The sequence below is a fragment of the Canis lupus genome, chromosome 1 (genome assembly GCF_011100685.1).
Source record: "Canis lupus familiaris isolate Mischka breed German Shepherd chromosome 1, alternate assembly UU_Cfam_GSD_1.0, whole genome shotgun sequence".
Lineage (NCBI taxonomy): Eukaryota > Metazoa > Chordata > Mammalia > Carnivora > Canidae > Canis > Canis lupus.
In genome coordinates, this window is record NC_049222.1 from 84,882,740 (window position 1) to 84,954,828 (window position 72,089).

The 72,089-nt window shown below is 35.5% G+C and overlaps 1 long non-coding RNA gene and 1 pseudogene across 3 annotated transcripts; both read right to left on the reverse strand.

Annotated features, from left to right (window-relative positions):
- Nucleotides 1–27,117: 27,117 nt before the first annotated feature.
- LOC100686852 lies at nucleotides 27,118–44,371 on the reverse strand. 3 transcript variants are annotated; one of them, XR_005353175.1, is made up of 4 exons: nucleotides 44,183–44,371; nucleotides 41,837–41,969; nucleotides 30,795–30,905; nucleotides 27,118–27,363 (listed from the first exon to the last, which is right to left on the reverse strand). It is a non-coding gene; the product is annotated as an uncharacterized LOC100686852 (long non-coding RNA). The 3 variants fall into 3 exon arrangements; XR_005353176.1 differs by having other exon boundaries at nucleotides 41,816–41,969; XR_005353177.1 differs by lacking the exon at nucleotides 41,837–41,969.
- A 475-nt stretch (nucleotides 44,372–44,846) lies between these two features.
- Nucleotides 44,847–44,929, reverse strand: LOC119869948 (annotated as a pseudogene).
- Between the last annotated feature and the right edge of the window lie 27,160 nt (nucleotides 44,930–72,089).

Genomic DNA, 72,089 nt, shown 5'->3' on the forward strand with positions numbered 1-72,089 from the left:
CCCCTTGCTTAGACTCTCCCACTCACTTGCTCTCTCTCTCACTCAAGTAAATAAATAATATGTTAAAAAACAAAACAAATGACATCTTCTCTGGGTCTCCCTTCTCCTAAGCCTCCCTGTCTGAGTTACTACCCTCAGAATCATCTTTTGAAAATATAATTCTAAGAGCATTTCGGTGACTCAGTTGGTTAAGCATCTTGACTCTTGATTTCGGCTCCGGTTGTGATCTCAGGGTCATGAAATTGAGCCCCGCGTGGGCTCTGAGCTGGGTATGGAGCCTGCTTAAGATTCTCTCTCTCCCTGTTCCTCTGTTCCTCTGCCCCTCCCACCTGCTCTCTCTCTCTTTCTAAAACACACACACACACACACACACAACTTCTAAACATGGGATTTCTATGTATAAAGACCCTGTTACATGGAAAATAGAGTCCAAAATCTTTGTAGGGTATACATTCTTAACTATTACCTGAATATACCATGGAATCTCCAATTCTTCTGTTTCCATTTTTTTTTTCTCTCCCGACATACAACATCCTTTCTTTCCTTGTCCAATTTGTGAATGCATGTTTCTTTGGGATTCCCCAAATGCCATGTTCTCTGCTATGTTTATTCTCCTCTCACTTCTTAAGAATGGATCTCTCTAATCAGTGTTCTAGGATGCATACCTCAAATTGAACACTCCAGCATATTTTAGGAAGATTAGTTGCTTCCATCTTTATATTCACAGCATCTAGCACAGTGGCTGGGTCACACAGAAAGTAAGCATTGATTAAGTTGAACTGAATTGGGAATCCCTGGGTGGCTAGTGGTTTAGTGCCTGCCGTTGGCCCAGGGTGTGATCCTGGAGTCCCAGGATCAAGTCCCACATCAGGCTCCTTGCATAGAGCCTGCTTCTCCCTCTGCCTGTGTCTCTGCCTCTTTCTCTCTCTGTGTCTTTCATGAATAAATAAATAAATAGAATCTTTAAAAAAAAAAAAGTTGAACCGAATTTTACAATCTCTGTCTTCTCCAGCTTGGGGATCTCTTTTGGGAGTCTTGCTTTCTCTGTGGGCTCGATGACTTAAAGTTACTCTGTTCTGCTCAATCTCTCACTCAGCGTGGACATTTGCAGATGTCTCCCCACAGGGTGAGGTGCTGTCACAGCTCTTGGGCTGTCCCATATCTCTCTTCAGGACCTCACAACACACTCTCTGTTTACTTCGTCTGTTACCATCACATTCTGTTCAAACTAACAGTCATCTAAAAATTATGTACTTTGTGTTAGGAGATTTATCTCTTTATCTCACTTAAATATCACAATAATTTTTGAGGTCATTATTATGGTTAAGGCCATTTAAAAAATAAACCTGAGATTGTTTAACCAAATTCACATGGCTAATGGCAAAAATAGAAACTGAATAATATCTTTGACCAAAACTTATTCATTTTCTCTCTAGAAGTCTTCCTTTTATTTTTAAAGTTACTATTTGAAGAGCATGGACTGTGGTAAAGGCAGTCACTGTACTATAGGCAGTCTCCCTTACTCTTTATAACATAGTATTCACTTGGTTAGGCAATATGCCTGTGCTTACATAGCAAATAAATGATCACAATCATATGTCTGACCCCAGTATTTATTACTGTATCCTTTACCACCAGAGTAGAAGTTTGTTGAGAGAATAAATGGATGAATGCATGTATGAATATAAAAATATCTGTTTGTATAAAAATCTATTGGCCCCAAAGCTCTGTCATCTTCTCATTGGATAAGTCCAAAGAACATCAGAGGGAGGAAAACAACAAGTGTGAGTAATTCCCACAGTTATCCCAGATGGAAGGGAAGGAAAGAAAGAAATGCAGAGGCAGACCTACCCTCCCGGGGCTTTAGGCTCACAAATACGTGTTTGTCAAGAGAGTCTTTCAGTAGATAAAGCATGACAGTATAACCTGAGAGAAGTTATTTTCTTTGGGTGTAGTCTCTTGAATAAACTTTGAATCAATCCTCTTAATTTTTAAGCTACGGTGTTTTTTCTCTATAATACTTCAACTTGAAGAATTCAGAGAAGAGGGGGACACAGAAAGATAGATTTTAATGGAATTTTTGGTTCTTTTTTATTTTATTCTGCCCAGTATATCCAGTGCAATCTCTGCTAGGGCACAGAATCCGTTTTTGGCTGGAGATTCCTTTTTCTTAAAATAAAAAGAGAAGAATACAACAGGCTCAGAGAGCATTTAAATATCCCATATGGGAGGGTCCAACCGTTATCCACAAATTTAGGCCCAACAAAGTTGAATGCTTTCTTTAGTCACTCCAGAAAGTGAAAAATATCTTTTTTTTTCCTTTTCTATAATAAGAAAATCAGAAAATCTGGAAGAGGTTTTAAATAAGCATTAGGCATATTATTTATATATATATACACTTTTTATTTCCTTAATTCCTCCGTTAGTTCCCAACATTAAAGACCTTTTGGCAGGTGAACACCTTTCAAGAGGTAAAGTACCTGCTGACAGGTGGGTGTCACAGGAGTGTAGCTTTAATATGCAAATAGAACCTACTGAGCTGGGTTCTCATCAAGGATTCACAACCTGAAATGCACACTTAAAAGAAATTAAAATGTTTTAACAATAAAATAAGAGAATACTAATCTCTGGTTGACTTTGATGTGACAGACTATGAAATCAGCAGCAATTTCCTTAATAGGGTGATTGCTCCTCCTTTTCGCAATAATCAATTTTAATGTCAAATAAAGGATCAACATTTTGTCAGCCAGGACCTGAGACTGTGTGTTGTACTTGAGCATGTTTTGAACTAAGGTGTAAATCGCAGATTGGGTTGATTGGTCATGTTTTTCAGATAGTCGGGGACTGCAAGTCACATTCTTCACTTAGAAAAAGATTTATTTGAACTGTGTAGCAAGTTGACATTGATAAATAAACTTACCTCCCTAAAAGGGAGTAATTGCTAAGAACATGAGTTTCCACAAGAGGCATGGGCTCAATTATTCCATTTATTTATGTAACCAGGCAAAGTTCTTGATGTATTCCAGATAGAGGGAACATACCTTGTGATGGCCCATCTTGCAGAGGCAACAGCGGAGCTTCACATTAAGTGCTGATGAACTGAGTTGATTATTTTGCATTCAGGCATTCATTTATTCATTGGACTGTGTATCAATTTCCAGTCCTTTCCATGATTCAGGAATTAGTATAAAGACTCAAGTTTCTCATGTCCTAAGTAGCAGATCTCACACAATTACTCAAAAGCAAACTTTCTCTTCTGAAATTTGGATGTATGTTTTGATGTAAAGTACAGTATCCTAATTCCATCACTAACTGTGTGACTCGAGGCAAGTTACTTCCCATTTCTCATTTCTCAGTGTCATCATCTAAAAAATCAGGGATTAAAATAGAATCTACCACATAAATTCATTGTGATGCTTAAATGCATTAATCTCATAATTGTTTCTGGCACATGGTAGAAGCCACTGGTATCTACTGTTGTCTTTTATTAACCAGACAGTGTATTTTAGAATAGTGTAGATTTCTGAGGCCTGAGTTCACTCTAGAAAATCAAGATTTTAGAATTAAGGTCAAAAGTTAGCAAATTAACTTTTGAAAATAATTCAAATTCTCCAAGTATACAATGGATACTCATTCACTCATCAACTATTGATATGCACTGTCAGTGAATAAATAAAGATCTCCAATTTATAAATAAGCCAGTAATTGAAAAAGGCCAAAATATTTGGCCTAACAACTCATTCTACCATCAACTGATAGTTTTTAATATAAGGAAAGTTTAGATATAATTCACACCAAACTTCATCAACAAAAATAGTAAAAGCTTCACAATTTTAAGATAAATCTCTAGCATTTAGAATTCCAAATATAGTATGTCATTACTGCTAGTATGCATAGTTTTAATTCAAGGCCTACTTTTGGTTCTGGTTCACATCTACTTCTTCAGGAAACTGACCTTATTAAATGTAGAATAAGTTTCAGAAATTGTGCTAAACTTGTTTACGTATGTTATGCCAATCAATTATTTAAAAATCTATAAAACAGATCTTTTTATTATTTGATAGGTAAAGGCACTGAGGCTTAGTGAGATTAAGTACTTTCCAAAATGTATACAGTTTAGTAAATGACAGATCTGAGCTATCCCTCATATCTATCTCTTCTGTGGGAAAATTCTCTCTTAAGGGAAGAACAGGAGTAAAAGAAGAGGTTTTTTCTTTTTAGTTTTTTTTTTGTTTTTTTTTGTTGTTTTGTTTGTTTTTTTTGTTTTGTTTTGTTTTGTTTTTCCGAATCCATTCAGATCCAGGAAGATTCTAGGAATAAATCGGGGTAATTCTTAGAAAAGTAGGATGTATGAAACATCATGACTTCAAAGTCAGCTCTTTATTAAATGGGGTTAGTTATCCAACTGTTATATAGGTTTGCTATGCATTCATATATGTGCTTGGTTATCTTTGCATGTGCAGCTAGGGGAATTGATGTAAAAGTGGAACTAAAGGAAGATCTGTTATGCTCTAAAAAACAACAAAAATTAATTGTCTTGTTAAATATAGCCCTTACTCCCCAGGAAGAACACAATGGGGAAAATGAATTGCCTAGAACACAGAAAGGATTCAGAGTGGAGCTAAAGAAGATTCTTTACTGTCACAGTCATGCCCATAACTCAGCACAAAGGAGTCGACCAGCATTTCCCTTACCGTTTTGGAAGGGCAGCACACTTGTTAACAGAAATAAAGTGTCAGTAGTTCAGAAATGGAATAGAGCTAGATCCTGAGAAATGACTATAAATGAATACTCGACAGGGTTTCTATGGTATGGGGGTTTATTCGTTTTAACTTTGGTAAAACAAGATTGGTTCTGATGCCAGTAAGAATTGGAAATGTACATGAGAACCTATCATTAAAACTTCATAAACGTTGGCTGGGAAATTGTCAAAAATTTGTTAGTTTTCTTCATAGAACTTTTCAGTACTTGTTATAGATAGATTCAGTAAAACTTATGTGCTTATTGCTGTCAGATTCTGGTACTCTGAGTGAGCAAACACCCTTATAAAATACTGTATTTTTCTTCCTTTGGTTGTCTGTTTATTTTGTTTTAACCCTTCTTTCAAGTATCACTTTGCATGGATATTCCATGTCTTATAATTGAGTTTGATCAATGTGAGTCATCACAAATGGTAGAAATTTCTTTTTTGTTATTTTCGCCTCATCAGCCCAACACTTGTTATGGAAAGATGGTAATGTAAGTGAAGAAGCTTATCTCTAATTCCTTAAAAATAGTGAAATGAAAAATAATTGGAAAATCAAAAGAAGGTTTGTATAAATATTAACCTGTCTAGTTTGACATCATTTGCTACCACTTTTATTTATTTATTTTTTGAAGATTTGTTTATTTATTTGAGAGAGATCATAAGCTGGGGGAGAGGCAGAAGAGGGATACAAGCAGACAACCCAATTGCAGGACCCTGAGATCAGGACCTGAGCCAAAATCCAGAATTAGATGCTTAGCCAACTGACCGACCCAGGCACCCCATTTGCTACCACTTTTAAAGGCAGCTGGTTGCAGGTGTAATTCTAAGTGCAGACACAGGCAAAATGAATACAAAGTCAGTCATTGCTTTTTTTTGACTGTAGTGCACATTTCAGAGAATTTTATGAAGTCAATTCTTGACATGGGATGTGCTTTTCTATTTCATCAATAAAAGAATAAATAAGGAACCGGGATGTATCCACTTGAGTGAAAGTCAGGATGAAAAATCAGTTGCAGAAATTGGCTGTGGTATAGAATTTGGATAATACTCAAAAGAATATCTTAATTGAATATTTCTGTTCTCCTTTATGCTACTGAATCATTTGAAAGTAATATGAAAGCTTATCATCCGGTTATTGAGCTTTATATTTGAGATGAGAATTCTAGTATCACATAGTTGATCAGTGACATGACCTGCAAAAAAGATTGACTCCTTTTTTTTTTTTTTTTTTTTTGGTGCAAATTAAATACCACAAGATATTTCATCTCCCTTCAGGATGAATGACATTAATATAAAATAATGAAGTCTATGGAGGAGGTGCAATACAAAAGATGTAAATTTATATAACACTCAAAACATAAGGAAAAATAAACTTTTAAATAGGGTTTGTTAAATATAAATCATGTTCAGTTTATATTATCTCCTTTGTTTACTTAGTTAAATCAAAGAAAATATAAAAATTACAGAATAAAACTAAAAGGGGCTATCAGAAAGAAAGAAGAAAGGTACTAGAAAAATGGATGTAGCATAGTAGAATTAAGATAGCATCTCTTGGACTCAAGAGTTTGCATTGAAGAAGACTGAATCAGAAAGTATAGAACACACAGAAATTCTTCCAAAACATAAAAGCGAAAGACAAACAAAAGCTGTCAGAGAAAATAAGGCCCGACAGCAGCCACCAGCAACAACAACAAAAAAACTCAATACATCTAATATTATTCCTAATGAAGTTACTAGAACAAATAGAGATGGGTTCATGGTTAGCTACAATAGAGGGAAACTTGTGGAATGATAGAACTCCACATAAATTAGGTTCATGGTGAACAGAGAAGAGATAGAGAAGTGGTAAATGTTAAGATACAACTTAGTGACATATTTGAATTTAACAGATAAGTTTTAAAAATCTTCAAACATCCAGAGGAAATATGGGGTAAATATTGAAAGAAAAAAAAAAAAAGGAAAAACAATTTTGTATCTACAGAAAATAATGAAACACAGTTTGTAGAATTTGAACAAAACAGAGGGTAATTTCTAAAATTTTACTCATGAAAGTCAATTATTCACATTTGGCTCCTAAATATACACAGGATGTCACCTGTATAATTAAAAATATACTTCAAGTGAGAAATGAATACAAATAAAAACACAAATGAAGAAATTACATGAAAGCTATGAAAAAATAATGAAAGAAATAGACACAACTATGTAAATATGGAATAAAATCTAAATGACTCATGCATATGGGTTACAAAACAATAAAGAATGTTAACAATTTCTGGAAATTAAGATACATAATTAAATAATAATGTAAAGATAAAAATGAAGATAAAGCTATGGGATATGTCAATAAAAACTTCAAGCCTGGGTTTAAATTACCTAACTTAACATAGGTTAGAGTTGAAAGGAGTTTTCTTATCATTTATATTGTGGGCAATAGAGAAATTTTAGCCCAGGGATTTTCTTTAAAATTACAGATCTTTACATCTAGAATTTAAAGCAGGCTGCATGTCTTTAAAATGACTAGCTAAAGGACAAGAAACCAGTTTATTTTGCATGTCATAGAAAACATGGGGGCAAAGTGAAGCCCCCAAAATGTAAAAATACAAAATAGGATAACAAGTAAACTATGAAGATAAAATAAAACTAAGCATATTCATTGTAAGAATACAAAAATGAGTTTATTGTACTAAAAGAGTAGGATATCAAATTTGGTCAGAAATAAAATCCAGCTCTACTAATTACAGGAAAGTTATTTAAAATAAGATTTTTAAAGAATTTTTTAAAGATTTTATTTATTAATTCCTGAGAGACACAGAGAGAAGCAGAGACATAGAGGGAGAAGCAGGCTTCTCACAGGGAGCCCGGTGTGGGACTTGATCCCCAGACCAGGATCACGCCCCTAGCCAAAGGCAGACAGCTCAAACACTGAGCCACCCAGACGTCACTTTAAGAATTTTTTTTTCAGTGTGAACAAAAATATTGGAGAAAGGTAAACAAGATGGGTAATTTGAATAGCAGAGCAAGATTTTAAAGAAACACCTTTTCATCAAGAGTAAATAATGTGAGATTTTTAAAGATGCAGAATTTTATATATCTTAAAAATATACATATATTCTGAAGAAACAATTTTATTTCTAGAAATAGCCCTAAGTCCTTTATGCTTTTAGAATATTATGTGGTGAGTATGCACTTAACTTTTTTAGGTATCATATTAGCAGTGTCAGCTGTAAGTCATCCTGTTATACCTTATATCCATACTACTCGCTTATCTTATAACTGTAAGTTTGTACCATTTGACCACCTTCATCCAAGTCCCCCTCCTCCCCGCTCCCTACCCAAATCTATCTCTTTTTTGATCATACTTTTAAAATGGTAAAAAAGTGTTAGTTTATAAATGTCCACAGTAGAGAATTGGTTATACTTCCATGTCTTGGACTATTCTATTGTTAATTAGAATGTACAAAAGTTTAATATTTTAATAATATTTGAAATATTTATGATTTATTTATAAGCTTCAGAAGTGACTAAGCTTTTTGTATATATGAATTCTGATGTAATAAGAACTCTACCTCTAAAAAAAAAAAGAAGGACTCTACTTCTAATAGTGAAGATAACCATAAGCATTTTTCTTTTCTATATGTCAGGATGTTTGGCTTGTTCCCTAAGACTACAATATCCTTAAAGAAAGAAACACAAACACAACTCTTACAAACTCAGAATCATATCCATTGTTACTTGTTCATGGTTTGTTGTTGTTGTTGTTGTTGTTTTGCGGGGTTTTGAGGGGGAGAGGCAGTGTGCAGTGGGGGAAGGAGAGACAGAATCTTAAGCAGGCTGCTCCACACCCCGTGTGGAGCCCCAGGTGGGGCTGTATCTTGTAACCCTGAGATCATGACCTGAGCCTAAATCAAGAGTTGGATGCTTAACCAACTGAGCCACTCAAGAGTCCTGGTTCATGGTTTTTAATACTAAAATTATAAGTGGAAAACTCGTTAATCAGATGCTGATTTTTTTCCTTTTTCTGTATTTCTGTCATTGTTGGCAAACTGGAAATCACCTACACTTTATGCTGTAGACAGAATGAGGTTCAAATCTACCTCCACTATTTACTGTTGGTATAGCCTTAAGAGAATTTATAAATTTCTTTGCTTCTCTGTTCAACATCTGCAACATAGGGACATTTTCCCATTGTCCTACTGGTCATTGTGTATATTAAATAAGTACTTAATGCAAAAGTGTCTGGTATACTGCAGAATCCATAATGGCTCCCTTGAAATATTAAGAACTTAAGTGGCCCAGCATAAGCAAATGCTGCAAACAGTTATCCTTCTCTGTCACTTTTCACTCTTTCCATTAAACTGTATGGGGATGAATTGAATCCTTGCCCTTTTGACAATATAGAAATGGCTGAGGAGGAAGATCATTTCTGGGAATAGACATATTTCCCAGTTGAGATAAACTGACAAGGAGGATGAAAGGTCATTCTAGAGAAACAATCCAAATGAGTTCTTGCTACCTAAGATGTCCCAAAAGATTCTATAGGAAATGAAAGTAAAAGTGACAGAAAGAGCAATGGTGTTAATATGTTTCTAAAGTAAAAGGGGTGTGCATTTCCTAATGTGTGCAAAATGGATACTCTCAGTGTAATGTCTAGCCCTCTGGTGGCTTTCAATAAGTGCTTAATAATGGCAAGGATAATGTGATTAGTTTTTCCCCCTCTGCCCTTTCAAGAGCTCTCTGAAGTGAGGGCAGTCTATAATCTCTTAATATCTCCAGGTGACTGTGTTAAGTAGCATTACCTGGACTAAGGAAAGACATGCAAACAGGAAGATCAAGGTCATGAATGGTTACCATTTGTGCTTGGGTATTTTGTCCCGCAATTTTGAATTCAGTGAGACCTCTTGTCACACAATCACCTAGAGAGCTAGGCCCAGGAGAAATAGAAGTAAGCAATTAAAATCCCGTTTGCTGCCCTAGGCTTGTTTTGAGTTCATTGTTCAGCAGATGAGCTAGTTCAAGAGTTTCACTTTCAGCAGTTCATCTGATTGAACTTGGGACCAATAAAAGCAAGAGACCAGATAAAGCAAGAGGAAATAGCTGTGGCTTGGGAACATAACTAAAACTGGTAGTGATAAAAAATAATCTATAAAGTGACAGCTCCCAGATTGCTTTATTTTCAAAATTGTTAGATGGTAGGAAGGTAGGAAGGTTTAACTTTGGCTCATCTTCATCACCTTTAACACCTTTAACCATTTTAACACAACACTTTGCAGAACACGGTGGCTCCAAGAATCGTCACGGTCTTTTCTTCCTTTCTTTCAAGCATTGGTCTTGACAAATTGCCCCAAGATAAATCCTCTGCCAACTTTTCATGTTCATTTTGATCTCTAATAGTCATGGTGAGCTCCTGACTTTCAGATGTGCATTTTATTGAAAAAAATATGAATAAATAAATTGGATTTGAGAAAGTGATGAGACTAAGACATATAGCATCTCATACCACAACTGCTTTATGATAGTTCAGAAGACCTACAGTACTTAAAATTTTGATGAAAAGGAAATATGGAAAGAAGATATATAAGAGAAGAAGACATTTGATATTTCTTTTTAAAAAATATTTATTTATTTATTTATTTATTTATTTATTTATTTATTTATTTATATTTTAGAAAAAGAGAGAGAGAGAGAGAGAGAGAGAAAGTACATCCATGAGGGGAAGGAGGAGAGGGAGAGAGAAAATCTCAAGCAGACTCCCTGCTGAGGGAGCCTCACCTGGGGCTGGATCTCATGACCCTGAGATCATGACCTGAGCTGAAATCAAGAGTTGGATGCTTAACGGACTGAGCCACTCAGGCCCTCCTGACATGCTATTGAGTGAGTTTATGAAAAGAGACATGCTTGTTGGATAGCTCTCTTAGTATGATTCCTGGCTTGGTTTCTTGTTTTCTTATAATAATGTGTTCCTAGGTAGGACATATGATTTAATTTCATTATTTTATTATTTTAAGATTTTATTTGTTTATTCATGAGAGACACAGAAAGAGGCAGAGACATAGGCAGAGGGAGAAGCAGGCTCCATGCAGGGAGCCCAATGTGGGACTCATCCAGGGACTCCAGGAGCACACCCAAAGCCAAAGGCAGACACTTAACCGCTGAACCACCGAGGCATCCCTGATATTATTTTAAACTTGAAGAGTGGGTATGGTAGATAGCTTTCTGAGACAGCCCCGATGATATTCCACCTCCTGGCATCCACACCTTGGTAAACTCCCCTTCTCCAATAAATAGAGATGGCCTGTGTAACCATCAGGATTTTGAGGAAATGATTTTGAAGTGTGACTTCGAAAGCTAGGTAATGAGAAAATATTGAGGCTTCCATCCTGCTTCCTCTTGAATGACTCACTCTGAGGGAAGCTAGCTGCCATGTGGTATCAACACTCAAGTAGCCCAATGCAGAGGTCCACATGGCAAGAGATTGGGGCATCCTGATAGCAAGTAGGTGAATGAACTAATTTGGAAGTGCATTCTTCAGCCCCAGTAAAACTTTCAGATGAGTGCTGCATTAGCCAACAACTTGATTGCAACCTCCTGAGAGACTCTGGGCTCAAACCACCCAACTAAGCCACTCCAAAATTCCTGAGCTGCAGAGAAAGTGAAATAATAAACATTTGTTCTTTTAAGGTGCTAATTTCTGGATGACTCCACAATAGATAAATACAATTGCTAATAGGAATTACAGCATCATTTACTGAAAATAATTATAGTCACAGTTGCTTTGAAAATACTTTCATAAATTCAAGTCACTTAGCTTTATTTTTAATATACCTAACAGTTTTTTTTTTGTTTTTTTTTTTTTTGTGAGATCTTTAATCCTGCTATTCCATTCTCCAGGGATGCTTTTGCAGTTTTCAAAATTCCAACTATCTTTCTTTGCTTGCTACAATTCCAAATTTCCTCTCTGTATAACCATCTGCCCAGTTCAAGGCAAGCTCATTCCTCAGAACTTTCACATGTTTCATTTTTGCATATATTATAGCCCATCATGGCTTTTAATGTTTTGTCTTCTCATCTTAGAAATAACCAGGTTAATATTCTTGAGACTTTGGACCTTGATCTCACTGGTCTTCTATGCATGGTGGTCACTAATCCTGAAAGTGCTGTTAGGTAAAAAGTAGACTCTGAAATGAGAACAAGCAAGCTAAAGCCCACTTACCATTTCAAAAATGTGAATTGCTTCATCTGTAGAATGAGCATAAAAGCAATGAGATGTCTGTGTTACTATGAAGATGTAATGGTTCAATTTAGGAATAGTACCTGGTACAGTGTTAACATAGTGTAAAGTGTTCAAAAGTAACTATAGTATTAAGCTGGGTTTTTTCCTACTTATGTAGTATATAATATCCAATATTGGCTATTTCTTGACTATATTTCTTATACATCAAACTATGTTTTAAACTTTTCATATTGATTATCCTATTTAATCCTCCCACAAATTGTATGTAATATCAGCATTCGTATGAAGAAATTAGAGCATAGAGTAGCTGCAAGGCTTACCTGAAATCATAAAACTGGTAAGTGGAAGTCTGGATTAATAACAGTTGTTCTGAGCCCATAGGCCAGAACCTAACCAATTTAACATCCCTCCCTTCTCATAAATATGAGTTAAACATGTGAACTTGCTGGGCAGATCCAAGAAGTGTGATTTACATAGATATATTTGTTGTTGTAAATCATTTATATTTTTTGTTTACTCATATTAAGTAGGAAACAAATCCATATAAAAACAAAAAAAATTAAAGATGGAGGTATAAACATCTCTTACATTTTTCTCTTGGGATAACTCTCTTGCAAATTTAGAGCAGCCAGATAGAGACTCATGGGAACAAGGTTGGTCTTTGGTGATATAGGAAATCCTTTTGTATTAGAAAGTATGAAACTATATCATTCAGTCCATTGATGGAACTCATCAGAAATGGAGTTGAGGAATGTACCACAGCAATTAATGTGTCAAAGCTGTATTGACAATCCATTTGTGAAACAGTGATAGTAATACCAACAGCTATATGGATTATTATAGAGAGTAGTTGACTAATCTTTCAAAAGCCTCTTACTAGGCTCAATCAATAAATGTTAATTATCTTATTTCCACACTGCCAATGGGCTTAGTCAGGATAGGATAGGTTATGCTTCAGTAACAAGAAACCTCAAAAATCTTAGTGGCTTAAAAATAATAAAGGTTTGTTTCTACCTCATTCAAAATCATCCACAGGTTTATGTGACTCTCTAAGCCAGCTATTGTCTATGTTATAATTTATTATTGCCCTTTCCTATAAACATATGCCTTTAGGATTACTGAGGTAGAGAAAGGAAAGTCCAACACCATCAATTAAATGTTTCTGCCTAGAAGCAACATATGCCACTTCCAATCTAATTCCATTAGTCAAGCAATGCATATAGCTATGCTTGACTTATAAGGATCTGGAATGTATAATACTTCTAAGTACCATGAAGGCAGAGAACCAAAATAAATAGTGAGTAGCTTTATCACTACCACATCATTATTGTTAAATTTGAACTTCTCCAAAAGATGATTTGCTCTATTGTTGACTCAAGGTCACCAATGGCTAGGCTCTAGCTGATACTCATTTTAACTCAATGTTTAAAATACAGTGAAAAGATCATTGCTAATTGTGTGCTTTGTTAATTAAGAAGTGAATCATTTGCTATAAATTATTGTTGCTTTTATGAGTGAAAATTTGCCTACAGTATGTGTGTAAATAAGTGCATGTGTACCCACATGCATGCATCCTCTCATTCCAAAAAGAAAAATGTCAAAGTGATGGATGAGCTTCTATAGTCTCTGCTTCCAGCTCCATAGTATTTATTAATAGTTGTCCTTTTAGAGAAAGAAAAAAAAATTTTTTCAAGGTCATGTACAGAGATTCTCTTGCTAAATATCCATCAAAATTAGTTGGGATATCACAGATGAGTTCCTTTTCCACTGGACCAGATCTTCACTCTTTTGCTTTGCTATGTCAGAGGGCTCTACCTATGGAAGACACCTAACTGGAAAATAAATTCAACATATGTAATTGTCTCATAAAATAAAAACTAAAACATGATCTTCTATAGAATGTTAGTTTTGAATACAAGTTGGCTTCATTATGGCTTCAAACGAGCCAACATGCAAACTACATGTTAATAAATTGATGTCTTTAGAATAGGGTTTCATGTGCTTTTTATTATACATATATATATAATTTAAATATTTATTTATTTATTTATTTATTTATTTATTTATTTATTATTTATTTTAGAGAGAGAGCATGTGAGCAGGCAGAGGGGCCAATGGAGAAGGAGAGGGAATCTCCAGCAGACTCCCTGCCAAGTGCAGAGCCCGAAGGAGGGCTCTACCTCATGACACTGAGATCATGACCTGAGCCAAAATCAAGAGTCGGATGCTCAACCAGTTGATCCACCTAGGCACCCCTCATGTTATTTTTAATTTATTTTTTATAACTCCTATAAGCCATAATACTGTAGGGGACGAAACACTAGGAAAAATATATCCTATAACCAGCTGGTATATCCTCGACCAATGCTATTCTCTCTTGTTCCCATTACTATACTTTTCCCAGCTCTTAAAGAGCCAAACCATCTCTCATCCTTCACTTTGTTTTAGCATCTGAATGATGATGTATGAGTTGTAAGATAAAGATGAACACAAACACACATCTAGATGTATGAAGTGATTTCAATTTATATTTTATCTGGATAAAACATTGCATTTTATTTAAAGAGATTTACTTAACAAATCATATGAATTTTTTTAAGAACCCCAAGCAAATTTTTTTCATTACTCAAGTAATAAGTATAATAAATGTGTATGTATTATATATATACACACATATATTTAATAAATGTATATGTATATATTATGTATATTAGTTGTTATATCAAATAAGTACCTTATTAAAAACAGTTGATTAATTACACTTTTAAAAGAAATTAGAGTATTGTACATCCATTATGCATGAATTACTAGTTTCTAAATAATATATAGTCATTAGGAGCAATGTGAAAATTTGACAAATTGAACTCTACTCATAGGCATTAATGACAATGCATTGTGAGTTACTTGTGCTGATTTTCTAGTGCTGTGCTTTGGAATGAAAGTTTTTTAAAGAATATTTTTGATACCCTGGTGTAAAGCTTCTGTGGGGTTATTTGACAGATGTCCTGTGAGTTCTTTCAAGGCAGGGGATAAAAGTACAGTGCTCCAAACAAGAAAGTGTGAGCAGAATGGCTTTTGGCATGTGGGTGGAGAGGCTGGCACTTTCTCAGTTCAATTAAATGGAATTTTAAATTGTGAATTTGCACAGAGCTGAAAAAAGGCAGCTATGTGGAAGTTTGTTTTCATTCTTAAAGTAGATCCTGTTCTGCCCTTGATATACTCATGCAGTACTCAGAGCTGCTAATGTAGAATCTTCCTATAATGTGAGATGTTGGGACACATGTTCACAAAGAAACATGTTTCCCTCTCAGACCGAGGTATAGAATAGCTAAAACAATTTGCTTCAACACGACAGAACTGACTTTCTAAAATAAATGATTTTTCTCTTGATGCATGGGAATTTAATATAAATGATTTGACCAATGACTTTAGCTCTAGTCAAGATGGAGTAAGCACTTTCCACCACACCCCTCCCACTAGCTACAACTAAGATCTCGTCAGAACAAAACATGTAAAACAATTCTCAGAAGTCTCTAACAGGTAAATAGTAAAAAGTAGACTGGCTAGGGATGTCCAGTGAAGAGTTCCAGAGGGAAAATACATGTCCTTGGGTGCTAAAGCATCCCACGATTCAGAAATTTCAGTGAGCAAACACAAAACAAACAAAACAACAATAACAACAAGAAAATTCCTAGTCTCTCTGGCTAGAAGACTAAAAACAGGGGAGTCTTGAAGTACAGACCCTTTTGGTTATATAACCACGTTGGAAAAAAGCTAGGTAGATTCTCATGAAACTAAACATACATTTATTATATAATTTAGCATTACTGCTCTTGGCTATTTACTGTAAAGTAATGAAAACTTCTGTTCACACACTAAAAAATCTCATCACTATGAATGCTCATAGTAGCTTTATTTGTAAACAGTAAAAACTACTAACAAGTTTTAGTTAAAATAGAAATAATTCTACAATATTATTTTTGTGTGATATTACATTTGGACTTTACTCTTTCATAAACAATTGATTACAACAATTAAAAATATCTGAAATCTCATAGGAGATGATTTTATTATACTGGTATATTAATAAGCAACATTTTTGGATAGTGCTCAAATCTACTAAAAAATTGAAGACAGAAAAGCATTGAATCTAAAATATTGACATTTAATTAAAGTTGTAATCATCCTTTTATATTTTAGCCATCAGCATCACTGTCCAGGGCTACCCTTTGCAATAATGATATAAAATGAATAGTACTATAAAGTGTCTTTTCCCTCCATATTTCTTTTTAATGGAGTTCAAAGTACATGCCAACTCAAAAGACTTATTGTCAATAAAAGGTTGTTTATGCAAAACCCCCAATACTATTAGCTTTATCATAGTTATGGCAAAAACATGCTACAAGAGATTCCCGGATGAGGAACACTGTCACAAGGAATTTTCTCCCTATAAAAAATAGCATTTATGTGCTTTCTAAAAGTATTTGCTCACTATTTATAAATGAATCTCAGCTCTTTTGTTATCTCAGTGTTACTAGTTTTGAAATGGTATGGTCAGATAGTTACTCTAGCTTGCTGTTGATAAAGTTAGTTCAGAGGGAAAGGAAGTCAAGCCAAGGGAATAGAGACAGTGCTGTAGAAATCATTGTGTTCATTTGAGAAAGCTACTACCTGCTTCCTCCTGTCTAGGACTGTTGGAAATGAATCACCAAAGTAAAATTACAGATACATTTGATTTAATTTTAAAATAAGCTGGGAAAGATATAAAGAAATGTCAGAAACCGCAACACCTGGCTAGGGTGAGGTGAGAAAGAAACTGATTTCCTTTAATAAAATTTTTTTTTTCATTGCACACACACATCCTATTCACTGCATAGATTCAATCCAATGTCAGAGCGCCTGGGTGGCTCAGATGGTTAAGGGTCTGCCTTCGGCTCAGGTCATGATCCCAGGGTCCTGGGTTCCAGTCCTGCATGGGGCTCCTTGCTCAGTGGGGAGTCTGCTTCTCCCTCTCACGTTGCCCCTCTCCACCCCTCAGTTCTTGCTCTCTTTCACTCTCTCAAATAAATAAAATCTTAAAAAAAAGATTAAATCCAGTTTCATGCAAATAAATAGTTACAAAAGTCACAAGAAAACTAGTCTTCTGATGTCTAATCCAGGGCTACTGATACATAAATGTGCGATTTCTTAGATTGTTCTCACGTAACAATACTTCATTTTATATATTTTCTAAAGCATTCTTATGTTATTTTTCCTTACATTTGATCATGTCATTCTTTTATGGAAATCCTTCTAATGCCCCTCCCCTCTCATGTCATTAAAAATAAGCTCCCATATAAACGAGGTGTTACATTCCCTGCCAGCACATACTTCTCTACTCATTCCCTACCCTATGTGCTCCCTACTCATTTCCTGCCCATCTTGTCTATGCTCACTGGCCTCCTCACACCTGATAAATATGCTCTTACTTCATGGCCTTGCCACTCCTCTTGCCTAAATGCTCTTACGAACGTATCCATGTTTCAGCTCTTGACTTCCTTCAAATCTTTTTAAGAATGCCACCATATCACAGGTTTCCCTCCAAAAGCATTGAGAAAGGAATGTAGACTGCTGATATTCATTTTAGTCTGGTGGGAGCTAGATCAGATTTTTGACCTGGAGAACAGGAAGATAATCAGCTCATGTTTATTTAAGCCACCAAGTTTGTGGAAATGTGTCATGACATCAATAGAAAACAAATCCAGGCCCCACACCAATTGACACATGGGCCTTTCACCAGTTGGCAAGTTATTGAAACTTTGTGGGATTTTTTTTTTCTTACCCTCTGGCACTCATTTGTCTTACCGAGGATAAAATCAGGTTTCTAAAGTCCTGCTATCTAGTCTTCACCAAGTCCATATAAGAGCTTATCATCCATGAATGGACCAGTGTGGTATCCTGTGGACAGCAGGCAACTGATAACCTTGGAAATCAAAGTATGACAGGGCTGGTTTGCTGATATAGCTCTGAAGTAGGACTCTGGAGATGTACTGCTGGTCTTACCAAGTGAAATACCACAGCATCTGATTCAAAAGCAGAAATTCACCAGCTTGGTTCTATATCGATATATCAGATATTAGAGGAATGTGTTGATTTACTCAGGAAGCTACATGTGGAAGGACAGCTGAAATTGGAGCCACCAACTCTTTAAATTTACCCACCTATACAAAGCAATAAAAAAATTAAGTAAATAAGCAATGGGTTCAAGATATGAGAACAATATTGTTGAATTCTCAACATGGAGTCATCTAATTAGATGACATTCTTAAATGTCAGGTGGATAAGATGACCCATTGTGGCCCTTTCTTCTGCAACTGGTCATATGGTCATGGTCATTATTTACAACTTTTTTTTTTTTTTTCACACTGTCCCACATTCCTTTTGCTCTCAGCAAGCACCTACGTCGTATGTGATTTCTTGCCTGGTATGATGACCACATACTGGTCATTAATTTAGTGGATATTAACATCCTAAAGAACACCATCCCAGGGAATCCCTGGGTTGCTCAGCAGTTTGGCGGCTGCCTTCAGCCCAGGGTGTGATCCTGGAGACCTGGGATCGAGTCCCACATCGGGCTCCCTGCATGGAGCTTGCTTCTCTCTCTGCCAGTGTCTCTGCCTCCCTCTCTCTCCTCTGTGTCTTTCATGAATAAATAAATAAAATCTTTTTTTTTAAAAAAAGAACACTATCCCAGCTTACAAGGAATTGACTCCCAGATGGTACTGTCACTGAATCTTTAAAAGCTCATTCCACACTTCTCTTAGCTCATCTACCTTATAGTGACGGACAACATAGCAGTATCAGTTAATCCTGTGGGTATTGCTGTGCTTCCTTTTTTATGTAAAAATTCCTTGGTCAGAAAACAAATTTTTTCATCAGAAGTACTCCTGCGTGAAATACATGATAGTGACTAAGACAGTCAGTAAGTCTAAGGATAGTGGTTTTGCAAGAAAAAAATCTGGGCAAGGAAGACAAGTATTTATCCAGAAGGGTGTCTATTACAGAGAGAATAAAGTGTTGACCTTCCTATGATATAAGTGGTCTGATAAAATCAACTTACCACCAGATTCTGCCTGACCCCTTGGAGAATGGTTCCCTGTCAGACACTCATTGTGGATCTCCCCTGTTGGAAGTTTGGCAATTCCACAGTAGCTGCAACTAACATCACCTGGTAAGTGAAATTACCTGGTAAGTGAGTGACTTTCAGGAGAAGCTGGTGTGCTTCACCAGAGCTGAATATACTGGCTCAGGACATGGAGAAGGTGAAGGAAAGGTGGTGAGAACTGCAGAAGGTGTGGTTCTAGAAGCTGCCTCACACTAAATGAGAGCTAACAAATCAGTGACAACATGTGTGTCATATGTGCCCCAGCTGTCATAGTGCCTGGGATCTTTTATCAACCAAAGCTGAAGAAATGTGGCTTCAGCTTCTGTGTTTCTAAAGTGTCTTTTGTAGCCAACACTAACTAGGAAAATGGAATTCTAGGAAATATGTTTTTGTGTTAAGTTGACAAATTAACACTATTTTACTAATTGTTTTTTACACTTACTATGCTATTTTTCCTCATTTGATGTGTCTGTTGAGAAAATAAAGAATGTCACTTTGGGTATAAAAATGATGGATTGAGTCCATTAAATGGATAGCAGTTTTTTTGGTCAGTGGCAGAAATGAGGGCCACTTTGGTAATATTTTTTTGATTCACAAAAATTATGGATTGCCACGACTGATTACTAAGATAGAGTAACAGTTTTGCCTTTGAGTAAAAAGTAAATTGTTGTGACGCCTAGATGGCTCAGCGGTTGAGCATCTGCCTTTGGCTCAAGTCCTGATCCCACATTGGGCTCCTTGCGGGGGGCCTGCTTCTCCCTCTGCTTATGTCTCTGCCTCTCTCTCTCTCATGAATAAATAAATAAAATATTAAAAAATAGATTGTCTTAAGGCAAGTTTTAGCAAGGTGCCTTATTTGGAAGAAACACAAGTCTGATACTTTGCCTAAGTCCTTGAATTTTATTATTTGTTATTTTTTTTTTAAGTTTTCTCATGAATAGATTGGAGACTATATTTTAGACATGGCTGAGATTCTGAGAAGGGGATTCTTGTGCAAGTACTTACTGAGGGAGGGAGTCTGGTGGTTTCTTATGAAACTAAATGTGTTCTGGCCAAGTGATCCGACAATTGCACTCCTTGGTATTTACCCAAAGGAGGTGAAAACTTATGTCCACACAAAAACCTGAACATAGATGTTCATAGCAGCTTTATTCATCTTTGCCAAAACCTGGAACAACCAAGATGTTCTTCAGTAGGTTAATGGATAAATAAACTGTGGTACATCCAAATGATGAAATACTGTTTAGCACTGAAAAGAAATGAGCTGTCAAGCTATGAAAAGACATGGACAAATCTTAAATTCATATTTCTAAGTGCAAATGCCAATTTGAAAAGGCTACATATTACATGAATCTAGCAATATAACATTCTGGAAAAGACAAAACTATGGACACAGTAAAAAGATAAATAATTTTTAGGAATTTGATTGGGGATGAATAGGCAGAGCACAGATGATCTTTAGAGCTGTTAAGATAATCTGTATGATACCATAATGGTAGACACGTGACATTTATACATTTTGTTTCAAACCCATAGAACACACAATGTGAAGAATGAACCCTAATGTAAACTATCGAATTACAATATATCAGTCTGTATTCATCAGTTGTAACATATGTACCCTCTGATAGGGGGTGTTGATAATGGGGGAATCTATGCATTCATGGGAACAGGGAGTATATGGGAAATCCCTGTACTTTTCTTTCAATTTTGCTATGAACCTAAAATGCCTTTTTAAAAAAATGAAGTCTTAATTAAAAACAAAGAAACAAGACTCATAGACAATACTTCCACGTTCCTACATTTATAGTATCTGCTATAATTGTTTACCCCAATACACACACACACACACACACACACACCTCTTGTTGTCATGATGTTACTTATATTGTTAAAACTCTCACTTCACACCATTTCCTCATCCCATATATTATTCATACTCTACCTAACAATTTTCAAGGCCTCAGATCCTGACATATGGTTCTACCCACTGCATCAAGTGTGCCTTGGGGAATGTGGTCAATTTTCTATTCTGACTGCTTTATTGTGTGAGGAGAACTTGCTTGGACTCTGGTAAATACTTCCCCTATCCTACTCAGTTCTAACTAAAGATTGTACTAATGCAAAGTGGGTTGAGAAGGATCTGGAAAGTCACTGGGTGTGTAGTGTTCTTAGCCACACTAATCTTCTTTCCCCTGTCATACCTCAAGAGGCCTGTCTGCATTATCTTCTTACTCTCCAACTTAGATAGAGCTTTGCATAAATATATAGCCAATCCATGTTTGTCAAATTGTCAGAACCCCTCAAACATGTAGAATCTCGAATACCATGGAGACTTAGCCTAACTTTGGCAAACTCTGATTTTTGTGCAGACTAAAAAGTGAACTGCTCCTTCTTTTGCCCAGATCTAGAGTGTTCTTTGGTTGCTGTTATGTTGGGGCAGAATCATGGTTAACCACTTTAAACAATGTGTAGGAAAAAAATAAATATTTCTTTGTGCCTATTTTGTTCCTGGTTTCTGTTTGAGAATAAGGAGACTTTCAGGATTTCCTGATTCCATGGTTATCGTCATTTTGAAGAACAGTGTCTTGTTTTGTTTTTCTTTTTTCCATCCAAAAGTTAAAAATATACTCCTAAACTCATAATCCCCAATAATGTAATATGAACTGTGCTTCTAAGCTTCAAAATTGTTTTATTTTGTCATTTACAAAGTCATCCTGGAAATATTTGTTTCCTTGCCTTGCAAATATTGGCTAGTCATGTTGGGTTACTGTGAGATATAAGCAGAGAAAAGAGTATTTTGGAAAAAATAAATTTAAAAATAAGTAAACATAGTGATTTTACAGTATGTTTTTAGGGATTAGTTATTTGACTAGTTCTTTGAATAGTTTAAAACAGGATGAAAGTCCTTATAGGGGAGAATATGCTAACATTAAAACTACCCCCATATTTTAAAACATAAAAATATGACTTTTTGTGTGAAATTGTTATGAAATATTTAATTTTCAACATTTTAATGATGCCCTATATTGTATTTGAAAAAAATAATATTACCTTTAAGGTAAAAGGAACAATCCTTTGAAACAAATACCTTGATAGTGACATTTTGGAAAGGTCAACTTTCTTTGTAATGCATTGAAATAAATGCATTGCATGCATTTGGAAGGACTAACCTGTAGTTGCAGAAGAGGTTTTAAATTGATAGACGCTCTTCATCTAGGAAGAACATTTGGCCTACACGTCAAAAAGTATAACTCATTGCAACACAAAGGAGAACCATGCTTTATCTATGTCTATATTTTTGTTTTTTGCTCTCTCTTGTCTTTTCTCAACAGATTAATTTCCTTGACTTCAAGGGTCATGTCTATATGTTTAACAGACATAATGTAATTTCTCCTCCAATTCCCACTTCCAACTTTTCACCTCCATTTTGGGCATTTCCAGTGAATGTCCCCACCACTGCTTCAAATCCAGGATTTAATATCTTTCTCCATCAAACCATCACACGCTGTTCTTCTCATAATTTCTACTGATAATGATCATTAGTCACTGGTTATCTAAGACTGAAAAGTTTGAACAATTTTTTCCACATCTGATCACTCACCCTCGGTTCATCCTTCTCCCATTCTATTCTGTTTTTTTCTGTTTTTTACTTTACTAATTTCTTACTTTCTGATCTCAGAACTACCATTCTTACTCTGATTTCTCACCTCACATCTGAACCTCATACTATACTTTCATTTCTAAAAATATAATCAATCTTCACATTATTGTGACATGAAAATCCTCAGTTTTATGTCCCATACCCTGTTGAGAAAGTTTTGAGGAATCCTATAATTTAAACTATGGGAAGAAACCAGATGCCTTAACTCAGCAGTTACAGCATTCCAAAACATGCCCCTTACTCACTTTTCCCACGTTACCTTTCACTTCTCTAATGAAAACCTTTCTACCTCCAGGAAGGCTAATTCTCTCACATCCCCTAAGCATTGTTTGCCAAAGCTCTATAGGTGTTTCCACCATTTCTGTTTCCTTCTGACCTATTTCACCCCAGTTTCCAACACAGAACAGAATTATGTAAATCACTTTTGTATTCTTCTAAACAAATCATTATGTTACCTTGCTCTATAATTTTTATCTTAGTAAAAGCATCCATAATAACTAGTTTTAATATTCACATCATTAGCTTCTAGGAAAGTGTATTTTAAATAAAGAGATGTTTATCCATTTTACATATAAAACAAATGACGATTATTGAAGTTTGCTGAATTTCTCAAAGACACACAGCCAAGAAACATTTTTTGATCTAATGGTTCTTTCTTTACAATTATACTTTTCAATTATACTCCATTCCCAGGTAGCATTTCACAGCATTTACAACTGTTACTACCTGGCAATGTCTCTCAGTTCACAACCTTACTGACTGGTGTGGAGCAAGTTACATGCCTTTTTCACATCTAATCTAGCAAAGGGTTAGTACAATTCAGAGATTAAGAAGTAGGGCTATGGGATCAAATAATCCTGAGTTTAAATCTCAGCTCTATCACCTACTTGCCCTATAAACTTGGATAAATTATTTAATATTGTTAAATTCAAGTTTCCTTGTCTGTAAAATGGTGATGGTGATAATGCCTACCTTATAGCACTGGATTATAATGAGCGTTTGATGAGTTGATGCATGAAAACAACATAGTGTCTACCATCCAACAAATACTATTTTTATTACTACTTGCAACTGGTAATAGGGAGAGTGGTTCAGAGAGTAAAATCTATTTCTCAGGCAGATGTCTATGATCCAGAGGCATTTAGATTTCTTAAACCATAGATGATGTTTAATATAATGGGGAAAAAAGACATAATGATGAAATTTTAGTCACTTTGGCTAACTAAGATGACAATTTTGGATAATGATGTCTTTTTTACTAACCTTAAATTCTCATTTAAATCCATTATGTAACTGAGTTAACTGTATTCTCAGCATATGTATAAAATCAGGCCACAGGTGATGGTTAATTTTATGTATCAACTTGACTGGACCATAGAATGTTGAGATATTTGGTCAAATATTATTCTGAATGTGAGTGTCTGTGAGTGTGTTTCTAGATGTGATTAACAGGGGAATCCTAGACTGAATAAAGCAGATTGCCCTCCCTAATGTGGGTGGGCATCTAATCAAATGAAGATCCAAATAAAACAAGGGGCACCTGGGTGGCTCACTTGGTTAGGCATCTGCCTTTTTCAGGTCATGATCCAGGATACTACATTGAAGCCTCATGTTGGGCTTCTTGCTTACTGGGGAGTCTGCTTCTCCCTCTCTGTCTGCCCCTCTCCCTACTTGTGCTCTCTCAGTCTCAGTTTCTATCTCTCAAATAAATAAAATCTTAAAAAAAAAAAAAAAAAGGATGAGAGGAAACTTTGCTTGCCTCACTATTTGAGCTGAGACTTAAGTCTTTTCCTGCCCTCAATCTGGAACTTATAACACCAGCTCTCCTAGGTTTCCAGTTTTCCAACTGTGAAACTTGGGACTTCTCAGGTCAGCCTCCCTAATTGTGTGAACCAATTCCATCTCTCGATCTCTCTCTGTCTCTCTGTCTCTCTCTCTCTCTCTCTCTCCTTCTAATGCCTGTTTTATACTAGGCATAGTGCTAGATATTACTAAAAAGGAACCCATAAGAGAGTATTTGAGTTTGTGGTGAGCCTGTTGAATGAGTGAGCAAAGGGCTTAATAGAAGCAGAAATTTAAAACAAACAAAAACCATAGCATTGAAAACAAAGCCACGGTCTGAATGGTCAGAACCAAGGGGACCCACTGCATAAAGAAAAAAAATAAATAAGGCTGAGAATTTGGCTCAACTTAGAAGCCAGGAAGACTCCCTTTATAAGGTTTGGAGCCTTCATTCTGATGATAACTAAAGGGAAAAGGAGCTAGGAGAAGAAAGGGGGACATTTTTAACCTCTAAAAAAAAATTCTTTGCTTTGAGTGATTATTTTTCTAAAAGCAGCTACTCCTACAGTTCTATCATGAAAAAAAAATGTCAAAATTAACTCTTATTTTTTGGATATTTTTGTGTTTTTATTTAATATTAATTTCATTTCATAAATCTTGTAAGTTCAAATAAAATATAGCTTTTACAAATCAAGGAAACATGTCTAAATATTAGCCTCTTCCCAAAGTATGGGATAATTAGTGAAAGTACTTGGCTTGAGTTCTTAGGTTTTAGTTTATAATTTGTTTATAGAATCTCTGTTCTTGAGTGGATTCATTTAAGCCTTTCCCCTCTCCCCTAATCTCTAGGGAGGTAAATTGGGGTTCCTAAAGGCAAAATAATGCCAAGAGCAGTTCTCTTGACATTTTCAAGGAAATGTTGGGCTATTCTGATGGAACTTTGGAGTTGTGTGTGGATCCCATCTAGTTCGACTAGTTCGGGAAGTGATATGAAATCCAGATAAAGCAGTTCAGGCAACCTGCTTGCCAGATGCTTAAGAAGCTTATGTGGCTTTGACTTGCCTGGGGAAGCAGAGAAGAAACAGAAACAAAGTGGCCAAATCCTTTCTCAAAACAGCCAAGAACATTCCATTCACCAGAGGCCAAAGCATGGGAGGACTTTTATTTTAGTATTGGTAAATTGTCTTACATTGCTGAGGTCATGTTATTCGATTTTATTTTATTTTATTTTATTTTATTATTTTATTTTATTTTATTTTGGTCTGGTTGTTCAGGACACTATGTTTGTTTTTAGTTTATGATGCTCATTTTATCTCTTTTTAAAATAAACAACTATGTCTTAATAGAAACAAAAATCTAACATATTTTTGTGTTGGTAATGGCTTTTCATGTTGTGCCCCTATAAACTTTCCTTGGATAGTTAAATTAATCAAAACTCATCTATTTGTTATATATCAAATGCTGTCACTGTAGTTTATGAGTCAGGGGATCTATAAGGTTTACTTTTCTTGCTTTCACAATGCATAAAGTATTTAGTATGCCTTTCCTTCTTAAATTGATACTTTTAGGGGCTAAGCAGACATGATTCTCAACTTCCCAGCCGCAATGCAGAAAACGTTTTTATTAGGGACAGATCATAGATTGCCATCACTGGAGGGATTTGTTAGTGTCTTCTGGATTTGTATAAACACCTTGGGAAAGTGGATGCTATCCCTGACATTCATGAGATAATTCCGTCAAAATGACTTAGCATATACCTACTCCCAACCAAGAATAACTGAATTATATAAATATATATGTATATACATTATGGAAATTCTATATAATTATATAATTATAAAATTAGATAATATATGTGTGTGTGTATATATATATATATATATATATATATATATATATATCTCAAAGCTACACACACACGGCTAATTTTATAGCTAGTTTAAGTCCCTTAAGAATATGAGAAGTCTTGAGGATAGTTCTAATGATAAATTGTAGGAATAAGGACATGAACTATAAATGTGTTAGTCCTAATCTCTAACTGTGCTATTGTGGCAAGAATGTTTTCTTTATGCCTGGGCATTTTTTCCTTTTATGATAACCAGTTCCAGGTAAAAACTGAGAGTTTGTAATCAGGAAAGGGTAATGAACCCTTTATATTTTCTTAGTGTTCTCTTGGGAGTAGGATGTCTTCTCCAGACCTACAAGATACAGTCTGTTTTCCTAGATAGTAAGAAAGTGGAGGAGTGCCTGGGTAGTCAGTAGGGTAAGTGTCTGACTCTTGATTTTGTTTCAGGTTATGATCTCTGGGCTGCAAGATGGAGCCCCAGGTCCAGCTCAGCACTGAGCATGGAGCTGGCTTAAGATTCTGTCTCTTTCCCTCTGCCCCTCCCACCCATCTACCAAACCCACACCCCACTTGTGCACGAGTACACTCTCCCCCTCAAAAAAAAAAAAAGTGGAAAAAGGAAATGAAATTATAATTAAGAATTTTCAGTTAACAGCTTCCTACAAAGGGCACTGAAACACAATTAGTTAACCCAATGAAATATTGTAATCTTATTTGGCAGATATTTATTGAAGAATCAGTATGTTTTGGCATTGGGAAAACAGAAGTGTATTACTCAGGTCAAGTTCGTGTATGGATTTCAGAAAACCAAATATTGCAATAACTTAAGATAGATGTTTCCTTCTATCATCACATGTAAAAATCTCAGCTTCTTCTGTCTTGCTGCTCTGCTCTTCTCAGACCCTTGGCTGAAGAGCTTTACCCATGAAGACAGTATGTTGGCCAGCTGAAGGAAGGAAAGGAAAGGAAAATATGAGGGAAGGACAACTCTCCACCTCCTCCCTCATCTTTAGGAATGCTTTCCATAAGACATATAGCACACCTTTATTTTTATCCCACTGGCCAGAAGTTAATCATGTGCTTAAAGCAAGTTTAGGGAGAGCTGAGAAATGCTGTCTTTTCTGATTATTTACATTTATAGCTAATATTTCATAAAATCTTTGAAGAGTCAGCCTGTTTGATAGATGCTCATGAAAATCAGGGAAATGGGTTTTTGTGAATATGTCAGTGAGAAATTAAAAAAAAAAAGAAAACTAAAGGGGATGGGAGGACTGGATGACTATAGCATATTTGTGGCAATTTAGATTCAAGAGTGATTGTAGGTGAGTGAAGGACCCTAACTGTGATAGCAAACTCCCCCGAGATATTTATCTTCTGGAGCTTATCTTCTTTCCTCAAAACTTGATGAATTTTTGAAGGTATGAGGGTTTTTTTTAGAGAGAATATATTTCCCTGTCATTACTACATCTTACCTCCGCCAAAGGACTGAGGTGAATATCTGCAAGAAAGGAGATGATCTAGGAAGCTAATTGAATTAGAGATCAGTTTGTTAAAGAGTATGGAAGAGGGCTTCTAGCTTTTTTAGTTAACTGATCTACATTGGATATTTTCAATGTAGTTAACCAATACTTTGAGTTAGAACAAAGCAATATTTCATTCCTTATATTTCAAAATGAGTGTAAGTTAAAGACAGAAAATTTTGGATTTTAAATTGAGGTTTACGTAAATACTATCTCAATATGAAACTGAGTTCAAGTGTGTCTTTGTGGATTGGGAACCTTACCATTTTCAAATAAATGAAACAACCCTATTTAAGTGACAATGCATATTTATCAGGTTCTGTATATCTTTTAATTTTTATTTCACACATTATCTGGATAAAGAGAGGAAATATTTTTTAGTTATCAAGCCATCATGTTTAGAGAATGTTGGATGTAATAAAATATTAGTGAAATATTGCATACTGGTCATATGAATATACTACCTTGTGGGTTAGAGCCATAAGTTGAAATAAACCATATTCTCTGTCAAAATGAAGCTTATAATTAAGCTGAACAGAAGGTAAGATCCAGGATAACTACTAATATAATGCAGTACCAGATAAATACCAAATTAGTAAAACCTATGATAAACAAGAAGAATGCAGAAGGATCCAGAGAAAGGAAGACTATTTTAAGTCTTTGCATTGATGCATTCACAGACAAAAAGTTTATCTTGATATATTTATTGGAATGTTGGTAGAATTTAAATAATTTTTCATGTATGCGGTCTTTTGAAAGCAGAAAAAAATTTTTCTTTAAAGCACTTTAGATATAACCATTCTTCAGGTACAATACTTGAAATCATGTTTATTTTTTGAAGCTAATTTATATTCCAAATCTTTTGCAAGTATACAGTGATCTAGAAGTTATGAAGCTCAGGATGAACTGAATGTGCAACTTCCATGTTGACTGTTGCTGCAATGAAGGGCCTAGGTTCCGATCCCCATAAAACACATTATCTCACTGAATCAGGTACAAGGTACCTAGAGCATAGTATCTAACAAGCATTATCAGCACAGAGTTTTATTATGATGCCTAATTAACAGAAAAGAGGCTATTACAATAAATGATTAGGTGAAAAATGAAACTGATGAACCAGTCCCTAACTCCACCAGATTTCTTTTGTTTTCACTTGTTTTTACCTTGGTCACACTGGCTGAATATGAGTTGGTTTATTTCTTCCTGAACCCATTGCAGAAGGATGAAGATGCTTTACTTATTATTCTATGCAATCTATAACCAGGTCATAGGTGTCTTCCATAATCCTAAATACATGTTTTTTCTCTTTCAATTATTTTGATATAATGCTGATCACAGGTAGAAGAGCCAGAATGACTTTTTCAAAGGGAATAACTCAGTTTTGATTCTGTGCTGACATCTTGCCTCCACAGTGTTATTTCTAGCCCTATTAAAATCTCATACTCTTACAATTAAAACACAAGCACCTTGTTTAGAGTACTTCTGGTGTCACATTAAGTCTACATTGTCAATTATACATGGTTAATTGCATGCTGAATCATAGTAAGTATGTAACCATTATATATTAAGAAGCTAAATAAGATCTTTTTATTGTTAGATCCTGGAAAAGCAGAGATATATCTTTTTCTGCAGTGATGCATTTGGTCTAGGCAAATCATATCAGCATACCTTATTTGTCAAAATGGCTTGATCTTGCCTAATCAGGAAAGTAAAAACTTTTTTTTTCTTAGGCATATACATACTGACATACTTTAGTAATTTCAGTATGTTAAATGTCAAGTTACATGTGACTATCTGGTAATAAATAGACAAGAGATTGCATAGGAGTCATAGCACAGTTACACAGTGTGTGGAATATAGTGTATGGAACTGAAAATCAATTCTTTTAAATTCATAGGGTGAGGTCAGTATAACTTTTCTTTTGGTCATGCAAGGTGATACATATATCTTCAGAGCACAAAATCCTCAGTGATCACAAGCGAAGCTTAAAAGTAAATGAGGTCTTTTTTAAAACTGCAGAGTCACTTTTAACAAGACTAAGTTTATGTAAATTAGGTATTGAAATAAAGAGAAGCTAATATTTCAAGTATAAACCTTTGATGTGGAATTGTGCTTTTGTATTTAGTGTTTTGAAATTCACATAATTTGTTTTATTCTATGGTGCTTTAACCAGCAAAATCTTCTCGGACCTTATCACTATCTTTATTTATTTATTTATTTATTTATTTATTTATTTATTTATTTATTTATTTTCTAAGAGAGGGAGGGAGAGGAAGAGGTGCAGCGGCAGGCAGAAGGAGAGAGAGAATCTTGAGCAGACTCTATCCAGTGCAGAGCCAGACACCGGGCTTGATCCCACAGCCCTGAGATCATGACCTGAGCTGATATCAGGAGTCAGATACTTTACCAACTGAGGTGTCAGTTGGTAAAATTAAGTAAAGATTAAGTCAGCTTAATTTTGACTTAAGTTTGTTATTGATGATTAAAGGGGATTTTAAAAAGTGAATCACAAAACACACTGGGATCAAAAACAGTATGCACGTGTCCATGGTCTGGTGAACACAGTCACCAAGGCTTTGGCATGTACCTCCTTGCACGTGATTGAAGGTACAAGCTGGCTGGACTGCTGATCTGGAGGCAGCAGGTAAAGAACGGGATTTGCATCTTCACTGTGACATAGGTCAGGTATTCTGCAGCAGCAGGAGATGGAGTCAACCTTTGGAACTACAATAGGGCTTTCCCACTCAAGGAAATAAGCTAAACAACCCATTTCCCTGCTAGTCAATGCTACAATTTGGCAGAAAGCTTTGGACCCGAGAAGCCAAAAGCTAATGGATGAAGACATAACCCTACATACAGGAAGTGACTTGCTGACCAAATTGTTGATCTTCAAGATCTCCTTGGTGTAAGTGCTGATCTGCAAAATCATTCTGAGAAGTGGCCAGAGAGGAGGTGGCAGTTATAGGTACTGAAAACAAAAAGAAAACAAAACATTAGACCAGAAGGGTAAACACAAAAGATAGAAGGATAAGGGAAGGGGAGAGGGAATCACACAAACACACATACACGCACATGCACACATTATATAGTGTTAAAATTCAACTGAGTAAATTTTTATATCTAATTGGCTTTATTAAATGGTTCATGAATTAGGCATCATCCTATCTAGCAAGTAAAGAGGAGTCTCCAAAGAGTTGTACAAAATGGAAGGTTTTTATAAGCAGGAAAGTGTGGAAGAAAATTATTTGCGTATGCGTGCCTGCGTGCGTGCACGCGTGCGCGCGCGCACACACACACACACACACACACAGACACTAGGATTCTTCCAAGCAAGTTCACTCTCCCTTAGTGGGGGAGAACAGAAGGTTTTATCATGCAGATTACCTCCTCTTCCTTTGGGGAATGGAGAGTACCCCTGTAATAGATTACCTTAGTGGTACTTCATGAGAAAATTCCTGACTGACCAGTTAAAATTTATATTTCTGGGGAGATCCAAACTGCAGTTAGATTAGGCACTAAGTCCTGGTTTGGTGACCGCCTAAATGATGCCATTTGAGCCTGTGGCTTTCTTTCTAACAATAGTTAAAATATATATATATATATCATGTATCTAATACACATACAATATATATATTATAATATATAATACATATGAATATATATATCCAACAAACTACAGTTTCTGTATTTGAGAAGCTAAATGGAGACATTAAACTAAAGTTATAAATGTAAGGGAATCATATGCATAGTGATTTTATTTGAATCCTTACTACTACTGGATTTACTATGAAGTAAATATAAAGAGATTTGGCTAAAAATGGGAAACCAGAAGAGAATGTTACAGTGAGTGTATCAAGAAGAAAATCAGTACATAGTAGAAAAATCAGGAAAATAAAGTTGCACAGTTCTTGGTTCACAGTATTCAGAAAATGTTTAGAGAAAAGATATAATTTTGTATAAAAAATCTCCTTAGAGCTAATTGTGCATGCCATTCACTTTGATCATAATTATTCCTTAGCCACAGAAACGTATCAACAAAAAAATAATCAAATTGCCAAAAAACATAAGGAATCTCAAATAAGCCCTGTTGGTTGACTAAAATTATCCACTTTTTAAGAAGCAAAAAAAAAAAAAAAAAGTAAGAATACAGTTTACCAAAACTCAAAGACTTCCACAAATGGTGTACCTAAAGATACACATATTATTTATGAATAGAAGAAAGGAAAATGTAGACTGTCCTTTTATAAAATAACAAATTATAAAAAAAAACAAGGAAGCAGAAATAGAAAAATATATTTAGTAATGCTACAAAATATCTCAAAAAGCAGCCCCATTATGTAGCTTTTTTTTAATATCAGCAACAAAAATACATTAGATAAAATTCTGGAAAATCTATTCTTAGAAAATGGAAAACATTTATAATAACTAATGTATTTTTTAATATTTGGAAAAATTATAAATGTTTATTTGAAATATGAAGAAAATCCTTATAAATAGCTAAAGAAAATAGATTAAATATAAAATGGAAAACTCTTACATTTACTAAATATGCAAATACTGTTACTGATAATATTTAGTAATCTTTTTAAAAAATTTTTATTTATTTATGATAGTCACACAGAGAGAGAGAGAGAGAGAGAGGCAGAGACACAGGCAGAGGGAGAAGCAGGCTCCATGCACTGGGAGCCCGATGTGGGACTCGATCCTCGGTCTACAGGATCACGCCCTGGGCCAAAGGCAGGCGCCAAACCGCTGCGTCACCCAGGGATCCCAATATTTAGTAATCTTAAGGCAGTTACTCTCAAATACTGGTAGTCATGTAAATAGATAAGAGTTTACTGGACTACAAATTTACAATATATATGAAAGACTGAGTATTATATGATAAAAATATAAAGTGTTTATGTAGGTAGGGGAAATATTCAAACAAGCCTATTATTATTATATTATTATTATACTATTATTCATCATACTTGCAAATCAAAAACACCACATAAAGATATCATGATGAAGTGGTTAATTGCACTATGGTATATCTGCATTATTTAGTTAGTGAAAGCAATGTTATAAAAAACTATTTAAAAAATAAACTATAGGGATCCCTGGGTGGCGCAGTGGTTTAGCGCCTGCCTTTGGCCCAGGGCGCAATCCTGGAGACCCGGGATCAAATCCCACGTCAGGCTCCCGGTGCATGGAGCCTGCTTCTCCCTCTGCCTGTGTCTCTGCCTCTCTCTCTCTCTCTCTGTGACTATCATAAATAAATAAAAATTAAAAAAAATTTAAAAAAATAAACTAATAAACACATAATTAAATTTTATAGTATTATTTAGTTAAGTGAAAATAATTCATAGGATTGTATACATAAAATATTAACTATGTAAAGGGAATATACCATATGTATACCATACCAACATGCAAATCATTGTAAGTCCTAATTAAAGCCAGTAATTGTTTTCTCTGCATAAGTTTATACATGATATTTGTGTAATGCTTTTTATCACTGTATATAAAGAACATATATCTAAATTCAGAAATAAACACAATTATATTAAAGATTTTAGACAGAAGAAAGGTGAGTTGATTTTGGAAGAGCAAACCAATATGTGAAGTTCAGTAACTTTATGAGCAAGAAAATAAATTCAATATGATCTGTGTAAGATTTTTAAATGGGTTGAAGCTCATTTCAATGGATCTTTGAAGGTAAAATGTTGGAGCAGTGTTTTAACATTTTCTCCCACGACACTGATAATGATCTCACAAAGTTGTTTATAATCATTTTATTGCATTCATCAGCTGAGACTAATTATAACTCAGATGAAAATCATCCTTGCAGAGTGCATTCTAAATATTAATAAACATAAATAATGCAAGTTTACTATTAAAGCAATTCAAAACAACAAACAGAACCCACAGGGAGTTCCTTAAAATTAATCTGGTTCCACATAAATTCTGTCTTAAAATGTTCAAAGCAACAATATCCCATATCACAGGATATATTAACTTTCTCCTTTCTTTTTGTTCTGTTTTCTAATTTTGTAGGACAAAGTAATAGATGTGAGTGGTTGGCAGGTCAGGAAGAGTTTAGTGGTAACTTCTAACAAGGAAAATAGAATAACTTAAATATGAATTGGCTAAGAAAGAACTGAGAACAAGCTCCTCTTGTTGCTTTGCTTTTCTAAAATTCTGGAATGTTATTCATACCTTTTATCTTCATTTCCTGGACTGTCAAAAATCGCAGCTATTGAGGATATGGAAATGTATTTGTAACTTCAAATATCTATTTTAAATAAATGGCCTTCAAATCTCAGATAAATTGACACATTCGATTTTAAAACTTGTAGCTTTTAACAGTATCGCTATTGAATTTTAAGGGGTCTTATTTCGATTGTTTCAGAATGAAAATATATCACACAAGCAAAATGATTAGCTTTACGACCTTGACAAATTAATTAACATTTTATAGTTGCCATCTGATCATTGATGATAAGTTTTTCTCCTTCACAAAATTGTTATTAGCATGAAATGAGATATGATTTGTAAAACACAGAACACAAACTCTATTAATGTCTATCCCTATTATTACTGTCATGTTTCCTTCCTGGTTCTGCATGCCATTACAGTTTATTGCCATTCCTTTCCTGTTACTGGACTCCTTGAATTTGAAGAGATGTGTCAATACCAATTTTAACTCTGCCACTTAATATGTGGTCTCAGTTTTCTCAATCTCACTTTTCATGTGTTAAATGGCATTAGCAGTACCTGAGGTAACCTATAGTCAGCTATAGCCACTCCAAATACATGGGAGAGGAAAAAAATAAAACAGACATGTGAAAATACTTGTAAAGTCTAAAATGCTATTCAGAGAGTAACTCAGGTTATAAAGCTGCACATTTGTGCTAATTCTGAAATTATACAATGTCAAAAACTTTAGTTACAATCTGGCATACAATGAGCAAGTGCTTCCAAACATATATAAAGATAACTTCCAGAATTTTGTGGTGATTGAGCGTGTTTATTTAAAAAGACAAAAATTAAAAAAGAAAACCATGATGCTTTTTCAAGGTTTCCCTTTTGTCATTCAGAACACTTGGTGTTCTGTAGACAAAATTTATGTTTCCTTGGATAATGTCAAAAAGTTTGTTTTCATTAAGAGATTTTTAATCAACCAAATACAAGAAATCTTAACACTCTACTTTGTTGTTTTTTTTCCCCCACAAACCTTCTTATCATAATTTCTAACATGACTTTAGTAAAGATCTTTCATTTCTTCCCTCTCTATAAAAGAAATGTTTTATTTAAAAAAAAGAAAAACCTATTTAGTAAATATGACTACAGTCAAACCATGTGAAAGTTAAAAGCGTATCAAGTTCAATGACGGTAATGAATAAAGAAATTCCCAAAACAGAAAGTTTGACTTAAAACATTTGCTGCATTTTAATGCTTTAGATTAAAGATGCAAGTGGTAAACTCTCAGCAAACTTCCAAATCACAAGGTCAGTAAGAACGGAGTTGCTAAAGGTCATATTTCTAGACAAGAGGAGAAATATCTAGATTCAGTGTTTATATATTTGGTTAAATCATTTAGATTTGCATAGTAGAAAACAGAAGAGTGACCAATTTACATGATGATTTCATTTAATCATTAATGTCACTAAAATTCTGAAGGTGTTGTTATCCTTTTTCATATTTGCAGATTTTTCTGCTGACTCTGGATTGATATGGTGGAATGAACATCTCTATAAACAGTTCATATTGAGAACAAGTTTCCCATAAGTGGTGAAATTGAAAAATTTTGTCTTTAGTCCCTTCAGATCCAGACAATTGTACAGGCAAATTAAATCAAAACTTAAAGGAACAGATCAACTATGTTCTGTAGAAAGTCTTCTTTGAAATATAAGGCTCCCAAACTCATATGATAAACTCTAAAATAAGTTTGATGGTCAAACTGGACAAGAATAATATAATAAAAGAAAACTGGAGTCAGTCTCATTGATGAACATAATTACTAAGATCTTTGGTGGTAAAAACAATACATGATGATGAAGTAAATTGTAGCATAGGAAGGCAAGGCTTAAGTGATTTAGTTCACAGCATTAACATCTTCCAGAAGGAAAATGCTAATGCTCTTCTCAAATTGCTGCATTTTCTTCATCATTACCTTTCTTTTCTTCCCTGTCCTCCTTTTCTCTTCCCTCTAACCTCTGCTCCAACCTCTAACAAATACTTAATTTCTCATATGCCTAAATTAATTTAGCCTTCTGTCTCAGAGTAAAGGTATCTCAAAAAACTTATTCAGACTTATGTGTCACATTCATAGAAACATTTATGTTAGAGACTATATATGGGATTAAGGCAGCCAGTGCCATGAGTTAAAGAGCCATAGATAGTAGTACAAGAACCACTTTGGATTTGGAATGGGGGTGATTGACTTTGTATCTATTTAAGCTCATCTCTGAGCTCACCACAACTCTCCCCATGGGAAAGGTGATGGGCGACCTTACTATTACATGCAAGCTGAGTTGCTCTTTGCTGCTGATTACCTTTGACTCCAGAACATGATAACTTCCCCTCTTTGACTTTCACCACATGATGCAGTGTTGATGTGCGTCTTTCACCCCTTAGCTAGTAATGAATGATAAAATCATTTGGTCTTATCCTTTAATCTGCCCTTAGGATATGCCTTTCAACTTTTTTTTCATGCAAAAGACTCTTCTTCAGTACACACCAAAGGATTACTTGTCATGCTCTGGATCAAAAATTCAATACCCAGGGATAATTCCTTCTAATAAATGTATCCCTCATCTTCATTTATATGGAACTTCAAAAAATAGTCATTTTCATCATTATTATATTTATGTAATAACTCTACTCCACCATTAAATCTACTAAAAGCACTTAGAAATTAAAATACAGTAAGAGGGACGACTGGGTGGCTCCGTGGTTGAGCATCTGTCTTTGGCTCAGGTCGTGATCCAGGGGTCCTGGGACTGAGTCCCGCATCAGGCTCCTCACAGGGAGCCTGCTTCTCTCTCTACCTCTCTCTCTGTGTCTCTCATGAATAAATAAATAAAATCTTTAAAAATAAAAATAAAATAAAATACAGTAAGAGTAGGACATTTAGGAGCGTGTGGGTGGCTCAATCAGTCTCAGGGTCCTGGAATCCAGCCCCCTTTCAGACTCCCTGCTCTGTGGTGATTCTGCTTCTCTCTCTCACTCTGCCCCTCCCCTTCACTCATGCTCTTTTTCAAATAAATAAAGTCTTAAAAAAAAAAGAATAGGACATTAATAAGTTTAAAAATGAGTCGGTGAAGGTAGATGCTGTCAAATATTTGGAATGACTAAAATCAGGCATTAAATTTAGCAACCAAGGCAAAATGGGAATTTATGAGATATAATTTTCTACCCCCACCCCCACCCAATGTATGGCTTTCCATACATGAAAGCCATAGTAATACAAAAGAATAGAAGATAGTCTAAAATAAATACATTTCTATTGCTCCCATCTTTTTGAAAAAGAGATATAAAAGAATATATGCACAGTGATTTTCCTGTAGATAGAGAAAATAAAGGAAGGCTAATACAATCATTCCTACATTTCCATCATTCTATTCTGCCCAACAATAAGGAAATATTGTATTGAAGGTACATTTGCCAATTTATAATATTTTGAACTTAAATGTCAGCATGTAATTTTCCTAAAATTTCCTAACACAAAGATAATGAAGCTGGAAAATACTTGAGAGATAATTTCTCTTGGGTTGAACAGTTCAGAACAGATAGTTATCTTTCTTTTTTGTAAGAATTTACATAACTATCTATGATGATTTTATAACCTTGGGTGGTCAAGAATGAGCTAAACCCTATCTGCTCTCATTTAACAGAAAAAAAAAGTGCAAAAATAAACCAAAAAGGCTAAAATATCAAAATGTTCTGTTAGATAATATTTGAAACATTTTAACAAAGCATTTTGTGTTTTGGTGTAGATATGATGAAAGCCTAATTTTCTCAAATGCAATGAGGTACTCTACAGTTCCTAAAATATTTCATGGATTTTGTTTAAAATATATATAAGAAATTAGTAATTTAAAAAAATAATTTTCATGCTCAGGGCCTTCATAGAGGGATTAATATGTAAACATCAATTTTGACAATCCAAAAGAAGAATAACACATATAATGCATATGCTGAACTCTTTTTTTTTTTTTTTCTCCATGTGCTTGTGAAATCTTGAGTTGATAGAGCCCTGTAGGATAAAAATGTGGATACCTTGGTCTGCAGCCTCTCCTTTTCATTATAGGAAGGTGTATAGTTTTTCCACAAAGTAGAATAGAAATAATGGAGTTTAACTTCTGCGGCCAACTTATAAAAAGCAATGTAGTTTTTTCCTGTGTATGTGTTTATGTGCACACATATAATTATTTATTAGTATTTTAAATCATTGCAATATTTTTTATGAGATTATATGTACATTTTCCACCTTGAAAGCATGAATAGAATACATGACTAATAATGACCAAAAGCCAAATTGCAAATTCTAAGCACTTCTTCTCCTTCTACATAATTTTCTTTTCTCTCTCTTTCTCTCTCTTTTTCCCTCCATAAATGATGGTTAAATGATCTTGAAATTGGGTTTGAATAGCACTAAAAATAATCACAATTACCCAGGTACTTAGTACTCATATTTCAAACCAGATTTTATTTTTCATTCTTCCCATTTCCAAAGTTTCTGCAGAAAATTTATTCACATTTTTTATTGGAATTTCTGGATTTTGTGCCTAGCTTGATGAAATAAAATAGCAGAATTTATCTGTTTAAATGGGCTCTTTACTTTTAATTGTGAATTTAAAACATAATAAGAAAATTTATTCTAATGCTTGACAAATCTTTTTTTTTTTTTAAAGATTTTATTTATTTGAGAGAGAGTGAGTGAGAGAGAGCATGAGAAGGGGAAAGGTCAGAGGGAGAAGTCAACTCCCCACTGAGCAAGGAGCCTGAAGCCCGGCTCAATCCCAAGACTCTGGGCTCTTGATCTGAAGTCTAAGGCAGATGCTAACTGCCTGAAGCACCCAGGCACCTCTAGTGCTTGACAAATCTCAATGAGTGTTACAAACTTGGGCCTAAATGAATAGATTAAAGAAAAAGTATGTCTTCCCTACTCCAAACTTTTATTAATATTTTTTGACTTTATTCTTCTATATTTTCATAATTAGGAAAAACCTAGATTATTCATTCGAGGCATGCTAAGTCTTGTTTTATAAAATGTTGTGTTTTTAAGGACAGTTACTCATCTTTTTTCATAGAATCAGGAAGATGTGACTTGGAAGGAAACATGTAGATACTCTTACAGTATTTTCATTTCGTTGGGAAAGCCACAAGCACAAGTTGCATGGTTGGCTGTGACGATGTGAACCTGAGAGTTGGTTCCTAACCCACCAGTTGGGTGATTTTTCCATTAACTTATTTTCTCATTTTTCCAACTGAATTCAATTTTGACAAAAATTCTTCATAGTTTCCTCGCCGTGCCTTTTTTATAAAGACTCGAGTAGAAAATCAAACCAAACCTCCCAAGAAAAAATAAACAATCAAATGAACAAAACAAATTAACAGGCAAATTAATCGTAAACATGTCCACAAAACAGAATAAAGAGGATTAAAGGGGGGGGGAAACCCAACAACATTAAACTTCTGCCTTATTTTTCTTTGAAGAGGATTAAATTTTCTACAGAAAACTGAGTGTGATAGATTATTTTTTTAAAGTGCTGTATGGCCTTGGTTCTGCTGTAAAATTCTCAGTGATCTGTAGAATTAAATGCTTGTTTGGAGGCTGACTTTTGATCATCTGTAAAACTTGTGTGGGAACCAAATCAGTCACAAGATCCCTTTCAACTCCAAAAATCTTATTAAAATAAACAAATAACCAAAAAAGAAACCCACATTTTTTTTTCAATATGGTCTGTCAAGTAGTTGTCAAATGGACAGCTACAAAATGTCACTTCCTAAATATTACAGCAATGGTTGCTTTAAGAAGCATCACTTGTAGGAGGTTGCACAAAGAAAGCAAATGCCAGCACAACTTCATGTTGAAAATTGAGTGATCTTTAAATCAAAAAAAGAGATTTGGATAACGAACTTACTTTTAGATCTCAATCATTCATTCATAAATTTATTCTCGAAATTACACCTATCATTGACATTTTCTTTCTCTGTAAAATAAACTTGATATCTAATTCAGAAATTTGACTATGCTCAGTAAACTTTAGCAAGCCTCATTTAAAATATCAGAGCTTATTATTATGCTCAGTATATTTTAATACTTTTTGAGATGTCAATGGAATCTCGCTCAAGAGACAGGATCCTGCCTAAAGTTGCATAGTGAAAATATGGTCACAACATTGGTTTCTTGACATACATTCCTTTAAACAATTATTTAAATTCTAAACGGTCTCTCAGATTTCAGTTAAGCTTTAAACTGAAAATGAAAATAAAACTTGTAGTGTGGACGGATGGGTGATAGAAACTGAGTGGCTAATTTCATTAGTACCTAGTGCTGTATGTTCCTGGGCGATTCAGTAAAAAACAAATAGATTTGCAAAACAATACCATTTAATTTAAAATTTAATTTTCCTCTAAATTTCTGTTTGGAAGTCTAAGCATTACTAATTTACGTGAAAAAAGGTAGCAGGACAACTGTTTTCTTCCTAAATCCAGGCCCCCCCACCCCCACCCCCACCCCCACCCCCGCTTTCTCTGCATGTACTAAAAAGCCTCTACTGGTACCAATTTCTACCTTTACATAGATCTTCTAGGTTGCATTTTACCAATTTACTTTCCATTAATCTTTATGTAGTAACAAATTGGCAGGATGACAAATAAACAGGCAAAGAGGAGAGAATGCCAAAATGTTTTCATTCCACTACTAAGCAGTAAAAAAGAGGAAGACACCACTTTCATCTTTTTGATATGAATACTTCATTTTCACTCCTAGAATGAGAGAATACATTCTGCTTTATTTGGAAAAAAAAAAAAAAAGTTTCCCTGAGGTGTAAAAGAATTGTAGATAAAGGAAAATACATTGCACTCCATAGCACTTACAGCTAGTTCACTCTAGCTACTTCTTCTTCTAAAACTGGTTTTCCAAAAATCTAAAGTAAATTTACTGAAAGCCAGGACTATTCTTTTGGTACAGAAAACATATCTAATTTATTAACTTTTTTTTTTTACATTCTTAATTAGTATTTTTTTCTAAGAAAGGTCACAAAATGAGTTACATTGTAAATATTTCCAAGGTTTGGAAGAATGGTGACTTATTTTGGGATTGTAAAATGAAATGGCCTACATTTGAGTGTATGGTTAAGTTTGAATTGGTTATCAGATTACTGTAATATTTTTAAAGTGTTAGGATTATGAAATTTGTATTAATGTGATGCATCATGTATCTCTTTATTGTAATTTCCAAGATATCAGAATGGGTCAGGTTCATGGTTCTTTTCTGTTTTATTATCTAACCCTTCTTATGACCTAAGATAACATAAAATTACGTATAATATAAAAGTATTCCATATATTATGTGTGTGTGTGTGTGTGTGTGTGTGTGTGTGTAATCCGCAAAACAGTAGAAATCCACAGACCAAAGGTTAGTTTCCCCTTTTCTCCTGTAGGAGACAGTTTGCCCAAACAGATTTTACAAAATGGGAATTGGAAGTACACTACATTGCCTCTGCATTTGCTCCTGAGTTGAGCATGCTTGCTTCTTTGCCATGGGCCACCAGTCTCATCACAGATCAAGAACATGGCTTGACATACTTGGGCTGCTCTCCATAGAAAGAGATTTTTCTTTAATAGAAATATTATTTTTCTTAATATTCCTCATATGCCTACCTTGCAGGAAAACATACACACCTATTCACATAATTCGTTCATCTCCAAATCCATCCTTCAGAGTACATTAACCAAATAGGTGTTTTTTTAGTCTAGAATAAAAATCCTACAGGACTCCACAGGATATTAGATGTTGAAAGGTTTTCACAATAGTCTAGGAAGAATAAAGATATAGTAATTCTGGTCATCTTTCTATTTTTCTCAGAAATATGAATAGTGAATATACTTTTTTTTTACCCCCTGTTTGTCATTGGGTATCATTTGTTTTCTAAGTATATAGTTGGTTTAAATCACACTGTATAAATCACATTTATACATATAACACACACATACATACACACAAATACATAAATCTCATGGATAAAAACAAGTTCTCAGAGACACTTTAAATCATAGTGCAAGGCAGCCCGGGTGTCTCAGTGGTTGAGTGTCTGCCTTTGGCTCAGGTCATGGTCCTGGGGTCCTGGGATCAAGTCTTGCATCGGGCTCCCTGAGGGGAGCCTGCTTCTCCCTCTGCCTGTGTCTCTGCCTCTCTGTCTCTGTCTCTCTCTCTCTCCCCCCACCCTGTGTCTCTCATAAATAAATAAATAAAATCTTTAAAAATAAATAAATAAATAAATAAATATGCAAAGGACCAAGCTATTTGTGAACTGTAAAGATGTTTTCTTTAACTTCATATAATTTCTTAATAAATAAAAGTTTACAAATCAGGAAATTCCACATAAAGTTCAGGATACTGACAATTATTAAAGTTTATACTATCTTGCTACATTGGGATGGCATCCCGAAATGGCAACAGTAGGATGAATCTGATTAGTGGTGCACCCTTTCGATTGAGCATAAGCTCTCCATCTTGACATTCTCTCTATCACACACACAATGTATGTATATGCCCTTACAGCCAGCCACTTGTCACTTTTTTACCTTCCAGGATCCTAAAATACGTGTTTGTAATTGTGTTAGAGTTCTCCAGAGAAACAGAATTAATAACATGTAGAAATATATACTTATATACACATATATGTATGTGTATGTGTGTGTGTGCATGTGTATATATATAAATGGCCCATGCAATCATGTAGGCCTCCATAATTGCATATATTATATATATTATATATATATATATATATATATATATATAATATATATATAATCTCCCATCTGCAATCTGGAGACCCAGGAGAGCCTGTAGTATAGTTTTAATCCAAGGCCTAAGGTATGAGAACCAGAAATGATGGTGTAAGTTCCAGTCCAAGTGGAGAAGATTGATGTCTCAGCTTGAAACCAGTCAGATAGAGAAAGCAAATTTTCCATTACCTCTTTTTTGTTCTATTCAGATCTCCAGTAGAACATATGAGGCCCATTCACATTGGGGAGGACAACCTGTTTTATTTAGTGTACCAATTCAAAGATTAATTGTATCCAGAAACACTCTTGATCCACAGGCAGAATAATGTTTGACCAATATCTGGGCAACCAGTGGCCCCAAGCTAACATATTAAATTAACCACCCCAAGTCCACATCTTGTTAACTTGACACTCATACACATATCTTTAAACCACTCTTAATTTCCAGTAAAGACAATGATAAGGTCATAATTCCACCTCACTTGATACAGCTATGTTTTGTCCAAAGAAAAACACACTAACCCCATTCCCAGAAGAGGGGATAAAGTCCTCAAGTAAATTTATTCTCCTTAACTTAAATGTTATAACATCCCCAAACTTAAATACTATGATATAAAATGTATAATACGTAAATATTTTAAGTCAGCACATAATATCATTAAATTATTAATTATGAAAATAAGTCAGTGCATCTTATGTTATATGATAAGGGAATAAAACAGGGAGGAAAAACAAAGATACCTGCTTAATATATGTCACTACAGTATATACTAATAAGATATGCCCCTATGTATTATACAATATTAACATATTATATTGTTGGTTATATTAATGCATGATTAATATAAATCATATATATTAAAATATATAGGAAAACATTCATAACAAAATAAGGACAAGAATTTGACAATTACTGTACGAATTTCCATAACTGGGCACGTAATTGTATCTGGTATTTATAATGACTTCTTCTACTACCCATTCTGCATCTTCTTTGCTTTCAGGAAGCCCTTTAGCTGCTCCTTGGTTCTTTACCAAGCAAAGTGACCTAAACCTTCATTTTTGAAGGATTTGTGCCAGTGATAGTTCTGCCTGGCCTGAGTCGTTATTTTGGTTTTTGTTTGTTTGTTTGTTTGTTTGTTTTTTCCTTGTTTTTTTTTTTTTTATACCTTTTTTACCTCAATCAGTGGGCATGGTAATATTAAGAGACACCCTAAGGGGGGCTCCTATATTCCTTACTTTCATTGTGGAGTGGCAGTCCAGTTTCCCCAGGGTGCTCTGGATTACCCCATCCTGCACTTGACTTCTCTCTTTGCTTGTTTAGTCAAAGGCCTGAGCAACCTAAAGTCGACAGACAGCAGTCTTAATTTCCAGTTCAACAGACTAACTGTTTTTTCTCCTGGTGGAAGTAGCCTTCTATTTGGAACTCTGTCCTCTAGGCCAACAGAGCAAAGGTCGTGGGAACAGGAAGTAAACATTTTGTTAGCGGGTCACTAGGAGTGATGATAGTAAGTGATGACACTCGCATTTCCACTCCTTGATTCCTGGACCCATGAATCCTGGCTATGGGATAAACAACAGCATATATTGGACTCTCATTCAGAGACTCTCATATGCAGCTTTCTGAAGAAAATTGCTGTAGCCTACAAAGTATTCCCATGTAGCTGGGGCTGTAACTGAGTCTTCAAAAGGTCATTCCAAACTTCTATTAAGCCAGCTGTTTCAGGTTGATAAAATAAATGAATTTCATGAGCATGAGCCAAAGCCAGACTTCTTTTACTATGATGTAAGTTCTTTGATCAGAAGCAATGCTGTGTGGAGTACCATGACAGAAGCATTCTGTAAGTCCATGGATAGTAGTTTTAGCAGAAGCACTGCATGTAGGGAAGGAAAATCCAAATCCAGAGTAAAAGTGTCTATCTTAATTAACAGTAATCACGCCTCGGATAAACCTCATTGGCTATGATACTGCCACTGTGCAAAGCTTAAAAAGTGTCTATTTTACTAAGACCAAAATTCTCCCATTCTGTAATGGAAGCAGTCTAATGTAATCAGCCTGCCACCAGATAGGAGAATGACCACTCTGGAGAATGGTGTCATATTGGAGACTCAGTGTTGGTTGGTCTCTGTCCTGGCAGTTTGGGCACTCAGCAGAGGCTGCAGCCAGGTTGGCCTTATTAAGTTGAAATTCAGGTTGTTGAGCCCATGCATAAACTTCCATCTATGCCATCATGGCCAACTTGAGATCATTGGGCAATGATAGGAGTGGCAGACAAAATGACCTATTTTGTCTACTTATTGAAATTTATCTCAGCTAAGATCACCATTTGACCATTCACAAAGGACACAAATATCTTCACATTTTCTTGCCAATGCAGCAAGGTCTGTCTACATACCTCTTCCTCAGATTTTCTTGTCACTGGTTTTCCAGGCATGTTCCTTCTAGGCCCCTGACCTTTCAGCCAAACCATTTCCCATGGCCTATAAATTAGTCTATAATCACCTATCTGGTCATTTCTCCTTCCCAGTAGTCCACAACCAAGTGTACCACTCCAAGTTCTGCCCACTGAGAGAATTACCTTTTGCTCCTGTCATTCATTGTTGTCCCAGAAAGCTATAGCGCTCACTGCAGTCGTCCAACATTATAAAGTGGTGTCTACCTATCCTGTAATGTCATTTGTAAACCAGGCCTGAATCTTCTCTTCCTCGGTCAACTGGTCATAGGGAACACCCCATCACAGCATAGGTACAGGCCAGAAGAGAAGAGGCAGTGTAGCAAGATGGTATCTATGGGCATTTGGGGCATTTCATGTAACTTACTTGCACCTTCAGAACCTACTTGTGTTGAATCCTATATGTATCACTCCCATTTGATGATGCAGTTTTGTTGTGCACACCCTACTGGATGGCTTGGAGGGACAGGTAGCAGTACCCAGTACATAACAGGAAGCTTAAGTCACATGGTAACTTAGTGGCTTTTTGTTCAAGCATTTTGTCTCTATTGAAGCCCAGTAGCTGGCCAATAGCTGTTTCTCAATTGGAAAATATTTGTGTAGGATGGTAGGGCTTTGCTCTAAAACACTGATGGTCTGTGCTATGAGTCACCTGTAGGGGTTTACCTAAGGCTTCAAAAAGCATCCCTATCACCACTAAAACTTCAAGCACCATTGGATCTGTGGATCATATGTCGATCATATGGCCCAAGTGGCAGAAGCAGCTTTCACAGCAGTTTGGATATGTTTCAGAGCCTTCTCCTTTTCTGAGCATCGCTCAAAAGCAGTTACTTTTCACATCACTGGTAATTGATCCAGAATAACATTCAAATAAGGACTAGTTGCCTTCAAAATCCAGAGTGCCAGTAAGTATGGTACCTCTTTTTTATTGTCAGGGGGGTCAGATGCAACAACCTATTCTTCACCATAGAAGGAATACCTTGACATCCCCCATGTGAGAGGGATCAAATCAATGGATCTGAGCAGTGGTGTACTCTCTTGACTGAACTTAAGCTCTCCATTTTACACCTTTTCTACCATTCACATGATGTACATGTATGGCATTCCAACCAGCAACTTGTCTCTTTTAACTTCGAGGTACTTAGAACATATGTTTGCAGTCAGGTCTTAATCTATAAGGAAAATAAAATCTTCTTATCTGCACCATAATTGGTATATTGACTTTTCCACGGTGAAATTAATCCTTTGCATCATTCCGTAATTAGGTTCTCTCTTTCTTTTCCCTGTCCATCTATGCCTAGACCAAGCGATAATAGTGCCTTTACTAAGGGAGACTCCTGGGCAGCCCGGGTGGCTCAGCAGTTTAGCACCGCCTTCAGCCCAGGGTCTGATTCTGGAGACCCTGGATCAATCAAGTCCCGCACCTGCAGGACCCTGCATGGAGCCTGCTTCTCCCTCTGCCTATGTCTCTACCTCTGTGTGTGTGTGTGTGTGTGTGTCTCTTATGAATAAATAAATAAATAAAATCTTTAAAAAATAAAAACTAAGGGAGACTCCTTTTAATTGTTATACCCTAAAACTACAAGAAAGCTGCAGTTTTGAAATGACTTCTTTTAAACTTGATTTGAGTCTTAGATAAGTCCACTCTCTTGTAGAAATCCTCTTCATATTTGCGGGGAAAGAGGAGCAAATTTCTTTAATTCTTCTATTTATACATACTCAAGTAAGTTGCCTCATAAATGTAATTCATTTTGCTTACCTCAGTAGCAATGATTATGAAGAATATGCTTTAAAGTTTTTTAAGCTTTATCTAAATGTAATTATACTCTCTGTAAAGAGATACCAGGACTAACAGGACCTTTGTTTTTATATCATACTTTTCAGAATTGTAGTACCAGTCAGAATAAAGGGTGAACGTAATTACTCATGTTAGATTTGAATTATGAAAGCTGAATACATGGATGCAAAGAAGACAGGGAAGAGAAAGTGATGTAAGGCACGTAGTAGGGCAGCCTTAGTGCCTCAGCAGTTTAGCGCCTGTCTTTGGCCTGGGGTGTGATCCTGGAGACCTGGGATTGAGTCCCATGTCGGGTTCCCAGCATGGAGCCTGCTTCTCCCTCTGCCTGTGTCTCTGCCTTTCTCTCTCTCTCTCTCTCTCTGTCTCTCATGAATAAATAAATAAAATATTTTTTTAAAGAAACAAAGGCAGGTAGTAGGAGCATGTGCACAGGCATCATGATGTGAAAGGGTATGTTGTGTCTGGAAGAGAAAGTACTTCAATAATGACTAATGTAAATGGTAACGGAAGAGTGATGGGTGAATGTTCAGTGAGGAAACAGAGGGTCCAGAGGTATAGCTGCTATTAAAATAATCCTAGCATGTTTTGCTGAGGATACAAAACACTGTCTTTAAAGCTTGCTGGTAATGGTTGGCCAAATGGGTTTATGGAGTAGTAACATAATACAAATTGTGTTAAAACAAGTATACTCCATGAGCAATATGTATATTAGACACTGCAGAAGAAGACACCAGGATTCATGACATAGAGTAATGAATCTATTTGAATATTTCAGACAAGAATGATAAATATGTTGTATAAGGATTTAGGAATGGGAACGAAGTGTACAAGAGAGATTCAACAGTGTTTTATAGTTAAAATTTGCTCACTGGATATGAAAAGCTTAGAAGTGGCAAACAGAACTGATCAACTAGATGACACAGGGAGGATGAGTTAAAAAAATAACTTGAGCCAGTGTATGGACAGGATTATCACTGAAATAAGATCTATTTTAAAGCCCACACATGCACATCCAAACACACATACACACACACACACATACACACGTGCACACACACAATCTCACACACAAACAAGTATGGCATCTTTCTTTCTAAAAAAACTTTATTTGATTCTTTAATTAATCAATCCCTCTTTATTAAAAGAATGACCCTATCCTATTCCAAAAGATACTAGGAATTTGTCTCAGAATTGCTTTGGCACACAGATGAATTGTTCCACCTAAATTACCAGTTTATTCAATGGCTGCTTTTACCTCCAACCTTTGCCTACCTTTCTCATTTTGAGGTTAAATTGAGCTGAAAGTTTTCACTGACCAGTGAATACATGTTGAGAAATTGAGTGACATCCTTTCAGTTACATAGAAACTCTAAATCAGAGTTAAAGAAAGCAGTCTTTTGAATCATCAGAGTCACTGACAACATATCCACATCTTATTTTATCATCAAAAAACCATTCTTTGGTTCTCTCTTATTGACTGCATTCTGCATAGTAGAGGCAAAAAGCCATTTATGACTATGGAGGAAATACTTAGATGAGAATGAAGTCCTTCATGGAAAAAATGTGTATTATATCCACATGAAAATAATGAGTTGATAATAAAAAAGAGAAGCTGAGAGCCCCAAAGCATCAAAGGGTCTGCCTTCAATCTAGGAATTGTGCCCATAGTGATGGCAATGAAAACTGGGGTGGTGCTTGGGATTTCCCAAGGAGATAACCATACAAAAAAGAGAGAAGGCCACTAGGGGTGAGCCCGTGTGTTTCAAGCTTTAAAAGAATATTATTATAAAGGGATGAGGATAATTTTAAGGTGATTAAAGATGGAAAGGAAAACAGGTATCCCAAAAAACTAAGAAGGAGAGAATTTCAGTGGACAAGTGATGCATGATAACACATGGAGCTAAAAGAAGATGAGTTCTTTAAATGATCCACCAAACATGCCAACTGGAGACCATTACTAGTCCAAAGATGACTTGTGTAGGGAAAGCCTTTTGAAGATATCTTTGAGAGCAGTCTTTGCATTTCCAAACTCTCTCATCTAATACGTTGCTGTGGAAATGAGTTACGTGGATTATAAAATCATAAAAGTTTATGCAAAGTAAGTTAGGAAATCCCTTATAAAATCTGATGTAGAGGCACCGGGTGGCTCAGTTGTTTACACATCTGCCTTTGCTCAGGTCATGATCCCAGGGTCCTGGGATCCAGTCCCGCATCAGGCTCCCTGCTCAGTGGGGAGTCTGCTTCCTCCTCTCCCTCTGCCTGCTGCTGCTCCCACTTGTGCTCTCTCTCTCAAATAAATAAATAAAGTTTGACATAAACCTTTACCCAATCATCCAGTAATTTCGCTCCTAACAATTTATCCAAGTAACATAAAAACATGCTTTCACACACAACAACAACAACAACAAAAACGTGGTCGCACACATTCATAGTAGCTTTATTCGTAATAGCTAAAACTGAGAGCAGCCCCCGTGTCTGTCAACTGGAGAGTGGATAAACTGTGGTATATTTATACAACAGAGTGATAATACTCAGTCATTGATAGGGGTACTGAGACAGGCAACAGCATGACTGAATCTCAAAAACATTACATGAAGTGAAAATAGCCAGACACAAAAGAGCAGCTATTGTGTGATTTCACATAGGTGAAGTTTAATACAAACTCACCTAAATGTTGGTCATAGAAATAAGTACAGTGTTGGTGTGTGAGAGCGTGAGGGATTGACTGGGAAGAGATACTGCTGCATTTTCTAAGGATGTAATTGTTCGATATTTTGGTAGGAATGTGGGTTATACAAGTATATGCATTTGTGAAAATCATGCAGTTGTATACTTAACATTTGATTGTATGTAAATTATTCTTTAATCAAAGGGATGAAGAAACCAAAGTGGAAGGGGAGAGTTCACATGGAAAATGATAATACAGAAGCTTACCTATTTGAGAAGGATAAAGAGAAATGTCTAGAGACGAGAGACAAGACGGATGTAGAATTGTTTTAAAATAGTGTGGAAAACTTGTACATATTCATATAAAAAAAGAACAATACTGGGAGAAATGTTAGTTTTAAAGAGAGAGTATTGATAGAGCAATATCCCACAGTAGGCAGAGGAAATTGGATTAAAGTTACCAAACATGTTTTACTTTTCTTCTCTGAAAGGCCACAAAAGAGACAGAGCAGACTCAGATTTAGGGACTTAGTCCAATTAATTTATAGTGGGTTACATAACCAGTCATGAGAACAGACTAAACATAAAAATTTCATTATTTGGGCCCCACGTTGTCCTCACAAGGATAAGAGTATCTCTTGGGCTCTGTAATTGACTTCTAACAAGGCAGATTATTTTGATCATGTTAGAGACATATCTGAAATGGACTCTACCCTGAACTACTGTCTTGGTAAGGACTAAGCAATGGCAATGCTCCTCTAAAATTGTTTTTATAGAGGAAAAGTCAAGCACTGCCAGAAGCTTTGCAAGAATTACAGTGGATTATAAAGCCTGATACAAACCAAAATTGCCAGATGCATTTGGAAAGAGCTGACAGATCAGAATATGAAATGTTAACTCAAGCATGAACACTTTTCATCTGAGTTTAATGAAAAAACACTGAGTATCTGTGAAACAACAGAAAATAAATGGTAAATACCTCGACAATCAGTGAAACATTTTGGCAAAGTGACTTCACTTTGCCATTAATTTTGGACTCTAATAGAATATGTTGGCCAGAATTATTAGGAACAAACGAATGGGTAAAAAGCAATCCATGTATGTTTGTGCAGTGCTATTAGGAATTTGAGAATGTCTGAGAATGATTAGAAAATCTTAAAGAACAATACTGGTTTAAATAATGACAAACAGTCCAATGCTCCAAAAACAAAGCTCCGAAGTGGCTTCACTGAAAATTACTTATATTTGAAACTATGGATTAAGAAACTTCAGTAAATAAACCAAATGGAAACCATCTGAGAGGAGAATGACAGAAATAGGAAATACCCTCAAAATCACCCCACAAAAATATAGTAGGAAAAAAACTCACATGCTTATATTATGCATTTGGTCTCATTGGGAATAAATCTCTCCATATTGTTTAAAAACTCTGGCTGTGTTACTGTGTAAAATTTCATTTTTTAATAAGTACCTATTTAAATTTTATTATTATTTATTGTTATTATTTTAAATTCTCCCATTTTCTCCCAATAAAATAAACTTATTAAAATTCTGTCAAATATTTGATTCTATTTTTTTTCCTATTGTTTGTGACCTATCAAGCAGTTTTTTTTTTTTTAATTTTTATTTATTTATGATAGTCAAACAGAGAGAGAGAGAGAGGCAGAGACACAGGCAGAGGGAGAAGCAGGCTCCATGCACCGGGAGCCCGACGTGGGACTCGATCCCGGGTCTCCAGGATCGCGCCCTGGGCCAAAGGCAGGCGCTAAACCGCTGTGCCACCCAGGGTTCCCTATCAAGCAGTTTTTTAAAAATGGATATAAATAATACAAAGACACAGGATTTTCATTATTTTTTAATAGAGGATACTACAGTATATAAACAGCATATCTTTCCCAAGCCACCATGAATCTAGGGGAGGTTGTCTTAGTTTGCCATAACATAATACTAAAGACTGGGAGGTTTAAATCACAGAAATTTATTTCTGAAAGTTCTAAAGTTTCGAATACAAGAGCAAAGTGTCAGAAAGTTTGGATTCTCCTAAAGCCTGTCTTCTTGGCTTGCAGATAGCCATCTTCTCTCTGTGGCCTCACGTGGTATTTTATCTATATGAGTGATCCCTGATGTTCTTTGTTCTTCTTGTGTTCATAAGGAAACCAGTCCTACTGGGTTAGGGTCCCACTCTTATGTTTTCATTTAACCTTGATACCCTTTTATAGGCTCTATTCCTAAATGCACAAGCAATGGGGATTAGGGCTTCTACAGATGAATTGTGAGGGGTGACATAATTTAGTCTGTAACAGGGATCCAATCTTGGGGGCCCTATAAGATGAACAACTGGACTAACAATAGTTAACTATTTCCAGTCACCATTAAGGAAGAGTTATTTCATCCAACTAATATTGAGATAAGACCTCAGTTCCTAGACTTGAAGGATTAGCCAGTGTGCCTCCATTTCATCCCTAACCCCATCTCATCCCTAACCCCATGAAAATAGATCATGTCAGATTATCTATTTCTCCTCCTAGAGAGCTGACCTTTGTGATTTCTCCAGATGAGATTATATGAAAATGAACTTTCACAACTTAAGTGCCTCCTAATTAGAGAAGGAGATTCTCATAAAGCAAGAAAGCCAGCCCTACATGTTTTGCCTTGTTGCCTTTTGAACTGTAGGCTCCTAATAAGATTGGGGGTGTCTTATGACTGTGATATTGGGGGGTCAGGGGAGATTCAATCAGGCTGATTTTTTTTATTAGGTTTAGGCTGGTTTTTGTTTTGTCTTTGTAGCAGATGAGCACAGATACTCTGCGTGTTCCAACCTCCTGAACAATTAGCAAGACCAACCCAATTGAAGAAGGGCAGGGGAGAGAAGGAAGGAAAAATTCCAGATTAGTCTGGCTTGAGATCTGAATGGAAGGTGAAATGAATCGTAGTCTTTGAGAAGGTTGGCTCTAAAGCACGGTGTTTTTCAGTCTCGGCACTGGTGACATCTTGGGCCAGATAATAGTGTGTTGTGGAGAGCCTGTTCTATGCATTCTAGGATATTTAGCAGCATGCCTGGTTTCTACTCACCAAGTGCCAGTGGCATTTTCTGTCATGACAACTAAAAATGTCTCTAGACATTGCTAAATATCCCTTTGGGAACAAAATTGCCCCTAGTTGAGAACCAATGCTGTAAGGAAAGAAGAGAAATTGAGCAATATCACAAGAAGGGTGTAATGTCCTGTGAAGTGTTGTTTTTTCAAGTTGTTTTGTTTTGCTCTAGGATGGAAGATGCTTAGGCATTTTAAAGTTGGCTAAGTAACTTCTCATTATCCATGGAAGGTTAACTGTATGTAATTATCTCTTTACTCTCCTGAAGCCTTGCCAAAATTACAGTGATAATAAAGGGTCAAAAGAGATACATACTAAGAATGACAAAGGAAAAAGAAGAGTAGACATGAGCAGATGAGCAATTTAAATAGATTTTTATTTTTTAAGCCAGAAGGAGAGGGAGTGATCACTGAGCAGATCAGAGGAAACCATCACTTAAGTTCTCAAAGAAATATGACTAATTTATCATCAAAACACCAAAAAGGTTAAAATTACCTCAGAAAGAATGTGTGATACAAAAAGATAAAAGTGTGAGAATTGATTAAAAGTTTGAATCTAGAGTGGTTGGATTTCGAGGTCCTCTTCCCACTTGTGCTTAACCACTTGCACTCAACCAGGGGGTTACTCCCTAAATTCCAACCTGAGGATGAGAGTCCTTCTCCTATGCCTGGAGCAAATGACTCAGTTGAAACAGCTCTAGCTTTGAACATATGAGGCTTAGCAGAAGGCTCAGATTTGCAAACACAGGGATACATAATAATATTCACACTCTATGTTGCAACCATAGTTACCTTCTTCATCCGACATCTAGGAATACTGTGTCTGGAATTTATCTCTTCAGGCAGAAGTTGGACAGTTACAATACTGATTTCGTTAGTCAAACTGTTGTAAACCTAGATTGAAAAATAATTAGTCAAAAACAATAGAAGTTGTTTCTCCCTTATGCAAATAGTTCAGAGGAGTCCAGAGTCACTGGTATGCTTTGTTCTACACAGTAAACCCAAAACACAAACTGATGCATTCTGACATCTCCAACATGTGGCTTCCAAGTTTGCTGTGGTCCCTGGCATCTTGACATAAGGGCAAAAACTATAGAGAGTACATTAGGACATTCTGTGAAGTTAGATGGGAAGTGGTACATATCATAGCTAGTGTCCCCTTATAATCACAGGGCCACACCTAGATCAAGAATGTGACATATGTAGTCTTGCTATGCATTTCCAGAAAGAATTGAAAACTAGTCTGCATAAAAAGATAGTTCTTCTTTCATCCTGATATTTTTTTAATCAATAAAAATAGTGAATGAATTATCACACAATTCATGCTATCATTGATTCATTTATTTATTTAGAAAATTGTCCTGAACTCGACCTATGTATCAGTTTCCATGGTGATTCATGGATGAACAGGTCACAATCCTGTTTTTATGGAACTTGTACTCTGTTGGAGGAGACAGAAAAATAAACAAGCAAACAAATATCATGCTTTCAGGTAGTATGTTCAAGAGAGAAAATAAAACAAGACCAAAGGATAAAGAAGGCCAAATTGAATAATTTTTTAGATAGGATCATCAGAAAGGCTGCCCTGTGGAAGGGACATTTGAGCAAAGATAGAGTGTAAAGGAGAGCATTGTGTGACTATTTGAACAAAGAAAACTTCAGAAAGAAGGAACAGCCAGTTTAGAATCCCTGAAGTAGAAATAAGAATGATGACTTTAAGGGATGAAAGAGCAAGAGAGAGAATGCTAAGACTGGCCAGTGGGTAAGCAAGGGATGCCTTCTTTTTTTTTTTTTTTTTTTTTTTTTATGATAGTCACAGAGAGAGAGAGAGAGAGGCAGAGACACAGGCAGAGGGAGAAGCAGGCTCCATGCACCGGGAGCCCAACGTGGGATTCGATCCCGGGTCTCCAGGATCGCGCCCTGGGCCAAAGGCAGGCACTAAACCGCTGCGCCACCCAGGGATCCCCAACTCATAAAGAATTTGACAGTCTAAATGTGTAGAGAACTACTAAAGGGTGTGAGCAGGTTGTGAAATGATCTGCTTTCTTTTGAAGAATAATTGTGGCTACTACAATAGGGCAAATGTAGGAAAAGTAGGGATAGAAGAGAATTTTGTAGTAATCCGGTCAAGATCTAACTGAGATTTGGACTGAAGCCCAAAGGTTTGGACTGAAATCCAAAGTCCAAAGAGGTATTGAGAAAAGTTTAGAATTCTCTTAATCTTTCAAGGTAGAGCTGTCAGGATTTACTCATGGATTTAGGGCAAGAAGGAAAGAGAAGAATCAAGAATGTGTACTGTAGGTTTATAGCCTGAACATCTAATCGGATAGAATCATATTTTACTAAAAAGGTAGAGACTAGAGAAATTTATTTTTTGTGGGAAATAGAGTGTTTGGCTAGGGGTAGAGATACAGGGTTGGAAGTCATTATCATACTGATAATAGGGGAAACCAAAGAACCCATAAATTTACAAAGGAAGGATTTACTTGGAGAGCAAAGACTTCATTCAGCTGGGACACTTTGGCATTCATTTTTGTTCAGAAGTGGTGGAGGAAGCTGCAATGTCAACTTCAAGGAAGATATAGGAGGCAGGAAGAAAACAAAAGCATCCCAGGATCCAAGTAGGGAAAAATAAAATCTGTCAAGGAGGAAGGAGTTTTCAATTGTGTTAAGAGTTTGTGTAAATTGTGGATAGGTAAATAGCCTTTAGAGTCAGCAATATGGATGTCAAATAAGAGTTGCTTTAATATACTGGTGTGACTAGCTGGAGCTAGTTCAAAAGAGGAAGAAATAGGACCCCTGGGTAGCTCAGCTGTTTAGCGCCTGCCTTCAGCCCAGGGCGTGATCCTGGAGTCCCTGAATCGAGTCCCACGTCGAGCTCCCTGCATGGAGCCTGCTCCTCCCTCTGCCTGTGTTTCTGCCTCTCCCTCTCTCAAGAATAAATAAATAAAATCTTAAAAAAAAAAAAAAAAAGAGGAAGAAATTTAAAAATGGAGATTTGCTACAAAGGGGCTCAGCAAAATGTAGAAGCAGCTGGTGGTTAGCAAGATGTGGAATCACGGAAGAGTGTGTGTGGGTTTTTTCTAGTGAGAGAAAATATAGAGTACTTCCAGGCATTTGGGTCATAATCTAACCAAAGGGGGATGATATTTAATCCAAGAGGGAGTATTTGTAGTATCAAACTTCCAGAGCATGCAGGAGAGGATGGGATCCAGTAACAGGCAAACTAGTTTCATGTAGAGACAGAGACAAATAAATCACAGTTTTATATACCTATGAGAAGATGCTATTATTTCCTATTTTGCTTATACTTTGTAATTGTGTACCTCAGGTAAACAGATGGATTAACTGTAAGTATTGGTTTATCCCTCACTTCATTGTTGGTCCATGCATAACCGTCTTGATTTGTTGTTGTTGTTGTTGTTGTTGTTGTTGTTGTTGTTGTTGTTAAATTATTCATTAAAGCAAATGGGAGTAAGAACTTGGACCAAGCCAAGAGGGCACCTAACACCAGAAAGAGTTTAAAGAAATTTCCAAGCTTAGAGAGCTAACATCTAATTTAAAGCATAAAGTAAAAAGACTCTAAGAAAGAAAATGGAATTGATAGATTATCTGATATACTTCTACCTCATTTAGACTGTTGTCATCAAAGATGTACCCACATTGTACTTAATACATTTGCTTGCATTTCAAAGCAAGAGGCCAACTCCTTTAGTGAGTTTGGAATCTGAATTATATTGCCTTTGTCTCTTGATAAATTTTATTTTTTAATTCATTGGCAGGTGAAGAGGTGTCTCTAAAAATGGTATTGGGGATCATTGTGGGATCAATGTCAGTTCTGTAGACCTTGGATGCCAAGCAACAGTAACTGTATTTGTTACATTCCACAAATGATTCTCTAACATAATCCATCCCCAATGGGGATGTGGCTTTATGTAGAATGTACTTTCAAAAGTGGATTGGCTTTGCTGCAATTAAAATAATAATATGTAGATATATTGAAAAGGCATTTGTGGATTAAAAAGGTTTTCCAACAATATGCTGGTAAGGAACTCTGAAAAATAAATCAAAAGCAGATATTTAGGAAGTGACCTGAAACTTTTTTGAATTTGAAAAAGAGTTAGAAAAAATGATTGTAACATGGTAACACACCTAATTGTAGAAAACCTTGAACAAAGTAGAGGCAATTATGGCTTTTGTCATTCATAAGATCCCATATATCTGAAATTTAGCAATCTAAATCTATACTGAAATCTGATAGCAAAAATAAAGCATAATTCTCAAAATTTAACAAATCTCTTATCTCAGTCTCTGAATGTATTACCAGTGAGTGTACAGCAAACTCAAATCATAATTGAAAGTACTTGAGCAAAAAGAGCTTTTAAATGAAACTCATGCATTTAGCCAGACATTTTTATTTAAAGAATTCAGAAAATTACAAATAATTTCAGGGTCTCTATTGTATCATTTATTCTGTAGACAAAAGCATGAAGCTTCTTATAATATTGCTAACATGAGTGTATATATTATAATACTACTACTAGTAATAATACACATTTGGTAAGTCTCTAGACATTTGGCATCATCTAAGGCAGATCTCAGAAGAACAGGGAAGCATTACACTGAGTTTTGGTCATCTGTTTTAAATAACTTACAATTTAATTTGACTTAACCAAAACAACATTTCAATCCTGTCATTAGCAAGGAAAAGAGACAAATATAACACAGAACGACATCTGTGTAATTCTTGATAGTGGTTAAGAAACTTAATTAAAATTCTTAACCATACAAAAATTAAGATCATAGAAACAATAGAAATCACAGAGAAACAATATGTGTGCAAAAAAATTATTTGGATCTTTTCGCCTTGCTAATAATGTTTTGGTGTATTATAATGATGATGTTCTACTCATGCTTTCTCTGTCTCAGAATTGTGACTCTACTATGTCTACCCCTCAACAATTGTTTCTTTCATTTCCACTAAATGGAACTAATATGTATTATTTGTATGTACCTACAACATATGTGCATCTGGGATTAGTAGTTGTTTATCCATCTTTTGAAGAATTGTTTACAAACTTTATAATTGTAATACTATAAAAAATATTTAAGTTGTCAAAGGTACATAGGATAATGCTGCACAAATAGGAAATGATAAACTAAGAATAGTTCAGATGTAATAGTATATTTTATTTGGCTTTATTTCTTACAGAATAAGAAGAGACTCATTTTGGAAAAATAATAGATCAATAGATACTACATTTGTACTACTGATAGGTCATTTAAAACATGCATTTGGAAGGTAGGTTTAATGCATCTACTAATAACCAAATATGAAATAATGGGACATGGCAATATCTTCTTAAGTAAAAAAAAAACACTGCTTGATTGCAACTGTAAAATGGTAGCTCCCTAAATAACGTGTTAAAAATATTTCATTACTAAAATAATCTATTAAGAGAGAGAAAAAATAAATAGGATCTCTTTTTGAGATCCATTTACCTTTCCTTAAGTTTACTTCAATGAAACAGACATGGTTAAATGTTCTCAGTTTTAGTTGATCTTCTCCTTATTTTGCAATATAATATATTCAGTTGTTTGGAAATACTCGTGGAGAGAATAGCAGTATTGTAAGCTCTAGCAAGGTGGCAAGCTTCAGATGGTCAGTAAAATGATGAATATATCAATGGTTCTCTATATTGGCTGCACATTAGAACTGGCTGTGCCTGGTATGATTTGTAAAGCCCAATTGCCTGGGTTCGACCCCTAGGAATTCTGACATAATTGGATTGGGAACCGGCCAAGACAAATATGTTCTGCATGCTGGGTTAGTCACTGGCAAGTAGCTACTTTTAATAACCCCATTTTTTTCAAGAAAAAATAAAATTTAAAAAAGAACCCTTAAATCATTTTAGAATTGGAAAACTCATAACATGTTTTAACAAGGGAACAGCATTAGAAAACAGATCTATTAAATCTATTAAATGTTTTTTATTTAGGTAAACACACAAATTGTTAAAAAGAAAACCGTAGGTATCTCTTTTATACTGTGATCTAAAATGATCACATCAAAGGTTTTACAATATGCTTGTAAGAAATTTATGTAGATGTCAAATTAAAAACTTCCCAAACGGTCCCAAACCATAATTTAATATGGTTAAATTATTAATTTATTTTGCTTTCTTAAATACCTGCTCCAAAACCCAACTACTTAAACTGACCTAATTCTCTTGCCATAATTCTACCTTTCTCCATGTAAAGTTGTCTTTGAAGGTAATTGTACAGATGAGTCCCAGAAGGCTTACTGAACTGTTTCCCCACTTTGCCCATCAAATGAGGTTCAATTACACTCAACAGGAGGAATAGGTATGTGTGTGGTTTGGTACCCAAGCAAACAATACTTACGACATCAATTGCTCCCTTGGCTTGGGCAAATGGTGGGCAAAAGTATGCAAAATAGCTATCAGCTTTCAGTGAACTGGGAGGCCTAGCATTTGCTCAGTCATCTTGTCATTTACCTATTTCCAGAGTAACTAGATGATAATGTATTTAAAGAGCCATGCCTCTAACCTTTTTCTCTACATCAGATTCTCAACAGAGTAGATGTGAAGGTGGATCTATCAAAATCACTTGAATAAAGATCTCCTTTTTTTTTTTTTAATACAAACTCAAAGTCCCCTTTAGCAGACATCTACTTATCCTTAAGCTTGTCACCCTTGTTTCTTAGGCAGCAATGTTGTGAGGGATAAGATGATAACAACTGTACCACAACATTTAAATCACTCTGTGAATTCTAGTGACCGGATATTTTAATGTGAGTTCTGAATGAGTTTTCTTGTATAATAAATAGGTTTGGGAGTTAGACAGTGTCTATATTCTAATCATGATTTGACCTACATGAACCCCAGTCCTTTATTGCAGTAATGGAGAAAACGGTATCTGCCACTTAGGAATGTTTTAAGAACCGAATATGAAATATTAGGTCCACAATACTTACTTAGAATTTATTAGTTCTCAATTCTTTCACTTCCCACTAAATTCTAGGGAAATGTATGGGGAACCTGGACATGGACATGAGTGGAATAAGATCTACTGAGGACATTATTGTGTCTTACAGCAAAGCAGAATCATACAAGTTGAAAGGTCTGATTACAAATTATTCGTGACTGGTCCCATTTTCCAGAGTAGGGATTAAAAGCATAGTTAGAACAAGAGTTCAAGTCTCTTGTCTGTTATGAGATTCAGAAAAAATATTCTTGACACCAAAATGTATCTTTTATAAATATGTAATGATTTATTGAGTTGTAGGAAAATTATTAAAGTATTACCATATCTAAGTCTATCACCTCTATTAAATAAAGCCAAAACATTACATTAGCAAGGTTGGTCTGGACATAGGTTGGTACAAAGATGTTTTCATGACTCTAGACTCAAGATGTAACCAACCTGTGGTTGCTTCTTTTACTGTTAATGATCCTTTTCTAAATTGTAACTGAGAAAAATATTAATGCTTTACACAGAAGTAGTAACACTAAAATTTCTGAAAACTTTTTTTCAGAATTATTAAGATACAAAAGGAAAATATTGGAAACATATATCCCTGTGATCAAGAATTAACAGTCATATTTGTATACTTTTCTAGACTTTTTAAATAGAAAAATAGACAGATGGAGTATATCTAAATCTCCTTTTATTGCCACCCTTAAATCCAAATCCCCTCCCTTCTTTCCAAAGAATTCTTACCGTAAGCATAATTTAAACCCTTCCAATCCATTCTAAGTACTATAAACATGCATATTTTACATGTATATTTATGTGTGCATACTCAAAGTAATGTTATTGTTTTTGTATGTGTTTGCATATTTATGTTACATGAATAGCTTCAACCTTCAACTATCATTCCACATATTGTTTAACTCAATGTTACAACTTGAAATGTCTAACATGGATTGAATTGACTGCTTGTATGTGCTGTATACTATTCCATATTACATGTACTAAATTTTATTTATGCATTTATCTAATGATGAGGATTTAATTTGTTTATTATTAAAGATTATATTCCTGGTACTATCCTTCAATGATACAGATCTCCTTGTTCACATGTGTGAGGATTTCTTAATAATATAAGTTCTGAAATAGAATTAGTAAGTTATTCAGAGAGCTACGAACTCCATGATATTATTTCATTGTCTTTGAAAATTTGCTACAAATAAATTTGAATTATACTTCTTTGTAATATATAAAACTTAGATTTCTATTTTACTTAATTTAGCTAAAATGCCACCCAAAGATTCCTGTGGATAGTAGCATGTACTTCAGAAATAATAGGAATCTTCTTGAATCTTCACTAACTTTCCTTGTTCCATTCACAAGGTCATGCATAATTTTTTGACTTTATTTCTAACAATGATGGTACGTCCTTATACTTTGACTTTGGAAAGCAATACACATAACTACGTTTCAAGGTTAAGTATATAAGACTCTTCAGCTTATTTCAAAATAGAGATTGGAAATCTAAGAACAAATTAATGCTTCTAAACATGCACAAAGCCTGTAACATTGAGAAAAAGTAAGCTTCCGTGTTTATCCATTTCAGAAATCATTAGGCTTTAGATCTTAGTTAAAATATTAAAATTACACTGAGCCTCAGTCTGCTAATTATTCTTATTATTTAAAATTTTAGAATATTTTTACCCTATTTGGTCTTCAAACCACTGAGGATGCATTGCAGACAATTATTATGCCAGAATCTGAGTAGGCAGTAGAACTATTGCTAGGATGTGGTCACTGACCTTAATGAAACTTATTGTCAAAAAGAGAAGAGAGATGCATATATAAATAAATAAATTCAGGGAGGTTTAAAAAAAAAAAAAAAACATTTAGTGTAGGTGGAGGATGAAATTATCCTGAACAGGCAAAAGCAAACGAGAGCCATGCAACTGTGTATCCTACACTTTGATTTTATATGAGAAGTCCTTACTTAGTCTCTAACAGATGCAAAAACAGGTATACCAGTTTCCTGGGACAGGAATAGTATAAGAAATGTGCTCTTTAACAAAGTGCCAGCTGAGATTTTTAAAAATAATAAAAAAAATAGCTCAAAGGTGCCTATTTACAGCTTGGCATTTTAGGGAATGTAGCACAACAATGGTGATGGTGGTTTTTCCATGAGATCCAAAGGAGATTTAAAGACTATTAATCCCTTGACTTTAGCTGCCTGTTTCTGGAACCCTAACTTAAAATAATTCAATTCTGTGCTTCTGTGTTCTTATGATTGAAAATTTTAAATAATCTTTATGGGTAGATCATGCTAATTGAAATGATTCATAATTATAAGGGGATACGGGTTTCCATAGGCTTTCTATCACCCAAATCACCAGACTATGGTTTCAGGTAGTAAAATTACTCTTTACCTTAATATTCCAGATGCTACAGGATGGTATTTGTGCCAATATACAAGATGGATTGGTGGATATTGTTAGGGCAGATGCATTTTGCATTCAGTTAATATCAAAGAAAGGAAAAGAGTGATTTACTTTACACATACATGAACACTTACGGAAGACCATGTGACATGGCTGAACATAGAATGAATAGCAAATGATTTTATAATGAGAAGACCCTAAACATTATTTGGGCTAATTCTGTTATAATACTATGAGTGTTTATCAATAGTATCTGTATACTGGATGCCATAGAGCAAATTTTGTGATTTTTAAAGTAGATTATGAGATATACTTCTATGCTCTGAGGTTGTGACTGCAAAGCTAGTATTTCTGTGCACATTTGATTCATACTCTAGGAAACAAAGGGCAATTATATAGCAGGATTGATTAGAATGAACATATCCCAACATTTCCGTAATTTTGACAACAGTGCAGTATAATTTTATATTGCCTAATGCCTTCATCCTATCAACCATTCTGTACTGTTGTTTTATTTTGGAGAACATTTCTTTCACTATTTTGCCCCCTCTCTTTAGTTTTAAAATAATTTGATAGAGAAAGAGTGGAGTGAAGATTTTATGAGTTAAGAAAATATAGGATAGAAAATTAACTGAAATCTAGAGGAGTTGTCTCAGTGATGAAAAAATAAGTATAAAGTATTTACTAGAAGAGCACACAAATGATTGAGACAAGTAGAGAAGCCAATAAAAAAAGAGTATATGAATGGAGTTTCAAAACACTCGTAACTGCCTCAGCTTGGTTATCCCTTTGTCATCAAAGCAAATTAGATAACAGGCATAAAAATAGTTTGAAAAATAGCAGAAACTTTCTGTAGGTTAGTAATTACTAAGTTCTGCTTTCAAATAAGAAAGAAAATATCAACCTTTCATTTAAACAGCGTATTAGGGATCCCTGGGTGGCGCAGCGGTTTGGCGCCTGCCTTTGGCCCAGGGCGCGATCCTGGAGACCCGGGATCGAATCCCACGTCGGGCTCCCGGTGCATGGAGCCTGCTTCTCCCTCGGCCTATATCTCTGCCTCTCTCTCTCTCTCTCTCTGTGACTATCATAAATAAATAAAAATTGAAAAAAAAATATTTAAAAAAAAAAAATAAAAAAAATAAACAGCGTATTAGAACAAACCTTAGGGGCACCTGGGTGGCTCAGTCAGCTAAGCATCTGCCTTTGACTCACGTCATAATCCTGGGGTCTCAGGATGGAGCCCTGTATCCAACCCTGTGTTGGGCTCCCTGCTTAGTGGGGACTCTGCTTCTCCTTCTCCTTCTGCCTCTCCCTCTGCTTGTGCACTCTCAGTATCTCTCTCTCTCAAATAAATGACTAAAAATATTTTTAAAAAAAGAACAAATCTTACTTAGGCTTTAAACTTTTCAAATTCTACACACTCCATACTTTTATTTATTTTTGTTTCACAATATGCAAGAACTTGGTTTCCAGGTTCCCTTCCTAGTACAGAGATGCTCATGGGAAGAATTAAATGAGATAATGTGTAAGAACGCAGCACAATGTATATGAGGATACTTCACTGACACACTGGTATGTGACACACGCACACACAGAATTACTTCACATTGACTATAATCTTGTTATGAATTTATCGTGGAATGATAAGTTAAATATAATTAAGTCACATGAGCAGAAGATAGTAATTTGGGATAGCCTGCGTTATCATGATGTGATTTCATTACTTTGGGCAAGTTACTGAATTTTTCGGGGCGTCAGTCACCTCATTTGTAATGGTAACATGTTATTCTAAACAGGCTGCATAACTGGCAACCTATAAGCTTTATCATGGCTGTAAATAACTTCATCTTGTTTGCTTTGTTCAGCACTCACAATGTTTCGCTTTTTAATTAACTGCTAATTTTTAAGATATAAGTCATTTCACACAGAATCTAATTTCCTTTTATCAGAAATTGAATGTGTTGACCATACTGAGCTGGCATTTCTGTACGGTGACAATTAACTAGCTAGATGTTGCCCCTTGAGAAAGGCATGAACTCTCCTGTTTGCCACAGCCCCCTACTTTTCCATGTAGTAGGGCTTATCTCACGCTGATGTGCCACTTAGATCTGAGCCCTCTCCCTCTTAAATGTGTTTCTCATGGTCAAAATGATGTGTGAAGTGTCCATGAATGCTAGCAATCTATGCCTACTCACTACCCATGCGAGTGCTCTTTTAAGGGTTAGCTGCTAAGATTCATGAAAAATATTACATTTATTATTTTAATGCCCCATGCTTTTTGGCTATGCATGCAAAAATAAAAACTTACTAGAGTTAAGGAGGTAATCGGTGCCATGACAAAAATCTATTCATTTATTTTTCATGACAAAAATTTAACTGAAAAATTTAAACTGCTTTGACTCTCAAATTTACTGATTACCTTTAGAGTATGATTATTTTCAGCTTATTTTAGTTTGCCTGATACGCATTGACAATGATAGTGTTTCATACCACCTGACAAGGTATCTACTAATGCTAAAATAAGCTTTCTACCTCCATTTTATATGTTAACAAAGATCCTGCCCAAGCAGTAACTCCAACCATAATTTATCAGCTGCAGACTTCAGCAGCAGCACCCGGTGACCACGAAAATATAAGATGATGCCAACAAGGTCAGAATATATAAAGAGGTATGCCAAATTTGGTTGGCTAATGTGCTATTGTGAAGAAAAGCCTTAAGATAATGAGTTTCCAGGTCTGTAAATCTCACTGTAGAAAAACTCCATTATAATGTTACCTCTAAGAATTCTGTTCCATGGCATATAATGCAATGAGAAAAATGTCATGAAATACTAGATTTTGGTGAGAAAAAGAAATTAAAAACCACACACACGCACACACACATTATTAAATTATGTATGCAAACTAAAACCATCTAAAACAAGATCATATCTTTGTTTAGATGGAATAGGGCATATTAACAATGACTTTTGAGGGATCCCTGGGTGGCGCAGCGGTTTGGCGCCTGCCTTTGGCCCGGAGCTGATCCTGGAGACCCGGGATCGAATCCCACATCGGGCTCCCGGTGCATGGAGCCTGCTTCTCCCTCTGCCTGTGTCTCTGCCTCTCTCTCTCTCTGTGTGACTATCATGAATAAATAAATAAAATCTTTAAAAAAAAAAAAAAAACAATGACTTTTGAGGTTTTTTAAAATATGTATGTTTCGCAGCATTATTTTTTTAAGATTTTATTTATTTATTTGACAGAGAGAGAGGAGCACAAGTAGGTAGAGTGGCAGGCAGAGGGGAAAATCAGGCTCCCCAATGAGAAGAGAGCACAATGTGAGGCTTGATCCCAGGACCCTGGGATCACGATCTGAGCCAAAGGAAGATACTTAACTAACTGAGCCACCCAGGTGCCCCAACTTTTGAGTTTATGGGGTTTAAAAAAATATATGTATATATATCATTTTATTTAGAATGATGCAAATGACTACTGAACAATTACGTTTATATGTGTTCATATCAATCATGAAATAAAAACACTAAAAAAGAGTAATATACATATATGAGATATTTGCTCAGCATATTCCCATGAGGATGTTATTGATTTGTTTTAAAGTAGTGTTTTATGGTCTTCATTCAGCCAGGTAAAGGATAGCAGAATCAACTATCCTGCTGAGTCAGGGACAAAGTGAGAATCAAGGTCATTTTTCAGCCTGTGTTTCCTAGCATGTCAATTACTCTTTTGCTTTGACACAAAGCAGTCAGAGCTCTACTGCACAGCCTGGGATCACAGGCACCCACTCAGTCATAGCCTGCAGGCTGCTGTCTGGAAAACCGTCTCTCTTTACCCTGTTTGCAGTCAATATAACCCGCGAGCAATTTTTAATTAGAAAATGAAATATTTAAATTTAAGTTACTCTCCATTGTTTTTATTATGCTGAAAATGTGGTTTTTAAAAGTCTAGGAATCTAAAGGGTACGTGTTTACTATCTCCCAAAGTTACCATTTATTGATGAATAAATAGCATCCTGGATTCTTATTTGAGGACCATACCAAAATATTACATTCAGGTCAAGTGACAATAGTAATCGTGAGGATCTCCTGAACATTATCCTGTGTCAGGCTCTGTTTTAAGAGCTTGATACATACATACATACATACATACATACATACATATATGTATATGTAATATATATGTATATACATGTATGTATATATTTAATATTTATATTATGTATTTTATATGATATTTTGATTATATTATACAGTATAATATTCTATATATAATAACTAATAAGTTATACTCTCAAATATAATTTAATCTTCAAAACAGCTTAAATGTAGTCACAATTTAAATCTTCATTTTACATACAAGACCAGTAAACAATGGAAAAGTTACTATAACTTGAATTCAAGTCACACTGCTGCTAAGTGATGGAATTGAATTACCCATCCTGTCTTACACTAAGAAGCAAGGCTTCCCCGCTACACAACATTGCATCTTTTTTTCCCCAGGAACAAGAACAAACAAACAAACAAACAATACTGAAATGCTAATTAATGAGCTCAGGTGAGCAGTGTAAAGAACAGCCCATTAAAAAAAAAAAAAAAAAAAAAAAAAAAGAGAGAACAGCCCAAAGCCACCATTAGGAATTGTATGTTAGATTTAGGATCCCACAACAATTTGCATTGCCTTGTCCCGAAAGACGTAAGCCGGAACGAAATGACCCATTCAGGTAACGGAAACTGTCCGGCCCGGAGCCGTGAGGTATTTTGAGGGGGGGGGGGGATGTGGTTTTCTTTCTTTTTTTGTTTTTGTGTTTTATGCTCGTGTCGCGTTTTGTATGTCATTTGTTTTTTTTTTTTGGCTTTTCTTTTTTTTTTTTTCTTTCAAAACCCCACCCCCCCCCCCCCCCCCCGAGGAAAAGTCATTTGCAAATTCTTCCTCCCAGCATGCTTTTGCATTTCAGGTCAAGTGTATAGTGCACCACAGAAATAAAAAGTCAACTCTATATTTTCAATTATTGTATTTAAATATATCTGTTCTGAATTCCACTAGAATCCCTGCCGCGTTGTGAATTATAGAGGAGCTTTTTACTAGAGGGGAGAAAATCCACCTGAAACTTGTATTAGTATAGTGTTTCCTATTTACTTTGTTCTAGGGTTTTCACAGTAGGATACATCAGGGAAGAGAATGTTTTGTCCCTCTCCTCATTTCCATGCAAAATTTCTAACATGTAATATCACTGGAGGAGTTTTGATTCTAAAATAAAGTTACCAGTAAAAAGGATGATAGTGGGAGCACGTGACAGATTCTGATCTAAGACTATTAAGGCTTAAGATTTTGCTCACCTGCATAAACTGCTGAATGTTTCGGTGCCTCAGTTTCCCCATCACATGTACAATGACAAAAATAGCATCTGTCCTTAAGGATTCTTAGGAAGATTAATGAGCTAATCCATGTGCAGTGTTATGGTGGCACTTAGTAGATAGACTCTTTTTTAGGGTTCATTGTCATTATCAACATAGTCATCACCATCTAGTTCTTTTCTCTCACTTTTGTTCATATTATCCATTTTTCTTTGGAAATCAGAAAGCAACTTCAAATAATTATTATAATCATGTTCTTTACAATAAAAGTGATTTGATATCAAAATTGCAGTTATTTTTCAATTACAAAAATATAGTGCCCTTTTACCAAATCTTTAACATTGATAGTTAATTTTAAAAGATGCCCTTGCCTTTGAATTTGGTAATAAAATCTGTTCTCCAAACTAGTTTCAGAGTTTTAAAAATGGCAGAGTGGGGATGGATCACTTGGGTAATTCATTTTGTGGTGAACACAGGTACGGGTTCCCTAGATGCAAAAGACATCTTTGAAAACCACAATCATCTGAGAGGTTTGAACTGCCTTAACAAGCCTGACATCTTTTTTTTTAATAATTTTTAATTATTTATGATAGTCACACAGAGAGAGAGAGAGAGGCAGAGACACAGGCAGAGGGAGAAGCAGGCTCCATGCACCGAGAGCCTGACGTGGGATTCGATCCCAGGTCTCCAGGATCGCGCCCTGGGCCAAAGGCAGGCACCAAGCCGCTGCGCCACCCAGGGATCCCCACAAGGCTGACATCTTAACTTAAACCTTGCCTCTTGCTTTTCACTCCTGGCATGCAGAGCTCAAGACGTAAGTCTGTCTCTAAGTGGTCAGTTCTGACTAAGAATCCTGTACTTAACAACGAAACTCTGGCATCATCTTCTGGATATTTTACATTTAGATCACATCAAACCAGTAAGCCGCTGATGGGGCTGTGGGCTTGCTCACACGTGGACCCATGAGAGACTCCTTGCCTGCTACCCTTTCATGTGAATGTGATGTACTAAATGCTTTCCACTGTTTTCCAGTAGATTGATTTAATTTCTTATAAGAACAATTAGAAGAATGAAATTAGATTAATATTGAGTTTAATGTTTTCAAAGCCAGGTGTGATCCGATTTGCCATTTGCCATTTAAAAGAATGAGAGAAAATGAGTCTGGCAGATAAGTGAGGAGTTTATTTTATTTTATACTTTTTTACATATAATGTTCCCTGACTCAGAGAACTATAACACTCTCCATCCATGCTACCAAATCAGAAAACAAGGCATGCACTGTTTCCTCACTGTCTATAACTATAACCCACCAACAGGTTGCAACAATTTGACATCCTGATTATCTTCATAGTTTTAACTTACCTTTGACTACAGTAGTACCATCCTGTTCTACAGCATCATCACGTCATACCTGGAAAAAGCCTCCTGTAGGTCTCCTCACAGTCACTGCTGACCCTTCCAATCAATTCTCCACAAGGTGGCTTATTATCCTTAGAAAATACATCTACCTCTACCCTTCCCAACTCCATTCTCTTCTGTTCATACCCACTCCTTATGCTGCTCTCATCCCTGTTTAAAGCCTTTCAGCAGGGGCATCTGGGTGGCTCAGTGGTTGAGTGTCTGCCTTTGGCTCAGGTCATGATCCCAGAGTCCTGGAATCGAGTCCCACATTGGGCTGCCGGTGAGGAGCCTGCTTTTCCCTCTGCCCATGTCTCTGCCTCTCTCTCTGTGTGTTTCTCATAAATAAATAAATAAAATCTTTTTTTAAAAAAAGAAGTTCCTCAAAACCTGCTCCATACCTACATTCCTCTTGCCTTTCCTGGAGGACTAAATTGCTCTAGTAGGACTCTACAGGTTTTACGTCTCTTCCTGCCACGGGGCTCTAGTGCAGTCTTTTCCCTCTACCAGAAGTGCATCCTCCCTTTCCCCTCTGTCTAGGAAAGTCTTAAATTAAGCCACTCTGACATTAAGCTCCATCATTATTTCCTCAGTCATGCCTTTCCTGGCCAACCCTGGTAAGATCAAATCCCATCAGTAAGTGTTCTACAGCATCATGAGTCTCCACATGAAGGTGTTAAGCAATGTTACTCTTTTTCACTGAATTAATTGACTTTTTCAATAACATCATCTTCCACTTCCACTAAACTGTTCGTTCTTTGAGGTCAAGAACTAGGGTATTATTTTTGTTTTTGGGGGGATTTGGTTTTTTTTAAGATTTGTTTTATTTTATTTATTTGAGAGAGAGAGAGCATGCACACATGCAAGTGAGCTGAGCAAAGGGCAAAGGCAGAGGGAGAAGCAGACTCCTCACTGAGCAGGGAGCCCCACTGGGAGTTGGATCCCAGGATCCTAGCATCATGATCTGAGTGAGCCCTGAGCTGAAGGCAGGCACTTAACCCACTGAACCACCCAGGCACCCCTTATTTTTTTGTTGTTCACCTCTTTTACCATAGTCTCTCACACAATACCTGGTATAAAATACAAAATCAATGACTGGTTTTTAATTGATTCTTGAATGAGTGAAAAAATGAAGTTTTCCTCTTTTAACTATCATATAGCTCTCAGGTTAGAAATGTTAGCATAAGATGGTAATGTGTCATCCTCCTTCTTAGTGGAAAATAGTAAACAACAGTTCTCTTCATATTTTCTACACTTCCCAGTTCAGGTGGAGTTCTCACTCTATTCATATTTGAATCTCAACACTTGAAGTAGTGCTTCTCTCATGATAGGCTTTGAAGCTGTATTAGGTGAATAAATAAATGGATATTGTATGAACTTCATAATTTTCTAAGAGTATCGTAAAAATAGAACTTCATAATTTTGTGCCAGTTAGTGAAGCATATTAATTGTCCTGCTCTGAGTTTTATGTCTAAGAGAAGCCCTGAACATTCTTTGCAAAATTCTACCCTCCAGGAGCTGTTATCCTGATTCCAGGGAAGGGAGCCATATGAAACAAAGGCGTAGGTCCAAGTTGGTGATAGCTCTAATTAGACCACATAATCACTCAATTACATAACCATGAAGGCATGCCATGCTTCTAAATCTGTAATTGCAATGTATCCATTGCAATTGGATCTAGAGGAAATTGAAACTGCAGTGCTATTTGTTGAGAGACAGAAGTTATGAGAAAAACTAGTTGGAACATTTTTTTAAAGAACAGGCTTACTGTAAGAGTGTTTCAAAATTTAATTCCCAATCAGACTATAATGTAATTATAAGAAAGAAAAAGTACAGGTAGAGGCATGATCAGAGATCAGGCAGATATTCATCCTGAAGGCAGTGAGGAGTCATGGAAGAAGGACAGAGTGGAGTATGCCCAGCATTACCTTTTGGAGAGGCAGTCTGGGTGCCAAAGTGGAGAATGTATCAGAAGCTCAGAAAAATTATTATTTTTTAAATGTCCAGATAAAACAAGTGATCTATACATTTAATGCAATCCCTATCAAAATTCAAATGGCACTTTTCACCAAAACAAAACAAAACAAACAAAAAACAGTTCTAAAACTTGTGTGGTACCTCAAAAGACTGAATAGCCAAATAATCTTGAGAAACAAGAACAAAGTCACAGACATCACACTTTCTGCTTTCAAAGTATATTACAAAGCTACAGTGATCAAAAAAGTATGATATTGACATAAAAGGAAACACATAGATCAATAGAGCAAAATAGAGAGCTCAGAAATAAACACAGGCACATATAGTCAATAAAAGTTGAACAAAGGGCCAAGAATATACAATGGGAAAAGGACAATCTCTTCATACTTGGTGTTGGGAAAACTGGATGACCAAAGACAAGAAAGTAAGAAAGAAAGACAGAAAGCAAAAAGAAATAAACTGGACCCCCTTCTAAAACCATACACAAAAATCAACTCAAATAGATTAAAGACTTGAACATAAGACCTGAATGTCAAACTCATCCAAGCAGAAAGTAGAAAAGTGGTTGTCAGGAGCTGGGGGTGTGGTGGAAGAAACAGAGATCACTAAAAAGCTACAAACTTTCAACAATAAGATGAATAAGGAGTGGAGATCCCTCTAACACAGTGACCATAGCTTCTAACACTGTATTTATAACTGAAATTTTCTAAGACAGTAGAATGTAAATGTTCTGAAAAAAGAAAAGAAAAGAGAAAAGAAAGAAAAAGAAACAAAGAAAGAAACAAAGAAAGAAACAAAGAAAGAAAAACATGAAGTAAGGTATGTTTGAAATAACAGGAGTAGTTTTTTCACAATGTATACTTACATCATCACATGGTACACTTTAAACATCTTAACTTTGTATTCGTCAACTTCAATAAAGTGGGGTGGGGGGAGAAAGAGTTCACTTTGAAGAAGATATATATGCCTATTTTATTTA